Source organism: Cryptomeria japonica, chromosome 7, assembly GCF_030272615.1.
Source record: "Cryptomeria japonica chromosome 7, Sugi_1.0, whole genome shotgun sequence".
In the NCBI taxonomy this organism is placed as follows: domain Eukaryota; kingdom Viridiplantae; phylum Streptophyta; class Pinopsida; order Cupressales; family Cupressaceae; genus Cryptomeria; species Cryptomeria japonica.
Genome location: NC_081411.1, coordinates 515127536 through 515199624, shown reverse-complemented (window position 1 = coordinate 515199624; position 72089 = coordinate 515127536).

The following is a 72089-nucleotide window of genomic DNA, read 5'->3' as shown; positions in this document are numbered from 1 at the left end:
TCACAACTTAGAGAAATGAGAACGAATTTTAAGAAAAAATCGTAGGGGTATCCTTGTTTTCACTAAAAAAATGAAAACAAGGATAACATTGCATAATTTTCCTTTTATTATTGAATTTATACATAATTCATATGGTGACAAAGGCAAACATAATAGCATATTTCAAAGCTGATCCGTGAGATTCTTAAACTTTGTAAGGAAGTTAAGTAGCAAAACAACTTCCTACACTAAACTTGAGAGGAGGGTAATGTAAAAAAAATTTACAGATCATCACAATAGTTACAAAAAATTAACAGAAATACTCATAAATAACACTCATACTACAACACAATGATTTATGTGGGGAAAACCCTTTCGGGAGAAAAACCCCACACTCCAAAAGCCACCCAATATATTATTCAGCAATAAAAAATTATATTACACTATACTTGTAGAGAAATCTCTTCGCAAGAGTACCTTTAATCAGAGATTCGAAGGTAACTCAATAGCCATACGACTTACACACAAACTCTATCTTACGCATCTCATATAAAGGAGATACAATACAAGAAACCATCAAACGGTATTACAAAACCATTGGCTAAAACCACCCAATAAACTATAGCCGACCTTATCTCCAATCTAGATGCCCTATGACATGTTAAAACACACATCAACACGTGTCCCTCCCATTTATAGCTCATTTATGTGTTAGATGCAAATTATATTTCCTATTTCAGGAGTACAAACTTTCGGAGGCCATAACTTGTGAACCGTGTGTCCAATTGATGAACCGTTTGAAGCGTTGGAAAGATCGTGAAGTTCTCTATTGCCTCGTAAACCTCTATTCCATTTACGCCAAATTTTTGAGGAATTTTGGAGGGTCTAAAGTCCTAAAAATTAAGTTTAAACCTTTATTTGCACCCCTCCAAAACTGAAACTTTAATATCTTCAAAACCAATTGTGATCTTGTGACAAAACTTTACTGGCATGCTTATCTAACCAACCAAAAGCTTCAGTGAGAATTTTGCACCATTTCGTGCTCAAATAAAAATTTACTATAAATAGTAACCTCATGTAAATGCAAGGGTGAGACATCATTTTCCCAACATTCTCCCACTTGTCAAACACCTTGCAAGAGCAAAGGGAGTATCAACACAATGAATCAATTGCTAGGGGCCATAAGGCCCATAGAATCCGAACACCATCTGAACTTCTCTGTGCTCACAGCCTTAGTTAAAGAATCATCAACATTCATCAAGTTTTCTACCTTAACTAGCTTCACCCTACCATCTTTGACCATATCTCTGACAAAATGATACTGAACATCAATTTTCTTGGTCCAAGCATGAAATGTTGGGTTCTTAGCTAGGCAGATCGCACTCTGACCGTCACAATAAACTATCACAGCTCCTTGTTTTATTCCAATGTGTGAACAAAGTCTCTTAAGCCAAATGGATTCTTTACAAGCATGGGTAGTTGCCATATACTCTGCTCAATAGTGGACAAAGCAACCACAACCTGTCGCTTACTCATCCAACTAATTTGCATCACCAAATAAAGTAAACACATAAGTACTGGTGGATCTCATGCTATCAATATCACCTACCTAGTTTGAATCCACATAACCATGAATATCAAGGGAAATCACGTCTCCAACTAAATTACCATGATAACACAAAGAATACTGCACTCTGGTAAGGAACTTTGCTCATGTCTTCCATATCCGATGGGGATGTAGGACAATCTGCAACAAAAAATTTTGTTCGAGCTATAAAAGGAACACACAATGGTCTACAATCTTGCATGTTGAACCTTTGTAACACTAAATTCACATAATTACTCTGCCCTATCCATAGCTTTTTGTTCTCTCTATATCTTCTAATTTCCATCCCAAGAATGTGCTTTGCTGCATCAAGATCTTTCATTTCAAATTTAGTAGCAAGCTGAGACTTTAGCTCTGAAATCATACCTTCTCCTTTACCAATGAATAACATATCATCACCATACAACGCAATGTACAGGAAATGATCACCATCAGATTTTAACAGACACAGTGATCTAATTTAGAATGCTCAAATCTCAAACTCAACACATATGTATCAAATTTTTGGTACCACATCCTAGGACTCTATTTGAGGCCATACATGGATTTCTTTAATTTACAAACCAAATTACTTTTACCTTTTACCACATAGTGCTTTGGCTATGTCATATAAATATCCTCCTCCAAATCACCATGAAGGAAAGTAGTTTTCACGTCCATTTGCTCAACCTCTAAATCATAAGCAACAACAATAGAAAGCAAAAATCTAAAGGATGTCATTTTTGCAACAGGGGAAAATATGTCACCATAATCAACACCCTCAACCTGAGAGTAGTGTTTTGCAACCAACCTCGCTTTATACTTCTCAATTCTTCCATCTGAACCAATCTTTTTCTTGAACACCCATATACAACCAACGGGTTTTCATCCTTCAGGAAATGGTACAAGATCCCATGTGTCATTCTTTTTCAAAGCTGTCATTTCTTCTTCCATAGCAATCTTCCAGGATTCTGCATCATTCATACCTAATGTCTCCTCTACAGATTTTGGTTCATCCATATTAGTATTCAAAGCAAAAATACGTCTCCAATAATCAGGTGAATACCTTTCAAGTGGTTGTCTATGTCTTGTAGACCTTCGAACAAGATGAGTTGGAGGTTCTTCCTCCTCTTCTGAAGATTCAGAGCTAGAAGAACTCTCCTCAACTTCCTACCTATCTAGGGGTCTTGATTCAACTCTTTCAGGTGTAGAAGGGAATTGAATCACATCCTTTTTAGTCTGTTCTGGTTGCAATGTAACAAAAGAAGGCTTATTTTCTCTAAAAATAACACTTCTACTATGAATTACCTTTTGTACAACAAGGTCCCAAAGCTTGTATCCTTTCACACCATAACTGTACTTGATGGAGATACATTTCATAGCCTTGTTCTCCAACTTTGTTTGCTTCTCCTTTGGCACATATGCATATGCCTCACAACCAAAAACTCTAAAATGTCTCAATGAAGTCTTGTGACTCGACCATTCTTCCATGGATGTTTTATCAACAAGGGCTGATGTAGGAGACCTGTTAATCAGGTAGCAAGGAGTGGCAACAACTTTAGCCCAAAAATTTTGTTCTAGACCAGCACCACTCAGCATACTCCTAGCCTTCTCCATCAGTGTCCTATTCATTCTTTCTGCATCTCCATTCTGATGTGGAGAATATAGAGTTGTCTTCTGTCAGTTAATGCCATGGTCTTTACATAATCTATCAAAATCATTAGAGCAAAATTCATTGCCATTATCAATCCTCAAATATTTAATTTTTTTTCTTGTCTGCAACTCAACCATTGCTTTAAATTCTTTAAATCGACTGAAAACTTCATATTTACTCTTTAGAAAATATACCCATGTCCTTCTACTAAAATCACCAATAAATGAAACATAATATGTGGATTTTCCAATCGAAGGAACATCTACATGACCAAACACATTAGAATGAATAAGATCCAAAACACCATAAGATTTATGAGAACTCGAGTAAAACTGAACGCAGTTTTGTTCTCCATAAATGTAATGCTCACGGAAATCAAATTTAAGATTACAATCATTCAAACCTTCAACAAGGTTTTTATTTTTCCGGGTCTTTAGACCCTTTTCTCCAATGTGGCCAAGTCTTTGGTGCCACAACATAGTCTTCTCAGTAGGTAACTTTGCTTCAAAAGAAAGAGCACCCTTAGGTACCCAAAAGCCATGTTCATCTGTTGAAGATGAAACTTTTAAATGTTTTGACGAAGTATCCATAGATTTACTTTTTACAGAAGTGTTATTACACTCAACAGTGTGTGCCTCTATCTTATACAAAGTGTCGAACCTGACACCTGTAGCAATTACCATAGCACCCTTAATCATCTTACATCCCGCTTCAAAAAAGACTACCTGCACACCCGCATCTATTAGTTTACTCACAAATAACATATTTTATTTTAATCTAGGGATATGCAGCACACCATTAATCCTTTTTATTCTACCATCAGAAAACCTGATTCTAATTTTACCTCAACCAATAATGTCTAAATGTGAATCGTCACCCAAGTACACCTTACCTCCATTAAATTCTTTATATTCAAAAAACCAATCTCTATTGAAAGTCATATGAAAAGATGTACCTGATTCAATTAACCAGGCATCATTACCTGCATGAGTTGCCAAAGCTACAATAAATACATCACCATCTTCCTTCTTGTACTCAGAATCAAAATCAAACTTCTTCTTTTTCTTCTTCTTTTCTTCTTTGTATTCCTTACAGATGTGACCTAGTTTACCGCAATTCTAGCAAATGACTTTGGACTTTCTAGAAGATTTCAAACTCCCTCTTGATTTGGACTTATCACACTTCTCATTTTTCTTGCCTTTCTCCTTAGGTTTTCCACAAACAATTAGGGCTTCCTTTGAACTAAGGGATACCTTCCTCCACATCTCTTCACCAAGCAGGGCACCCACCACATCTTTAGACTTCAAAACAACAAAATTACTATCGATAGCCATAACAAGAGAATCTCACGAATTAGGCAAAGAACAAAGCAAGATCTGGCATTTCTCCTCTTCGTTCATCTTAATACCGACATATACTAATTGAGCCACCAACATATCAAATTCTTATAGGTGGTCTGCAATTCGTTCACCCTCTTCCATCTTCAAGGAATACAATTTCTTAATAAAAACTGATTTAATAAATATTTCACTTGATACATTTCAACAAGCTTATTCCATAGATTCTTTGTAGAGTTTTATTCATGCACATTGATCACAACAAAGTCTGTCAGGTACATTTTGATTAAACCCTTGGATTTTTGGTCCATAACATCATACTGAGCCACTATAGTAGGATCTGATGGCCTTTGAACATTCACATCAATAGCATCCCATAGATCTCGATCTATTAGCAAATCTTCCATCTTCATCTTCCACATCTCAAACTTTGTTCCATTAAATTTATCCACCTCTATTTTCCCTAACAAACTTGCCATCTGAAAATTCCTGCAACAAGATCAAAAAGTGTCTTCTGCACAAGCTCCCACTCAAATCTGGATTAGTTAAAAGAAAAACCAACCCACGACTGAAACCAAAGGTGATCAAGCTCTGATAGCACTTGTAAGGAATTTAAGTAGCAAAACAACTTCCTACACTAACCTTGAGAGGAGGGTAATGCAAAAACTTTTATAGATCATCACAACAGTTATAAAAACTTAACAAAAATACTCATAAATAACATTCATACCACAACACAGTGATTTACGTGGGGAAAACCCTTTCGGGAGAAAAACTCCACACTCCAAAAGCCGCCCAATATATTATTTAGCAATAAAAAATAGATTAAAATATACTTGCAGAGAAAACTCTTCGCAGGAGTACCACTAATCAGAGATTCAAAGGTAACTCAATAGTTATAACTCTTACACACAACCTCTATCTCACACACCTCATATAAAGGAGATACATTACAAGAAATTGTCAAATGGTATTACAAAACCATGGGCTAAAACCACTCAATAAACTTTAGCCAACTTTATCTCCAATCTAGATGCCCTCTAACATGTTAAAACACACATCAACACGTGCCCCTCCCTTTTACAACTCATTTATGTGTTCAATGCAAATTATATCTCCTATTTCAGGAGTACAAACTTCTAGAGGCCATAACTTGTGAATTGTGTGTCTGATTGATGAACTGTTTGAAGCGTCGGAAAGCTCACAAAGTGCTCTATTGCCTCGTAAATCACTATGCCATTTACGCCCACTTTTAAAGGCATTTTGGAGGGTCTGAAGTCCCCAAAATTAAGTATAAACCTTTAATTGCACCCCTCTAAAACGGAAACTTTAATATCTTTTAAACTAGCTATGATCTTGTGACAAAACTTTACCGGCATGCTTATCTAACCAAGCAAAAGCTTTTGGGATAATTTCGCATCATTTTGTGCTCAAATGAAAATTTAGTATAAATAGTAACCTCATGTAAATGCAAGGTTGAGACACCATTTTCCCAATAAAACTTACCAAAATGACTCATTTGATGTGGACCCGTGAGATTGTTTGGCCCTCCATCTCGACCGTGTCTAGCATCACGTCTACCATGTCTTTAACATGAATATTCTTCCTTGGGATCTCCTTTTCCCAATCTACTATGAACATGCTCGTTGATTACTTTCTCAGCAAATCCATCATATATTTTTTGAACTGCCTGCATATGATGATGGATTCCTTACAAGTCAAGCCAACCGAGAAAAGGAATGAAATCACCAACACAAAATGCACCAGCCACATTGAAAATTTCCTCAACCATTTGTTTGAAGCCATTCCTTCCACTCAATTCGTTGTTGAAGTACGTCCTATTGGCAAACATTCTGCAGGTAATATTTCGAGTAACAGAGGAGAGACTCTTCTTAAAATCCACACACTGTGCTCCACACCCACTTTCATGCCAAATGGAGATGATCATGGCAAACACTTCTTCCTCTCTTAAGAATCTGAAAGAATCTATTCTCTTCACTATGAGAAGTTCCATCATGCACATCTTTCTCACCTACCTCCAGGATGCTCCATAAGGGGTAAACAAAACATTATTATGATCATAGCATACGTATTTCCTCAATGTACAATTTGGTCTAGTTGCAAAGGCCAAATCATGCGTTTTGAGGAATTCTTTAGCCATGGCAGAAGAAGACACTACAATAGTGGGAATGGAGCCCAAATGGAGAAACATAATTCCTTTACTCTTTTCTTCATTGATCTTCGATTATTCACCAAATTCTTCATTATTTTGAAACTACAAGACAAATTCATGTAGCCCCTTTCCACCTTTCAGACTTAAGCCATTACTAACTTGATCTTTCGCATCATTGAGTTCCTTTTCTAAATTCATCACTTCTTCAAATTTTGAACATCTCTAGTATTCTCATCAAGCTTTGTTTCATATTCATCAATAGCCTTATTTTCTTTGTCTAATAAACCCCTTAAGAAAGAAATACTCTCAACTGCCTTCTTGTATTTGTCTCTACACTCATCCACATTAGCCAATGTGGATCTCAATTCTCCTTCCATATCAACAACTCCTTCAACATCATCCCAATCACCTTCATCTAAAGCATCCATATCATCTAGCTCTTCTTTAATCATAGTGTTCAAGACTCTAGATCTAGCTCAAGCGATTAAGCTTACTCAAGAGGAACCAAGCTCTGATACCAATTGATGAACACACATCGGATGCTGAGAGGGGAGGGGGGGTGAATCAACATTAACTAAAATTTAGGACTTCAATATTGCATCTAACATAATTATCTAAGCATTCACTTCAAACAACATTAAATGTGGACATCATCAAATCACACATGAACACCAATATTTATATGTGAAAACCTAAACTGGAAAAAACCATAGTGAGCGCCAACTCATAGAAATGATCCACTATATAGTTTTTTTAACAAAAGTGGGAGCTAATTTCTTTGGAATTGCAGACCAAGGCTAATTGCTCCTAGGGAAAGATACAACAAAAAAACTTGCGCACTGATGCTAACGACAACAGGGCAAGATATAGTATTACAACTTATAGAAAAATAATTATATGAGTAAATCATGTTAGAATGTTGATTATAGTCTTTATTGTAGCACAAACTCTAACCTTCCTGAAATATCTGGACCACCAAGCCTCCAAATCATTGCTCTTATATCGACTGTCACCTTTGTACTTCTAATGTAGAAACTTCACTCACATCATCATCCTTACATCAAGTCGCACTCCACATATCATCATTGTTTTCAAACTCTTGCACACATATCATTTCCTTTCTTTTCAACAAATCATCACATATATACCAATCCAGAACAAAAACATCCTCACCAAGTTAGCCAAAAGAAATATTGTAACATGTATGCACATCTCCAACCCAAACTATATAACCGGGCCAAATTACGAAACACGTATAACATAATCCGGACCAAAACTGAAACCAAATGTGCAACACCGAACCAAAAGAATACTTCACACGTCATCACTAGAACAAAAATATATGTTACATCTAACTCAAATATCATAGCCCAAACACATGTACCAATCATATCATTTCACAATTATGAAAGTCCGAACCAAAACAAACAACACCCAGACCACAAAAAGATTAGACTTCTAACAAATATCAATACAATCTATCCAAGTCCAAACTAAAGCACCAATATATGGGTAAGTGCACAAATATGGGGGACCAAAAAGGGGTCTTAAGATGCCACTTTTTCCTGAAATCAGCAAAGTCTAAACTTCGACGAGAAATTGAAGATAAGTACACTAAAAATTTGAAGATGCAACAAGAACAAAAGTTGAAGTGCTCTGAATCTACTTTCTAAACTACTATTTTTTTTTGAAAATGGAGGAGATTAACGGTTTCAAAAAGGGGCACCACATTTTTTGGTCCTGTTTTTTCAGAAAAAAATAACATAGCACAAAATGTGGTGCCCCTAAAATGTCAACCTTTTTTAGAATTTTGGAAATTGCTCCAGTGAGAATGTAGCTAACACATTGAAGTTTATGCCATATTTTTCGGCTAATTTTTTTTTATGAATATTTGAATTTTTACAAATTTTTGAAGTGGACACATCCTAAAACACATAAATTTGAGCATGGCTCCCCCCCAAAATTAGTGAAAACTAATTAAAAAACATTTTATTTTTTTGAATTATATAGAATGGAGTCTAGTTTCTAAAAATGTATTTTTTTTCAAAATTCGATAAACGAGTAAAATCTATGGCCAAACTATGACATGTTGATTTTTGACAAAAATCTAACATACTAACAAAAGAAATTATGGATGAAGACCTTACCATTATCAAAATTTGAAAAGAATTAAATGGTTGGATAGCTAAGAGATAGCTTTCTGATTGTATGGTATTTTTTAATTGCATTGAAACACGTGCAAACCTGATGGAGAGCACGAAGAAAAAATATAATTTTCAATATTTGCTAGAAAACACGTCTCAGGCCTGAGAAGGGAATCCAAGCCTTTGGCTTGGTGTTTTCCAAGGCAACACGTTTGGCACACACCAAATTTGGCGTGCGCAAAATGAAAAAAAAAAATCAAAAAACCATTTGGCGCACGCCAAATGTATTTCATGCAATATTTTCATCTTTGAAAGCACAAAGTTTTCGTCTCTCTGAATATATACATAAAATATAGCATTTAAACTAATAGAAATGTGACTTATACTTTGAGTTATATTTTATGTATATATTGTCAGGATGTTTGAGAGTGGTTCCAGATCTCTAGGAGCTATAATGCAGATTCTAATTTTTAGAGTATTCGTATAAATTTCAGACTTAGTCAAATTTCAGTAATGAACATGCTCATATCATCATTACCTCTCTGGTCTCTTCCATGCATTCCCCCTCTCTCTTCCTAACCATTCCCTCTCTCTCTTAGGTCTACCCCTCTCTACTTCCTTCCCTCTCAGGTATCTCTCCCCCTATTTCCCATCTCCCTCGCCCACTCTCTCTTTGGTTTATCCCTCTCTTTCCCTCTTTCACTTGATATCTCTCTTTCTCTCCCTCTCTCAAGTATCTTTATCTCACTCTCTCTCCCTCTCTTGGGTCTCTCTCTCTCTCCCATTATCTCCCTCTCCCTCCCCCTCCCCTTCTCTTCCTCTCTCAAGTCTCTCTTTCTTTCCCTCTATCACTCTTTCTCTCTCTCCCTCCCTCTCTTTTTCTCAAGTCTCTCTCCCTCAGCCTTTATCTCTCTATCTCTCTCTCTCTCTCCTCTCTCAAGTGTCTCTCCCTTCCATTCTTATTCTTTTTCCCTCTAATTTTAAATTCCCTCTATTCATCTCATTCCTTCTCTCCCTCTCTCTATTTCTCTCTCTAACTCACTTTCCCTCTCTATTTCTCTCCCATTCTTCCTCTTTTAAATCTCCCTCCCTCTTAGCATATATCTCTCTAGCTCACTCTCCTCCTCTCTCAAGTGTACCTCTCTCCCATTCTCTCCCTCTCCCTCTCTCTCCCTCTCTCCCTCCCCCTAACTTTCTCTTCTTCTCTAAGTCTCTCTCTTTCCTTCTAACTATCTTTCCTCTCCTTCCCATTCTCTTTGTGTCTCTAACTTTCTTTCCATCTCTCTTTCTCTCCCACTATTTATCTCTTGTATCTCTTCCTCTTAGCCTCTATCTCTCTATCTCACTCTCCTCCTCTCTCAGGTGTATCTCTCTACCACTCTCTCCCTCTCTCCTCCCCCTCCCTCTCTCCCTTTCTCATCATCATCTCTCTTTCTCCCTATCTCCCTCTCTTCACCTCTCTCTCTAGTCTCTTACTGTCCTTCCATCTCTCTCTCTCTCTCTCTCTCTCTCTCTCTCTCTCTCTCTCTCTCTCTCTCTCACACACACACACACACACACACACAAACACACACACACACACAATCCCTCCATCCACCTCTCAAATCTCTCTATATCTCCCCCACTCCCTCTCTCTCCCCCTCTCTTAGGTGTCTCTGTCATATTATTTCCCTCTCTTTCTCCCCACCTCTCTCTCTCGGGTGTCTTTGTCCCATTTTTTCCATTGTCTCCCTCCTCCTCCCTTTCTCTTTCTCTCTCGCATCTCTCTCTCTTAGCCTCTAACTCTCTTTGTCTCTCAATTCTCTCTCTCTTTCCCTCTCTCCCTTTCTCTTTCCCTCTTTTCCTCTAAAGTCTCTCCCTATGTCTATATTTCTCTCTTTCCCTCTCTCCCTCCTCTCTCTCTCTCTCTCTCTCTCTCTCTCTCTCTCTCTCTCTCTCTCTCTCTCTCTCTCTCTCTCTACCATCTCTCTTTCCCTCTCAAGTCTCTCTCTATCTCTCTCTTTTGCTCTTTCCCTCCCCTTCCCCCTCCCTTTTCACCTCTCTCCCTCTCTCTTTCCTTCTCAAGTCTCCCCCTATGTCTCTCTTTATCTATTTCCCTCCCCTTCTCCCTCCCTTTGCCTCTCTCTCTCACACAATTCCTCCATCCACCTCCCAGGTCTCTCTATATCTCCCCCTCCCTCTTTCTCTCTCCCCCCTCTCAAGTGTCTCTATCCCATTATTTCCCTCTCTCTCTCTCTCTCTCTCTCTCTCTCTCTCTCTCTCTCTCTCTCTCTCTCTCTCTCTTTCTCTCTCAAGTCTCTCTCTCTTTACCTCTCTCCCTCTCTCTTTCCCTCTTTCCCTCTCAAGTCTCTCTCTATGTCTCTCTATGCCTCTCTTTCTCTATTTCCCTCTCTCCATCCCCTTTCCCCCCTCTCTCTCTCTCTCTCAAGTGTCTATGTCCCATTCTGTCCATTCTCTCCCTCCCACTCCCTTTCTCTCTCAAGTCTCTCTCTCTCACACAATCCCTCCATCCACCTCTCAGGTGTCTCTATATATCCCCCACTCCCTCTCTCTATATCTATCTACCACACACACATTATTCCTCTCTCTATTATTCCTCTCTCTCTCTCTCTCTTGGAAGTGTCTTTGTCCCATTCTATATATTCTCTCCCTCCCCCTCCCTTTCTCTCTCTCTCAAGTCTCTCCCTCTTTCCCTTTAACTCTATTTCTCTCTAAAGTCTCTCTCTTTCCCTCTCTCCCCTCCCAGTCCCCTTCTCCCTCTCACCCTCTATCTCTATATCTCTCTCTCCCCCCTCTCTTAGGTGTCTCTCTTCCATTCTCTCTCTCACGTGTCTCTCTCTCCCATCTTTCCTTTCTCTCAATTATTTCCCTCTCTCCCTCCCCATCCCTTTCTTTTTCTCTCTCCCCCCCTCTCTCTCTCTCTCCATTCTCTCCTTCCCCCTCCCTTTCTCTTTCTCCCTCAAGTCTCTCTCTATCCCATTTTGTGTATTCTCTCCTTCCCTCTCCCTTTATCTTTCTCTCTCAAGTCTCTCTATTTTCCTTTAACTCTCTTTTTCCCTCTCTTCCTCCTAGCCCCTCTCTCTCTCTCTCTCTCTCTCTCTCTCTCTCTCTCTCAGGTGTTTCTCTCTGTCATTCTTTCCATTATCTCCCTCTCTCCCTGCCCCTCCCTTTCTCATTTTCTCAGCTATCTCTCTCTCTTTTGCTCTCTCCCTCCAAGTCACTTTCTCTTTTTCTGTCAATTATCTCTCCCTCTCACCCTCTATCTAGATCTCTCTCTTTTTCCTTTTCTCATGTGTCTCTCTCTTCTAGTCTCTCCCTCTCTCCCTCCCCCCTCTTTGTCTCTCTTTTCTCTCCCTCTCTCCTTCCCATTATTTCCCTCCCCCCTCCCTCTCTATCTCTCTCTCTCCCCCTCTCTCAAGTGTCTCTCTCTCACATTCTTGCCCTCTCTCCTCTCCCTTTCTCTTTCCCTCTAACACTCTTTGTTTCTCTCTCAAGCATCTCTCCCTCTCCTTCCCTCTCTCCCTCTCTCCCTTCCAAGCCTAACCTAAGGGGGAGAGACCTAAGAGATAGAGAGAGATAGATCTTAAGTGAGAGGGAGGGAGGGATGGAAAATGAGTAAGAGACTAGAGAGATATCCCAAGTGAGAGAGAGGGGGGAGGAAGGGAAGGGTTGAGAGAGAGAGAGGTTGATGGAAAGAGAAGAAGAGACTATAGATAGAGAGAGCCCATGTGAGATAAAGGGAGGGAGGAAGGGAGGGGTTGAGGGAGAGAGTTGAAGTGAGAGAGATGGAGTAAGGGAGGGGTTGAGGGAGGGAGACGGGGAGAGAGAGATCTAAAGTGAGAGAGAGGGAGGGAGGAAGGTAGGGCTATCTCTCTCTCAAGTGTCTCCCTCCCTTTTTCTCAACCCCTACCTTCTCCTCTCTCTCTTTACCCTCTCTCACTTAGGCTCTCTTCCTAGTATATCTCTCTCTTCCATCAATTTGGGCTCCCTTTCTACCTCCATCTCTCTCAATTGGTCTCCCTCTCTCTCAGGTCTCTCACTCTCTTTCCATCAACCCTCTCTATCCCTTAGCTCATTCCTCTCTCTCTCTCTCTCTCTCTATATATATATATATATATATATATATATTTGGTCTCTCGCTCTCTTTTCATCAAACCGTCTTCCTTTCTCTCTCTCACTCTCTCTCTTAGGTCTCTCCCTTTCTTTTCACCAACCCCTACCTCCCTCCCTCCCTCCATCTCTCTCACTTTCTCTCTCTCTTTTCCTCAACCCCTCCCTCCCTCTCTCATTTAATCTCTCTCTCCCTTGGATCTCTCCCTCTCTTCCCATCCCTTCTTCCCTCTCTCCCCGATACATCCCTCTCTTTCAATCAACCCCTCCCTTCCTCCCTCCATCTCTCCCAATTGATCTCTCTCTCTGGTCTCTCCCAAAACCTATTCCTTCCTCCCCCCCTCTCTCTTTCACTTTGACTCTCTCTCTCTCACTTGGGATCTCTCTATCCTTGGTATTTTTCTTTCTTTCCATCAACCTCTCTCTCTCTCTCTCTCTCTCTCTCTCTCTCTCTCTCTCTCTCTCTCTCTCCCTCCCTCCCTCCCTAGTATTTTCCTTTATTTCCATCAACCACAAAGAGGTAGATAGAGAGAGAGAGAGGTGAAGAGAATGATGGAGGGAGAGAGTGAGAATGAGAGAGGGAGCAAGGTAGGGGTTGAGGGAGAGACTGGGGGGAGAAAAAGCCCAAGTGCAAGAGAGGGAGGGAGGAAAAGAGAGGCAGATACTTCAGAGAGAGGTTGAGGAAGAGAGAGGGGAGGAATATAGGGAAAGAGAATGAGAGACAAGAGAGAGAGAGAGAGAGAGAGAGAGAGAGAGAGAGAGAGAGAGAGAGAGAGAGAGAGAGAGAGAGAGAGAGAGAGAATGTTGATACGAGCATGTTGATTACTGAAATTTGTCTGTCTGAAATTTATATGAATACTCTAAAAACTAGAATCTTCATTATAACTCCTAGAGATCTAGAACTACTCTCAAACATCCTGACAATATATACATAAAATATAACTTAAATTATAAGTCACGTTAATGTGACTTATACTTAAATTTTATATTATATGTATATAATCAGAGAGAAAGAAGATGGAAGAGAAGGATAAATTGCGATTTCCAAATTGAAAATGCATTTGACGCACAAAAGAACAAAAGAAACCCCAATAGGTTTAGAGATAGAAGATGCCAAGTGCTTTCCCTTGTAGAATGTAGGAGGTGAGACTGAGGCATATATAGGAGGAATAGAAGGAGTAGGAAGAATACCAGGTCCATTATAAGGAGGAGGAATATTCATGGGTGTAGAGTCACTAGGTTCACTCAAGGCCATGATCATCTCATTTTTTAAATTTTGATAAGATAAGAAAAGGATGTCATTTTGAGGCTGAGGTTGTTTAGGCCAAAAGTAATCAAAAGTGAAATTTCCATGCTTCATTGTGGGTTGGTAAAGACTATGATTAATTCTTATAATAGTACCATTATGAGGAAATTTCAAACATTTATGAATTGTAGAAGGGATAGCTTTCATAGAAGAGAGCGAAGGATGTCCCTACTTCACATGAAATTGATACGATATAGGAATAATAGAAAATGTGACATATAAGCACTTAGTACCAACCTCAACGGGAAGTATAATATAACCAAGGGAAAGTGAAACCATTATTCACCTTAATCATAACAGTAGAATTATCATATATTACTTGATGCAATTGTTGAGTATACATATGTTCTTTATTAATCACATTCACCATACAAATCAGATCAATGAGCACCCCTCGTGAGAGTTTGTCTTTGATCCTTCATAGTGATATATAATGGGCCATCAGGTGCAACAATAGTCTCATTGGGATCAAAAGTAATTCATGTCATTTGGAGGTGTAGGTTTGTCAACAAGGTTCACAACATTGTTAGATTATATACCAAGTTCACTAGGAGAAAAAGAAAGAGGCTCAGACTCAACAATATTGGTAGAATGAGAAGGCAATGGATTAGTGAAATTGTGGAGGTTTTGATTAGGAGGATCTACATATTTATTCCCTTTGTCATTCGCACCAGCTATGGATATAGTATTTTTATGAATGAAGTCTTGAATCTTATTCCTCAACCGGTAACATTTCTTAGTATCATGACCAGCTTGACGTTGATATTGACAAAAGTCTTTAGGGTCATGGAAGTTGTCAATGGTTTAGAATAGTCAATTGGTTTGATGGGAGGTAGTTTCAACACATTAGCATTCATCAACCTTAACATTATACTATGCAAAAACTTGAGAAGGGGAGCTAATTATTTTCTAAAGTATTTGGATAAAGGGGCCACACCTGATGTCATGGTTTCCACTTGAGTGTTGATGTTATCATTTATCTTGATGAAACCTTTGTTGGGTTTGAACTTCATAAACAATTGATTAGCATTGTCATTCTTATCAACTGGAGCCATCGAAGAGGATGATTCAAATTTACTCACTTGAAGTTTAATTATGAAGCATTGCGAACAATTGCGTAAAATAATTAAAATTTAAAAATAGAAGCTTATCTCTAATATCCTTTTGTAAATTACTAATAAAAATTGTTTGAACGTCATGATCAGGCATAGTATAAACAATTTGTCAATGCAAAAGTTTATATCTACCAATAAAATTAGTCACTTTTTCTTTAACTCCTTTCTTACAATGTATCAAATCAATCAAAGTAATCATAGGACCAATGTTATTTTTAAACTGTTGAATGAAAGTATTAGTCAATTATTGAAAAGAAGTAATAGAATAAGGAGACAAAGAACAATACCATTGCAAGCCTTTATCTCTAAATGTTCTAGTAAAAAAATTAGCCATAGGTCTTTGATCATGAGAAAATTAACTACACAAAGTTTGGAATGTCTTCATATGAGTCAAGAGGTAACCTTTTCCTTTGTACAACTCCAATTGATCAAATTTCATATGCTTAGGAGAAACCACTTAAACAAGGTCGTTGGATAGTGGTCTTGCCACATCAAATGTGGGAACATTGAATGTGGATTGAGTTATGGAAGCCAATTGGTGTTCTAAGGATGTAACAGTTTGAGCTAGGTTATTGATAGTTGCTTTGGTGGATGGATTGAAATCAGACATATTGGATTGTGATGGAGGAGTAACATTGTTTTAAGTAGGTGGAGGTTGAGAATAAGGATGGGGAACATTATGATATGTTGGTATGGGAGATGGTTGTGAAACAAGTAGAAGACTCGGGGAAGGAGGTATGTAAGAATATTGATTAATAGGATTGCTCACATGACTAACATGTGTAAGATTAACATTTTGTGTGAAAGAAGTCATAATATAAGATGTAAATGTGGGCATGCTAGGAAAGGATGTAGGCATAGGAATGGAATGTTTAACTTGGCTAGTGGGTTGAGAGTAACAAAGGACTTCAACACAAATTTTGACTTGCATAATATTAGTATCAACAATTTGAGAAAGGCCACACAACAAATTGACACCTATCTTATCTCTGTGTACCCTTATTTTCAACCCTTCAATCTAGGGGATTGCCTCACTATCCACGTATTGTTTACCCATTCATTTTTTAAGATTCTCAAATTCATTATCAATCTTTTCCAATTGATCAATAGTAACCCTAGTTAGTGATTCATCCACATCATGAGAAGTATAAGGAGAATGGGGATAAGTGATGTCATTTGTTGGATTAGAGGGAGCACCAACATTCACATGGAGTAATATATCCAACAGAGGTTCCATATACTTAGCATTTAAACCTTGGAAATCCTTAAGTCTATAACTTCTTCTCACTGGAATATTGTATGTAGGGCTAGGGGTAACAAAACTTATGCACAAGGAAGGAAAATTGAATGCAGAGATTGAAAAATATGATTAAACAATGCAATTTCTTTGTAAAATAATTCATTAACCAATTATTTAAACAATGTGAATTATGAATTTGAACGTTAGATACATGTAAATTTGAACATAACATGTCAAAACAATCAAATCTGAAAATACAATTGAACAATTATGCAACCCACAAGTCAATTTTGTAAGAATAAATTAATGTTTTTATGTAATTAACCTATAAATTTACGTCATTCAATTGTAAATATGATATATGAGTGCAAATTTGAATGTTAAAGTGCATAAAAATTATATCTAAGACAATAAATAAAAAATAAGCATGAAATAAGTCAGGTTCGCCAAAATATATTGGTGGTGAACTATTAGGGTTTCACCAATTAAGATAATGAAACCACTAATCTTACCTAAGGGACCAATACATTGAAAGAGGGTTGATTCCAATAGATCTAGAGACAAATTGCTACAAGTATCAAATAGAGCCACAAATAGGGATCTAAGAAAAAGAAGAGAATCAAAACCTTTTCCTAAAAGTTTGGGCCAATTTTCTAGGATCGAGTAGTTGGGATTCACCCTGGTCTTCCACTTTTTGCTCTAACAAAATATGAACCTATTCATTGTTGTAAACTCTATCAAAATCTTTAAGTACAACTCTTGAGTCAATTCCATGCACAGAGAAAGAGAGGAAAAATGGGTTGTAGATAGGGGTTTTCTTTGGGTCAAACCTCAATTTAGGAATTAACCTTGAAATTGAAGTACTAATTGTAATGGAAATTGCAGAAAGATGCTTTCCTCTTGAGGGAAAGCTCAGATTTGAAATTAAATTCTTGTAATTGAAATATATACATTTATGAAGATTGTTTGAATCCTCATGCAAGGGTTTTAGGATGTCTTGTAGAATGTCTTCTAGAAGTTGATCATAGATGTCATCTTGAATGCTTGAAATTGACTTTACTTCTTCTCCAATGCTTGATGAATGTCTAATTGCTTGCTCACTTGAATGGAATTTTCTAGAGTGCAATTAGAATATTTAGATGGCTTGTTGGATTTCTTAGGTCTCAAATGAGATGGGTAGACCTCCTTTTATACCTAACTACTCGAAAAATATTTGAATTTTCTAAGTATGCTAACATGGGATCTAATTTCCCGCTCACTTGATGTGACCATTGTGAGGACCAAATTTGGGTCTTTATTGAGAAGATCAACTCACCCAATGCCTTGGTCCTGAGAATTAGGACTCGGATTTGGGGCAGAGACAAGAGAGAAGGTGAAAATATGGGTTTGTGAATTGGTGTGAGTAGAATCAAAATAGTCATTGGGCATCAAAAAACAAAGCACCAAGGTGAGGTCTAGGTGACGATGAAATTGTATACGGTATAGTTTATGACACTATAACTTAATAAAATCACTAACCTTACCGAAGGAACCAATTCATTAAAAAATGGGTGAATCCAATAGGTCCAGACACAATTCAATTAGAAAAAGGGCTAAAATTTTGAATCAATTCATTAGTTTTGTTTGTACCACCCTCTTTTAGCTAAAATTTCAATTTTGGATTGTAGGGTTTAGAATAAAGAAATGGCCAATTAAGATGAAATAGTAAAAATAGACTGCTACAAGTATCAAACAGAGCCACAAACAAGGATTTGAGTAGAAGAAGACAATAAGAACATGTTCCTAAAAATATAGGTTGATTTTCTAGGACTGGGTGGGTAGGTTGCTTTGGTCCTTTAACTCTAATGTAGACAAGTAAGATCTACTCCAGCTTAAGGAGATACAATGGATTAACTAGCAAAAGTTCAAGCATAATTTTTGGGATCGGGTAGGTGTGTCACCTTGGTCCTTTTCTTTCCGCTTTGTCAAAACCTGAACCTATTCATTGTCGTCAACTCTGATACAATCTCTAGTTACATCTCTTGAGTCAATTCCCTGCACATAGAAAGAGAGGAAAAGGGTTTTCGATAGGGTTTGCCTTGGGCCAAACCTTGGTTTGGGAATCAACCTGGAAATTGAAATTATAAATATACTAGAAATTGCAACAAGATACTTTCATTTAGAGGGAAAGGATAGATCTAAAATTAAATACTTGTAATTAAAATGTATAACTTAATGAATCTTGCTTGAATCGTCTTGCAAGGGTTTTAAGATGTCTTGTAGAATGTCTTCATAGAAGGTTGATCATGGGTGCAATCTTTGAATGCTTGAACTTGACTTCACTTCTTCTCTAATGCTTGATGAATGTCTGATTACTTGCTCACTTGAATTGAATTCGCTAGAGTGTAATTGAGATCATTAGTCATCTTAGGTTTTTGTTAGATGTCAAATGAGAGGGGTAGACCTCCTTTTATACCTAACGACTCAAAAAATATTTAATTTTTTGGAGTAAGCCGATACATAATCTAATTTCTCATTCACTTTATGTGACTATTGTGAGGACCAAATTTGGGTCCTGATTGAGAGGACCAAAGCATTGTGGCACCATGGTCTTGAGCTAGGACCAGGATACCCTAACACCTTGGTCCTGAGAATCAAGACTTAGCCTTGGGGAAAAGACAAGAGAGAAGGTAAAAATATGGGTTTGTGGTGTGGTGTGAGAAAAATGAAAATAGTCATCAAGCATCGAAAGATGAAGAACCAAGGTGAGGTCTAGGTGAGGACAAAATTTTATGCAGATACAATTTATGATGCTACATTTGCATTCTAGAAAAAATATTCATTTGAAATTGACTCTACTCCATCCACTACTCTCCTAATCATATCCATTCTCATCGATGGTAAGTTATTTTCATTTACACATCACATGCTATTAGTGTAATTATTCATTCTCCTTCACGTACCTTAACTTTATGGCTATAGTCATCATAAAATTGTCATTGCAATCATCATCATCATCTCTTTTTAGTCCATCATTTCTATGTACTTACCCATATATGTGTGTAGATTTATCATATATATACATGTGTGTGCATTATTTATTTATTTATTATTGGTGTGTTTGGATACTTGCATTGTGTAAAGGTTAGGATGCATGTATTCCTACCTTTAGCATGTGTTATTAAGAATATTTAATATAGCACCACATGGATAAAGTTTTTTTAGTATGGGAGGAAAGTAGTTATTTTTGTGGATGTTTTATATGGTTTTAGAGGTGTTATAATAAGTAAAACCTTATGTGGGTGAAAGGAATTATAGTTTTTATTGATGGTAATTTTTTACTAGATATGGACCCCTACAAAAGAATTTCTTTATAGTTAGGTTTTTTCTTGGAGTAACCTAACAAACCAGGGTTACAAATTGACCCCTATATATGGCCAATTCAAAGTAAAAAATCTAGCTTATAAATGTACTTCTTGCTAACTTCTAATCAAACTATTTTTGTGTAATTTATTAAGGTAATAAATTAGTCACTAGATATATTTATTTTGGTAGTTTTGTGGATTCGTTTATTTATACTAGTCAAATTTGATCAAAACTTTTTTTGAAGTTTTTCCTCTTGCTGAATTTAATTTGAATTTTATTGTTTTTCAACACAATCACAAACTTGAACCTTGTGGAATAGGTTGTCAGGTTCAAAAATTTTGATTTGATCAAGTGATAAAAGGGATGACGATTCAAAATTTTAAAAAAATAGTAATATTTCTATAGGAATAAAAAAGTTAGGATAGAATTAGCCTCCGCGAGTGGTAGAGTTGGTTTGGTCCATGGGTTTTCTCCCCATTTGTCCCAGGTTCAACTCTTTGTTTGGATTAACCTAATACATGAGGCTTGCAGGGACTTCATGCATCTTCAGGGGACTGGTCTCGCCTCTGCTCGCCTCACGAATCGAGGATGTTGGGTGCTAGGGTTTAAAACTAATATTAATACATTAATTGTTAAGAAAGTGTTCTTGAAAATAGAGGAGGATCAATCGAATCTTTGTTTATGAAGTGTAGAATGAAAACTATTGAAAATTAACCAAATCATTGTAGAATGTAGTAAAATTCTAAAGAACTATCATTGAGTGAAAAGAAAAATTCAAGTTTATATATTGTATATATTGACTCCAATATCAAGACAAAGAATTAATCTTATCCTACCAGTGTTCATGCTATCAAAAGAGATTATGAACACATGATTGATAAAAAATTATTTAATTTAAAATATATATATATATATATATAATCTACATAGAAACGTAGTAGTACTTTCACTACTCCCAATATTTGTATCTTGATTCTTATGTTATCAAAAGAGATTTCGAACACATGATTGGTACATAATTATTTAATAATAAATTTTCAAGCATATAATCTACAAAAAAACTTAGTGTTATTTGCACTACCTTCAATATTTGTATCACTCATCTACCACGGTTTCACTATAATTTAGATGGAATTCAAAATATTGAGTCAATTTGGAGAGTTTAAATAAATTGTGTTTCCACGCCAATATAAGGACATTGCTCCAATTGTCAAGTTGTTTCAAGCTTACAAGGCTAAATCTTCTCGAAAACAACAATAGTTTCTGATGTCAAAAACATCTTCAATACACAATAGTGATGAAGTAGAAAGATATATAATTCCACCTCAACAAGACAAATGACTTGGTCTTTTTCTCAAAATTTACATGTTTTATGTTACTTTTTAAAAAATAATTTAAGTTATTAAAGTTAAACAACTGAATCTAATTATGAAAATTTTAGAAGAAATTGTTGGTGTAAATAATTATTCATGTTGGATATTATTACACCTTACTTAAGTTTACTTAGGAAATGCATTTCATAGTAGTTTGGGTATGAGACACTTGGGTGTTTGTGCCACATTGGGATAGTGTGTGTAGGAGAATTTCCACCTTTTATGGTGTTGATCTTGTTACTACTCTATCATGTCTACTTATTGTAGAGTGATAATTCCACCTTCGCTGGGTGACCCACCTCATGTGGAATATTTTATTGTTTCTCCTACCTACCCTTGTTTCTTATTGAGCCACATTTCATGTTTGTGTGCTCATATATCCATATTGCCTTGCCTATATAAGAAGGCTCATATTAATTGTATGTAACGCTTGATGATCCAGTTGATCAGTATTTTTATCTTGATAGAATACAATTTATTCCTATCATCTATTTTGTTCTCTTTTATTTGTGCTTTCCATTGCCTCTAGATCTTAGAAAAATCTCACATGGTATCAGAGCCATTAGAGTGCCATTTATTTGCCAATTGAGAGAAATTTGATGCTATTTGGGGTTGTGTATTTTGGAGCTTTCTATTGCAAGTTATTATTGAAGCTTGATGGGTCAAATATGAGGTTACCATTGGATTGAGGAGGTCCAAGAAAGTCAGTTTTGCCTTTTGTTTCATCCAAATCGGACTTCAAAGGCCAAATCTAGAGGCATTTAAAGTTTGAAGCTGCGACGGAAATTTTCCAGGAATTATAATTTTGTAGGCAATTTTCAAATAGTGATATCATCCGGAATCCTTTTTTCCAGAAATGTTTTTTGTTTTGGGGTAGAATTTTGTGATCTATACAGTGGTGCAGGATTTTTCTGATTTTTGAATACAGGTTTTTCTGAAATTGTGAAATCCCGATTTTTACAACTTTGGAGGCTTCGTTCGGGCTCATATGGACTCCTTTTCAGGTGCCGTTTTTTTTTTAAGTGCATAATTTTTTTGTCTAATTTCATAATCTGTCATTTGTTTGCAATGATTTTGAGTATAAATTGTACTTTCAGTATTCAGTCACTTTTTGGCCTATTTGGTACTTGTATTTTGCTTGGATCTCAGTTTAGATCACTAGCAGTATTTGTTGAAGTCTCTTATATCTCATTCTAAGAAGTTGTAAAATTTAAATTAGAAGTCCACCTTGCCTTGTTTTGCAAGTGGCCCATTGTACACGCACTAAGTATAAAGTGTCAAATCATGATTTTTTTTTTTTTGGGGGGGGGGGGGTTCTTGATTGAGTAATTTGGGGGGGTGTCTTGTGTGATTGTGCCTCTCTCTATCTTGTGTTTTTTCCTTTTTGTTGCTATGGGTTCTTCTAAGTTTCCTCTCTTAACTCATAATTATGCTACTTGTAAAATTGATGCATGGAGTAAACTTATGGAAAAAGGACTAACTCATTATATTGATGGAACTATTGTTGCTCTCGTTGATCCTAAGGCTGATCTTGTTGGTCACTTGGATTGGCTCACTAAAAATATCATGGCAATTGGTACCTTAAGAAAGTATGTATCAAAGGATCTCATTTTTCATATTGAGAAATGTACTCTAATCAAGGATGCTTGGCAAAAGGTTCAAGACTTGTATGGTCAAGTTGATGAGATTAGGGGATATCAAATTGATAGTGATTTCACCATGTTAGATCCAAAGAACTTTGATACTATACAAGATTAAATGTCACTAAGGCAAAAGAGTTGAGGGCACAACTCAAGGATTGTGGCATTGATAAGAAGGATACTCAATTGATCTTCAATTTGATGGGCAAACTTCCACAAGAATATGCAGCATTTGTTTCTAGTTTCCAAACCCATAGAATGACAATGGGTTCAAGCTACACAATGTCTATATTTGATGCTTTCGCTCAAATGTTGATGATGGAATAAATTAAGTTGATAAGAATGGGCATTCTTAAGACTTCTAAGTCTCAAGCATTAGTTACAAATCAAGGAAACAAAGGAAATCAAGGAAAGGACAATTCAAACAAGAAGAAATGGCAATAAAAGCCTAAGGACAAAGCATCACCTTCTCCACAACAAGGAGATTCATCCTCTTCCAAGAGGGACAATTCACCAAAGAGGGAGAGACCTACTTGTGCCTATTGTAAAAAGTATGGTCATGAGGAGCATCATTGCCATTCTAAGAAGATTGATGATCTCACTCACATCCTCAAAAGGCATAACATTGATTTGCCTAATGCCTACAAGAAGGATGATTCATCAACTTCCATTTCCACACAATCAAAAGGAAAAGGGAAAGCATTCATGGCTTCTACAAGTGGGAAGACTCACTCTTTTGGGACAAGAAAAGGAAAATCTCTTTATGCTACTAAAAGTCATGATTCAGGGAGATGGTTTCTTGATTCAGGAGCTTCTCATCATATGGCATCTTCGCAGTCTATGTTCTCTACATTTGAGATGTGATTGGAAAAGGATCTATTGCCATTGGGGATAACTCCTTCAATGATGTGTTGTGTGTACACCATTTGACAAACAATCTCCTTTTCATCTATCAAATCATACATGGCACAACAAAGAGAATTGTGGAGTTCACACCTAAGTCAATTTTCATTCGAAACTTAGAGACTAGAGCTATCATTGCAACTGGGGTGGTTGATCATGCATTTCGGCTATACTCCTTTTCAGATTTTGTTGATGATGATGATTTCACATATGATGATTCTTCACATGATGATCACACTTCTTGTGATGATTTAGATTTTGAGGAGAACTTTGGGTACTTGAACTTGGGGATTCTCACATGTGACCCCATTCTTGAGCCTTGCACTTCATCTCCTCCTATTGATATCACATCACCTATTGCCCTGATGATGCAAATAGTGCAACAGTTTTTCCTTCATGTGATTCAGTGCAACAAGATATCTCATGTCTTCCAGCTTCAGTTTCATGAGATGATTACTTGACAGACATTGCAGGTTTGTTTGTGGAATCCTACATTGCATATTTGGGAGACATCATTGATGATATTCATCTTCTCTTTGATGAAGATGATCCCTCTTCGATTGTTGCGAGGGAATACTCTAACCCTCTTGTTCATTTTCTACATGATCATTATTTTGAGGTTGACATGATTGTGGATACTTATGTACAGCAGTTGGAGGAGGTTTGTTTATCCTTTGAGGAGACATGTAAGTCATTGGCTATTGTTCTACATTCATCTTCACTAGATCTTGGAGTGCATTTTTCAGCAGTGTGGAGCAGTTTACCACCTTTGGAGGGGGTATCTTTTAGCATGGGGACACTTGAGCAGTATTCAGAGACTTCATTCATCATGAGTTTTTTTCATACATCTTCCCTTCATGATTTGGGAGACTTCATGGATCCACCTTTGGTTTTGTTTCTTCCTAAGGGGAGGAATGTTGTTTGACGTTCTTGGAGCAGTTTCTTCATTCATTATCGAGCTTCTATCATTGGTATAGATTCTACATTGAGGGGGGGGCTACCTAGCTTCTCTTATTCTCTCATATGGGGGGGACTTTTTCCTCACATGGGGTTTTGTTCCTCACATACTTCTATGAGAGTTCTCTTGTATAGATTTCATCTCTCTTTTGGGGGAGGGTTTTTTCCCATTAGGTTTTTCTCTCTTTCCTCGCTTTGTGAGAGATTTCATTGCATTGGTTTGCATGCATTTGCATTTGTACATGGGTACCTAACATGGCCTAGTAGTCGAGACCCATCTTGCATTTCTTAGTTGCATTGTAGACTTAAGTGCATTCCCCTAAGTTGCAATTATTCATGTTGGATATTATTACACCTTACTTAAGTTTACTTAGGAAATGCATTTCATAGTAGTTTGGGTATGAGACACTTGGGTGTTTGTGCCACATTGGGATATTGTCTGTAGGAGAATTTTCATATTTTATGGTGTTGATCTTGTTACTACTCGATCATGTCTACTTATTGTGGAGTGATAATTCCACCTTCGGTGGGTGATCCACCTCATGTGGAATATTTTATTGTTTCTCCTACCTACCACACCTATTTCCTACCTACCCTTGTTTCTTATTGAGCCACATGTCATGTTTGTGTGCTCACATATCCATATTGTCTTGCTTATATAAGAAGGCTCATATTAATTATATGTAATGCTTGATGATCCAGTTGATTAGTATTTTTATCTTGATAGAATACAATTTATTCTTATCATCTATTTTGTTCTCTCTTATTTGTGCTTTCTATTGCCTCTAGATCTTGGCAAAATCTCACAGAAATAAAAAATGAGTTTATTCTTAGTAATTTCATTTAAAACAACTAGTTACAATTTGAAACTTTATATATACTCCCCTTTGTAGAAAAAGGGATAAAATTTTAAGAGACATAATACACATACTATACAATAGCCCAAAGTCTTTAGGCTTTGCAAGTTTAATATCAATAAGGAAATAGTATTGTTTTTTATTAAGGATCAAAAAAGTTTTGAGGGGACCCAAAACCCCTTACAAAAAGTTTTGAAGGGACTGGAAACCCTCGGATTTTACAAGGATCTGGAACCCAAAGAAGAATGCTACCAAAAGATACATCATAGTCAACCAACAGCCCAACCTCAGCCTAAACATCAAAGTGTAACTATTGAGGAGCTAGCTGAAAAAGAAGAAGGGTGAAACCATACTCCTCACAGTTCAAATAAGACCAAAAGATGTTAAAACAAGATAATCCAAGGGTTTTAACAAGGTTCCCTTAACCTCCAACAAGCACCAAGGGTTTTACCAAGCACCCATAGCCTAAACATTTACTTTGGGCGATGATCCCAAAACCATAACAACCAAAGTTTTGAAGAAAAGCATAAAGGAACAATTTGGAATTAGGGGATTTTGATAGGCTCCCCATACCTTCATATTGGGTTTTGATATGGCTCCCAAAACCAATAGATTGAAACCAACAAAGACGATCCTTCTAAAAGTCAACTCCCTTCCACCAAAACTCCACTCTACTCCACCTCCATAGGAACATGACCCACCTCAATAGGATTTGAAGAGAGACAAACCACTAGCTAAACATCCCAAACATCGTTCAACCCCACAAGATCCAGAGGCAAAATATTAGAACAATACCAGTTTTCTAGAATATTGGGTCTTACAAAGGCTCCCAAAACCTTTAAAAAGTAACGAGGAACAAACTAATCATACACAAAGCAAAAAATCTCCACCAAAGTCTCCACCTCCATAGGAGAAAAGTGACAGAGAGCCAACAACATGGTGATGAAAATAGTAAAGCATCCAACCTCAAGAAACAGGGTAACGAAAGCCCCCAAAAAAGTCCAGCTGATTTTACCCAACCAACCCCTTTTTCCCACAAAAGAAAAGCCATTCACCTCAATAGAACGGGCAGGGAAGGAGAACCAAACCCATCATCATGCTCTCAAAAAAAAATAGGGAAAATAAGATGAGAGTCAGAATTGCAACAAGACCCCACATGAAAAAGAAGGAAATTGAGAAGCATAGGGTCCACCGAACAAACAAGAGACAAACCCCCTTGGATACTGAAGAAGTGTCGATGGCCAAAGGCAGGAGCAAGCCAACCCCCATAGAGAATCGGGGCAAACTACAACCAATACCAGAACCCACGCCAAAGAAGATGCCACACTGGAAACCACATGCACCACAACATTCATCGAGCAAGCTAGAGAAACAAGACCAACAACCCCCAAGAGGCCACCAATAGGCACAAAAAGAGAGGGCCAAGCAAGCCCCCAACACAGAGATCTGCAACAGCTTGTGCCAAAAAACAATGGTAAAAACCCTCGATTTCTCCACAGCCCAGTCCATGAACAAAGGTCCATCACCAATGGAATATGTATATGGAAGAACAAAACCCCCAAACGCAAAGGGAAGCCAATCATTGTCCCTATCTAGCTCACCATCATCCTCGGTTTTTGCAACTCCACCTGTAGCCCTAGTCCCACCTCCGCCTCCCGCAAAGGAAATAGTATATTGTTGGTCTATGTGCCTCTATTACATTTATTTATCTACTATTCTTTCTTCTTATGTTGAAATGGTAGCCATTATGTAAGTCTTTTTATACACTGTTATGTTTTAACGATTTTAGTCTACTTTATGTAAATCTACATTAAGATAAAAATATTTCTCTAATATTTGTTTTGGAAAAATTGTTCACTTGAACAATTATTTCTTATGTTAGATGATTTTTTTTCTTTCAAAGAAATCTATGTCCCTTTTTGTATCAAACTATGTTTTAAGAAGACAAAATTTTGAGTTTATCCTAGCATTGTATTGAAGCTTTCTCCTATTCCTAATAAAATTTAAAATTCATTCACTTATACTAAACAACTTAGGATTTTCCCTTGTTTGCATTTAATTTTTGGTTGGTTTGTCTTTCCTGTGTTCTTGTTAAAAGCACAACCCTTAAAAAATAAAGCTCATCATATGAGCAAACTACCTCTCTCAAACACAAAGGAAGATTAGTTGTTTAGTTACAATCTTTAGCCAGTTGTTTAAATATTTTTCGATGTCCATTAGGTTAGTTATATCAAAATTTTGCAATAACAAATATGTTTGCTAGCACAATTCTACCATGGACTTGCTTGCTACACCACTAGAATTTATGGATGGGTGGAAACAAAAGTTACTAAAAATTTTACTAAGGGTTTTTCATACATTGTAAAATATAGGAACTTTAATTATTTATTTATAGTAAAAATGAAGGAGAAAAATAGAAGTAATATAAAATTTATAGGATGAAATTTTCTACAATATATGATTTCAACTTTAAAGTAAAAAAATGTTTATTATAATCAGTTCATGATAAATTATGTTTTGTTAATGTTTAAATTGTAATGACAATAAAACTTAAAAAGATCCATATTGTCAATGGACCCTTGGTCTACTGGTGAAGTTAAATGGTTCTTAATGTACCCACCAAGAGATCATGCTAGCTACATGTCTATAGATTTGTGTAAAACTCTTCATTAAAAAAGAATATTAATGATAATGAGCTAAAACATAAACTTTGAAAAAAAAAATTGAAGCTACAAAAACTAGTATCAACATGAAATCAAATATTAAAAAGTGAAGAATTATTATTTTTATACAAATAAAATTATCTACCACATATATAAAAATAATTAATAAGTATATCATTTTAAACTTCTTATCTATTAAACTTTCTTTTTAGTTATTTTTAAAATGATTTATATTTAAAAATTCTTAAATTTATAAAATCTAAAACACAAATTTTACGTAATCAAGTATAAAATAAACATTATCTTTTAGTGTTAAAATGAAGAAATTTTCTTTGAATTTTTTAATTTAAATTAAAAATTTATTTTAAAAAATAATTTAAATTTATAAAACCTGAAAATAAAAATTTATATAATCAAATACAAAATAAATATTATCTTTAATATTGAAAAAAAGAATATTTCATTATATGAATCCGATTTATTTTTTATTTTAAAAAACTTTACAATAATAATTATCTACAAAGAAAACTAACTTGATACACTCCATTCATAAATGTAACCTATCAACAATTATACTTAATACACACAAATTTTCCCGCTCTTCACCTTTCATCACCCGGACCCGAAACCCCTTCTTCATTATTCCATACCTCCTTAATACAGCTCGTTCAAAATTCTTAATTGTCCATGAGTAATAATAAATATTACGTTCTATCCATTCTCCTTCACGGGAAATAGAGGTATCCACCACAACTACGAAGCAACCAATAACGAAACCCGACGATTCTGAGCCTGACCACTCGAAAATATTAGTATTCTCGGTACCAATTTCAATGAGTACTACATCGACCATAGATAATTAAGGACTTATCTGCAGTATCATTGTAAGCCAGGTCCCCTACTAATCTTGAGGACTCCATCTTTAAACCACAGAGATTCATTTTAAGAGATTCTAATAAATACCAAATATCCATTTGGATGTTCTCAGCATGTAAAACTAACTTTTCCATGTTACTTAATTTTCCTAATAAATCTGGAAACTCTTCCAGAAAGGTGTCATGAATTTGCAGCTCTCTTAAATTAGAAGGTTAGGGGTGCCACACACGACGAGGATGGCTCAGTTCATGGCATTGGCGATAAATTTTTCAATAAAAAAGCAAGCTATGTCCATGAAAATCTGCTTTTCTACATTATCTAATGTATCAATGCTTATCCTCAATCTTCGCTTTATTTCTACGGGAAGAGTGTCCTTCACCTTTTCCAATTCATTCTGCCAATACCAGGGGGCTCTACCAAAAATGCCGACCCAGAACTATGATTGACAGAGGTAAGCCTCCACACATGTTAACGAAGTGGAAGAGGTCGGTTGAAAGCGTGCCAACAAAACAGCTCTCTCCCATCTTCTGTCCAATCCTTTTAAATGATAACCAATTTCAATTCCTGCACTTACAAGAACCCCTACATCTCGGGTTGTAATAATTACCAGATTATCACTAGTCTTGTGTCATATATCCATGACTAATAGGGCATCTAACTGTTCCACATGATCAATGCCATCTAAAACAATTAGGAAACCGGAAGAGCTGCTCCTTTTAAAACGATCCCTCAGACAACTTATCCCTTCCTCGCTACTTTGAAAATTGCGATGTTCAAAGAAGATATCTTCGAGGAGTTTACTTTGCAATGAAGCTAATTCACCTCTGACATAGGCTTCCCGCACGCGTCAAACAGAAAACTTGCTCTTGCGTATTTTGATCTCTTTTGGTTGAACAACTCTTTGGAGAGAGTTATCTTCCCAACACCATCCATACCAAAAATGCCAACGACATTAGCTTTCTCTTCTGCTCTTTCTTCACTCCACACTGCCTTTCAAAATCTTGAACAAGCTCATCAAGGCACCGCCTTTCAAAATCTTTTATGAGCTTATTAAGTCCGACTGGATGTTGGGCAACATGTAAAAGTTGTGTCCTTTTTACTTCTTTTTCCACGGCAGGCACTATGTCTTTGCAGTCACTAGAGCTGCAAGAGAAAGAGAAATTTGATGAGAACCAACTTTTGCGCTTTGCATTTAACCTGGAAGAAAATATGGAAGTTAACTGCTGCTGTCTATCAATTCGATTTGTGTGAGAGCTCTTACAATCAATTGTTATGATTCCATTCTGTAGTTTTTTTAGTCAAATTTATTGATCTATGATTCATGAGTAATGGTTCACAAGAACCCATCTCTCACTATTCATGAATCCTGGGTCAATAAATTTGACTAAAAAACTACACAGTTAAATTCTGATAGTAATATTATAATTTGATTTGCTGTGGAAAATATTTCACAAAGAAAAATAGTTAGCTGTGCACACCAGATTGACTAAAAAGAAAGGAAGCAAATAATCATTTTCTATATACTCATTATGACGATGGAGTATGATTGATAATGTTGATTGTAAAAACTCAGGAAACAACAACTATTAACATTATGAATTATAGATATCCAATATCAGAAATTAAGTTGCCAAGTAGTTTGAAAAAGCTTACTCGGAATTTTTGTATTCATAGCCTGGGTATATGAAACTTGTTGAAGGGCGTTCTTCCACTCGTCAATCTTGTCCAGATACCTGCCCTTCTCTATATAGTTAAGAAATGCCCCAGCATATACTCCCTTTTCTATGTGGCGGAGTTCCCACGGCTCCACTTGGTAAAACAGGGGAATAATCTTGGTGTTACTCTGTAACATAAGAACCAGCTCGGCTAGACACCAAGCTGATTCTGCGTATGATTTTGAGAAAATAGCGATATGCAGTGAAGCAGATCTAATTAATCACAGTCTCAATGGTTGAAGGAAAGGATTCCCCAAGCTCCATCTCTTCCAAATCAAGAAATGCCTTAATATGTAGATCCTTAAGAGAGTTGTAAAGCTGAGTAGCCAGAGTGAGTTTAACATCGGGACATCTGTGGTTGATGAACACATCAAACGGTCTGGAAGATTGTTCTACTTTTCTCCTTTTGTTGGGAGGTTCAACTCCAGAGAAAGCATTTTGTTGTTGGTGAGATGAGGATGTGGATGTGGAAGCCATAAATACAAGGATGGGTTTGAAACACAAAAGCTAAGCGAATCTCATAAACGATGGATCCGTTTGGATGAAGAATGGGGTAAACTGGAGTAAATGAAGGCCTGCATATAAATAGATCGATGCCAACTGCATCCTCCTTCGAGGAAAGGATGGGGAAATCAAAACCCTTCCCTACTCGTATGTTGCTGGAAATTAGAAGGAAAATTAGTTGAGAGAAAAAAAGGACGTTTCATTTAAGAGAGCTCCAATCTCCTTCCTCGAAAGGACGGGGAAAAAGACCTCCAAGGGCAAGAAATCAACTCTGTTTTGGCTTTTCGAACACGGTCTTCGCTATCTGAAACTTCAAGGAAAACGCGTTTTGCGTTATAACGCGATCTCTCTTAGGGAAAAGGAAAATGTAGAGTAATATTTAGTGTCCTTCAGTGTGTTGGGAGTTAATGTTCACATAGGTTACGAATATTAGGATCCGTAAAATAATATATGTAATAAATAAGTGTTATAATAATATTAAGTTGTTAAATAATTTAATATTATTATTAGTTAAATAGTTTGTTAGCCTATTTTATTAATGGTTGCATGTTGAGCTGTTAAAACAATTCTATCTATTTAAGAATGTTGTCTCCTACAAAATAGGATTTAAGAATCTTATAAATATGTAAGTATATTGAATGAAAAATATGAAGCATGTAGTATTTAGTTTTTAATTATTGTAGCTTTTATTTCTCTGCACATATTTCTTATACAAAGTTGGGCCTCGACGCAGGCAGTGATTGGAAGTTTTTTTTTTGGTCTCTTAAAAATAGGATTTTTTTGTTCCACAAGTTCTTAAAATGGACGGTATAAACAAAAAATGGAAATTGAAACTGTAAGAGATGGGAGAAGAAACTTAGCAAATTTTTATTCCTTTTTAAAAAGAACAACATTCGACGGATATGAAAATGGGTGTGGGTTAATGGAAAGCAATTTAGGGGTATTTTATAGTGCGGAGCTATTCGAATTAAATTGGAACTTTCAAATTCAAAAAAATATTAAAATAAAATAAAATGTGTAGCTCACTTGCAAAGGTCAAAAACCTAGCTTTTCAAGGATATGACTAAAAGAATGGTTGGAAAAATGATAACGATATTAGAGAAGAAGAATATAATCCCATTTCAACTCCTCTTACTTGGTTTGCAAGTTGTATGTGTGAGATTGTTAAATCTTAAAAGTAGGGTAGAATAGTTGGAAATAAAAATCAAGAAAATGAATGCAAGATCAATAGGACCATGGTAACTAATCAAACTTTACTAGAAGAAAATAGGATGGTAAAAGAATAAGTGGCAATATTATAAGTTGTTATAGAAGTAAGGTAACTTGATTTGCAAGCCATGGATGAAGAATGGTACCATTAGATTCGGTAGGCTCAAAAATAGCAAATAATGGTGTTCGACCCTTACAATAGGCAAGTCCTTAGGTTCTAGAGAAAAAAAAAAGTATCCGAGAAAACAAGTCAAAATATATCAAATCATAGTCTAAGTAGTCAAAAGTCCAACAGGTGGGTAAGTGGGGCAGCAACTAATAACAAGAAGTGCAAAGAAAGAGAAGGAAAAATATAATTGCTAGAGGGGTGAAAGATTATGGTGTAAGTGAGAATACAATCTTGCAAGTGATATTCTATGAGACAAGTTACATTGGAGGAGTCATATCTTCCAAGCAAGAAGGGTTGGAAAATTAAGTGAAGAAGATCGTAGACTTATTAAACTTGTGTTGAAGAGTATTGAAGACAACTACCACCTTTAAGTCAAAACAAGCTTTTGACAGACTTCTACTTTTTCTTAGATGAAGATCTAACCATTTTTCAAGAAAAAGTGAGAAGAGGGGAATTAGCCAAAGTAAGGGCAACAAGGGAAGGCAAAGTGGCGTAATTACAAAATGGAAAAGTTCACAAGACAACACATCATACCAAGGCAATAGCAATGCCACCAACATTCCTTGCACAACAAAAATCTAAAACTTTTTGAATTGAGCATTTAGTCCCATGGAAAATAGCAAGTAGTCCCACAAGCCTCTCCCTCCCCCCCCCCCCTCCCCCTCGAGCATTTAAAGATAGTTTGTTGGAATTGTAGAGGATACCCCTCAGAGAAGTGCGTCTGGGTTAGGGCCTATCAATGATGCAAGAGACATATTATGTCTACCGAAATCTCGTGAACATGATGGGTGCAAAAACACCTACATTTGAATGTTATATAATATATGCCAATTGCAATGAGACAACTAGAATAAATGTAACTGTTGACATTATTTCAGGTTTATCCGTGGGCGGCATTTTCTATATTTTAATGGTCCCGCCCTTTTGTTTTGCCAGCTTTCCCTCTCTCATACATCAAGTGAGACAGATGTCAGCTCGGCAGGGGTTCTGATCATTCGCCTTTCCTGTTTCAGTTTTGCATTAGCACCAAGCTACCACGTGGCATGGGTTTTCATGACGCGGCATTTCTCTCGGTCCGCCCGTCGTTTTTTTATCGCGATTCTCTTCTTGTGTGGTTGCAGTTGGTTAGCAAAGCATCATGGGACTAACAACTTCAGGGGCAGTTTGTCGGGTATGCCCTGGAGGCATGCCATGGCATATGTAATGGAAAGCGGTGGAATCTGCAAGTTTGTTAGCGAGCCCAAGGCTCTATTTATGTTAGTTTTTTCCCTTCTTGTAAGGGTTCAAAACTTTTGAGAAAGACAATTAAGTTTTCTTAGTAGGAATCTCGGCATTTTAAGTTGTTACTGTTATTTGAAAGAGATCAATCAAATTGTGCCTGCAGCCTTTGTGATCTCTCTTTTCGATATGCTCTGATGGTTCTTTTCTGTGTTTTTTATTAGGATTCCAATAACTTTGGGAATATATATCTAAGATTCTGTCACTTAAACTATGTTTTGCACTTGTTATCTGGTAGATGCATGATGGATATTTCTTTATGTTGCAAGGAAATTTGATTGTATCTTAGTTGTGTTTCTGATTCGAACTTGTAGATTGTTGAATGGGCTCAAAAACCTTATGTATTTGGGTTTTTGTATACTCGTGTCTTCTCTAAAAATGCTCTAGCGTATCGCCTCAGTAGCTTAGTTTTATTGTTTTTTAGTGTTTTCTTCTTCTCCCTTTTCTCAAAAACATAAGGAAGAGTCGGCTTCTCAATCCCGGAGGTCATTTAGTGAACCTTGCGCAATTGGTCCCCCATCACTGAATTTCCCATAAGGTAGTTTGTTTTCCAAGGTAAATTTTAGAGTCAACAGTTCTTTTTCTGAGAAATGTTAACATTATTTTGGGTTTATCCGCGGGTGGCATTTTCTATATTTTAATGGTCTCGCCCTTTTGTTTTGTCAGCTTTCCCTCTCTCATACATCAAGCGAGACAGATGTCGGCTCGGCGGGGGTTCTGATCGTTCGCCTTTCCTATTTTAGTTTTGCATTAGCGTCGAGCTACCACGTGGCGTGGGTTTTCATGACGCGACATTTCTCTCGGTCCACCCGCCATTTTTTTATCGTGATTCTCTTGTTGTGCGGTTGCAGTTGGTTAGCAGAGCATCATGGGACTAACAACTTCAAGGGAAGTTTGTCGAGTATGGCCCGGAGGCATGCCACGACATATGTAATGGAAGGTGGTGGAATCCGTAAGTTTCTTAGCGAGCCTAAGGCTCTATTTATGTTATTTTTTTCCCTTCTTGTAAGGGTTCAGAACTTTTGAGAAAGACAATTAAGTTTTCTTAGTAGGAATTTCGGCCTTTTAAGTTGTTACTATTATCTGAAAGAGATCAATCAAATTGTGCCTGCGGCCTTTGTGATCTCTCTTTTCGATATGCTCTTATGGTTCTTTTTTGTGCCTTTTATTAAGATTCCAATAACTTTGGGAATATATATCTAAGATTTTGCCAATTAAACTATGTTTTGCACTTGTTATCTGGTAGATGCATGATGGATATTTCTTTATGTTGCAAGGAAATTTGATTGTATCTTAGTTGTGTTTCTGATTCGCACTTGTAGATTTTTGAATGGACTAAAAAACCATATGTATTTGGGTTTTTGTATACTCGTGTCTTCTCTGAAAATTCTCTAGCGTATCGCCTCAGTAGCTTAGTTTTATTGTTTTTGAGTGTTTTCTTCTTCTCCCTTTTCTCAAAAACATAAGGAAGAGTCGGCTTCTCAATCTCGGAGGTCATTCAGTGAACCCTGCGCAATTGGTCCCCCATCACTGAATTTCCCATAAGGTTGTTTGTTTTCCAAGGTAAATTTTAGAGTCAACAGTTCTTTTTCTAGCACACCTGGTGGGACCACTTACTTCTCAATAAATTCAAGCCTGGTATATGAGCTACAGACCCGTTACTAGGAGCTAGACAGCTTTGAATCCCAGTTTTCTCATTCCACCCCTGGTTAGTGTTTATCAATCTGTTGTTTCCTCTTCCGAGAACCCTCCTAGTTCTTCTGCGAGCATTCCTAGTGTAGTAATGGCTCAGTTTCCACCTAGAAATTTTGTGACATGGGATAATGGAAGTCCTTTCATTCCTCCAGTCTTGCCCGTCATATGGGCCCAAATCCCCATTGTCACACTAAAAGCGGTTCCTAAGTTTACTGGAGAATGTTCTAAAACTCCCAGAGAACACTTGCAAGATATGGCCAATGTCTGCACAGTCCATAGTATAACCGAACATAATGTAGCTTTGAGACTGCTTGTGGCATCTTTTAAAGGAAGTGCTCTACACTGGTATAGATCCCTCACTCCAAATTCTATAGGCAACTGGGACTAGCTGGGCGATCGTTTTTTCCAAAGATTCTCTGACAAAGCGGATAGGTTATCTTTGATGCATCAATTGATTATGATAAAGAGAGCGCCACAAGGAGCATTAACAAAGTTCAATTTACGTTTTTCAGAGGACTTGGGAGCGGATACCCTTATCTGCCCGTCCTCCTGCTGACATGGCGTTTATTTTCTATCTAAAGGCTTTCAACTTCGACATATCAGTGATGATTCAATCTTTAGGCGGTAATACTCTCCCTCAAGCTTTTGACTTAGTCGTCTTCGTAGAAAATAACCTGATTGATGCAAGGAAGCTATCACCACGACCGCTTATGCCTGTCTTTCCAGATCTATCCAATCAGCCAAATGGCCTAAGTGTCCCAGAACCGGTTGTTGCCAGTTCATCCACTCCCTAATCTATGTACACCTACCCCGGACCCCAACAAGCACATCTGCCTCCTCCCTCATCTTTAGCTGCAGAGGTCAGTGATATGAAAAATTTGTTGAGATCTTTTTCAAATGAAATAGTCAATCTGAAAAGATCTCAAATTTCACCAGCTAGACCCCCTTTCCAACAAAATTACCAATCTAATAGACCTTCTTATCAACAAAACCAGTATGCGAACAATTGAGTTTCTCCGAATCAATCAACTGGTCAGATAGTTCCCGTGCCCAATCTATTGCAAGCGATCTACCCTAACACTGGTAAAGAGTTGACAGTGGGACAAAATAATCTGGTAGATGATACCAACTCTTGGTGTTTTCCATGTAACAGTGCACACACCCCAAGAAATTGTCTAAGAGGTAATCTAAAGAAAAAGCTTGCAGAGTAGCGTTGCCAAGGTATGACGACTGACGACTCGGCCTATGTGGCCCCCGACATGGATAATGTGTCTTTCATTACACAGATGCAAGGCATGTTGATGGATTAGGAAGCGGAAATAGCCCCAAATCATGCACTTTTCTCTTGGATGGAAGAAGAGGATGTTGTCATCACTAATGGTGTGGCCCCATCAAGCTCCGAGACTCCTCAAGTGTAATCAAATTATAATCTTAGATCAAAGAGGCGCTTCACGGGAGAAAATGTAAACATGCAAGGGAAGTTCCCCGCCTACAAAGTTCCCGGGCAGCCCATAGCTACTGTTACTTATCCAAGGAAAGATTTTATTCCGTATAAGCCCAGAGAAACAAAGGCGTTGGTGTCGTCAGTGCTGGACGTGGTGGAGTAGTTGAGGAAAGCCCCGGCTAACGTATCTTTATGGGATATTCTCTCTATCCCAAAGCAGAGGAGTCATTTGAAAGAAGCCTTGTCTGAGGACATTCAACCCCCTAGTGGGAAAGTTGCTATTTCTTCGTTGGTCAGCGAACAAACTTCTCAGCCTCCTGCAGATAGATCATACTCGCCAGTGGCATTGACAAATGAAGCCATTTCGCTGAAATCTCAATCCGAAGGTAAGCCTAAGCCCAAGGCTTTCTATTTGACCCTCATAGTAGGGGAGAAGCTGTTGCATAATTCTATGATAGACTCTGGCGCCAACACTATCGTCATGCCTAAGCAAATCACTGAGGTGTTAAATATTAAGTATGAGCCATTAAATCATGGTGTTATGCAGTTATATGGAAAGAAGGTACAAACCGTGGGCCTCATTAAAAATCTTCCGCTAACATTGTTCGCATGTCCTAGCGTCACAGTGTCTCAAGAAATAGTGATTATCGACATTCCTCCTGTTTTTGGCCTTTGCCTCTCTAGAGACTTCACTGCCAAGATAGGAGGTTACCTATCTTTAGATTGGTCCCACCTTATCCTCCGTACTCAGTGGGGCACCAAGCTCAAAATCCTCTCAGAACCCCTCCATGCTGAACATGTGGCGGATCAAGCTATGCTCAATTTTGAGCCCACTCACACTTCAATCTCTGGTGAAGAAAGAAAGATGGTGGAATTCATTGAGGATGAAGAAATAACAAGAGATACCTCTCTAGGACAGGATGTTTTTCTCGAAGAATCCATTGACTCTGACCCATATTCAAATTATCATGCCACTAGTCTTGGTACTTACTACATTTTTTATGAAGGTCATGTTATCCCAAAACTAGTTAAAGATCCCTTTACCCAAAAAGATTTAACTTTTGTAATTTGGACACTGCATTTTGATGGTGCCAGGTGCAAAGTAGGCTCAAGCGTTGGGATTTGTTTTACTTCACCTTTGGGTGAATAGATTCTAAAGTCTTTTCGCTTACAGTTTGTGTGTTCCAATAATGAAGCTAAATACAAAGGACTGATTCAGGGCCTGATGTTAGCAGAAAAGATGGGTATAAAGAAATTAAAGGTCCTGGGCAACTCTGAACTTGTTGTTAATCAGATTTGGGGAATCTCTAGTGCAAAACATGTCCGTATGAGAACTTACCACCATAGAGCGTGGGATTTGATCGAAAGCTTCGATGCTTTCAACATCCAAAGGATTCCCTGCAAGACAAACGCATCCGCTGACCGTATGGCCACTATTGAATCGCATTTTGACCCCACTGTGGATTTGCTAGTCAACCCCCAAGCGATTGGCATCATCGTTCGACCAGCTATCCCTAATAATGATACCCATTGGCAAGTTTTTGAGAGTGACGATCCAGAACTCGTGGGAATTTGCAGATCAACTACAGCCTAAGGTTAAAGAAGCTTACGGGGATCAAATCATACAGTTAAAGTCAAATAAACTCCCTAATGGGTTAATCACTTTAGAAAATCTTTTCGACCATGATGATGCCAAAAATGATAAGCGGAAGCTTACGCATGACAAAGGGGACTATACCGAAATGTCGGTAGGTGGCGGTAGGATCCTCAAAGTCGGAAAGGAGATTTCCCCCCAAGACCGAAAGAGGTTGGCCCGATGATGTGATGAATACACGAGGGTGCTAGCATGGTCTTATGAGGATTTGAAAGGATACAATCCTGATGTCATTCAACATACCATCAAACTCACAGATGGAGCCAAACCGGTCCGACAGAAGCAGAGACTTGTTAATCCAAAAATCGAGTTACTCATGGCCCAAGAGTTAAGGAAGGTGATAGAATCAAGAATCATCTATCCCATCAAGCATAGTACGTGGGTATCCAATCGGGTGCCCTTGAAGAAAAAGAATGGAGATATCCAGCTCCGCATGGATTTTAGGGACCTAAACCAAGCGTCCCTAAAAGATCACTACTTGTTGCCATCAATGGGACTGTTGTTAAGCACAGTGACAGGATCAGAAATGTTCTCAATGTTGGATAGTTTTTTGGGTTACAATTAGGTTCTGGTAAAAGGGGAAGATCAGCATAAGACGACCATTATGACCAAATGGGGAACGTTCGCCTATCAAAAAATGCCATTCGGGTTGTCGAACATCGGCGCAACTTTTCAAAGGGCCATGGACCTAGCCTTCAAGGAGCTTATTAACAAAATCATCCTTATATATCTGGATGACTTAACTGTGTTTTCAAAAAACAAGGAAGACCATTTTGATCATCTAGAGATGGTTTTCCAAAAGTGTTTAGAGTTTGGAATCTCTTTGAACCCGAAGAAGTGTATTTTTGGTGTCCCGCAAGGCAAATTGCTAGGGCATGTTGTATCCAAGGAAGGAGTCTCCATCGATCCTGATCGGGTCAAGGTGATAAAACAGCTTCCCCTTCCTGTCAATAAGAAGGGAGTTCAGTCTTTCCTAGGCAAGGTTAACTTTGTTAGCCGTTTTATTTCGGATTTTGCAGGAATGGTGAGGCCTATCACCCTGATGCTTAAAAAAGAAATACTTTTCAAATGGACTTCTGATGGGAAGGACACTTTCGAAGAAATCAAAGAAGCTATTTGCTCAGCTCCTGTCCTATCCAATATCAATATGACTAAAGACTTCATTATGTATGTTTTCTCTATCCCCTATAGCATTGTTGTGGTCCTAACCCAAAAAGAGGCGGAGTCAGGGGGTGCGCACCCTATAGCTTTCCACTCCAAGACTCTAAAGGAATATGCAGCGAGGTATAACTTCGTCGAAAAACAAGCTATGGTTGTGGTTAAGGACCTTAAAAAGTTTAGGCATTTCATCGCATGTAACAAGACTACGGTGTGTGTCGCTCATATTTCAGTCAAAGAGTATATCATGGAGGGCGTCATCATTGAGAAGAGGGCAAATTGGATCACCAAAATCTTGGAGTACGATGTTGACGTCAGGCCTACCAAGACAGTCCATGACAAAGGTTTGTGTGAATACTTAGCATAGGATTTCGGACCCTGAGACTCCGAGATAGCCACAAACGAATCTATTATGGCCACTTTAGAACTTGCGGAAGCATGTTGGTTGGAGGAGCGGAAACATTTTATGAAGACAGGAATTTTTCCCGAGGGTCTCCCTCAGGGAAAAAGGAGGTTCTATAGGTTGCAAAATAGTGGCTTCCGATTGATAGCCAACGTGCTTTTTAAAAGGAATTTCGACAGAGTCCTGCTCCGCTGTGTGAATCAAAGCCAAGCTGACAGGATTTTACACGAATTTCATTACGGTTCATCAGGAGGTCACTTCTCGGCGCCGACCACCATCATCAAAATCACACGCACCGGATATTTCTGGCCATCTATGTTTAAGGAGGTGCACACCATGGTAAGAACGTGCAAGGAATGCCAGTATTATACTGGAAGATGCAGAAAAGAGGCAATGCCACTTCAACCCACAGTGGTGGAGGAACCCTTTGCTCAATGGGGACTCGACTTCATAGGGATGATCAACCCCCCAAGATCGGCTGGACACAAGTGGATCTTAACTGCCACGGATTATTTCACTCGATGGTCCGAGGCCGTCCCTTTAAAAAATTCGTCTGTCCGAAATCCTAGCTTTCCTAGAGGATCTAGTATGTCGTTATGGTCCCCCAAAGACCATAATTTCAGACAATGTGTGTGCATTTGTAGGCTCACGACTCACCCAGTTCGCCCTCAACAAAGGTATTTATCTAAAAACCTCCTCAAACTATTATCCGCAAGGAAACGAACTCGCTGAGTCCACCAACAGGAATCTCGTCAGACTCATCAAACGGATAGGCTTATAACACAAAAGGGAATGGCATCACCATTTGAGGAGCACGTTATGGGCAGACCGGATAACATCGAAGTAGGTTTTAAAGACCTCCCCGTATAAACTGGTCTAAGGGAAGGACGTTTTGTTTCCCATATCTCTAGAAATCCTAGCCTTGCAACTACTTAAGTCTTTCGAAGTAGCAAAGAATGGCCCCATGGACGTGAGGTTAGCCAAAATCATGGAACTGGAGGAAGCAAGAGAAGCAGCATTCGTGTCTCTCCAGACCGGTCAGCAAACCGTCAAAAAGTGGTTTGACAATTAAAAAAAGTTCTAGTCCGCATTTCTAGCAGGGCGACCTGGTTTTAAAGTTTAATGAAAGGGCCGCAAAACCCGACCAGCATGCTAAATTCGATGGGTTATGGGAGGGTCCTTTCCGTATAGTGAGTTGCAAAGGTTACAATTCTTTCAATCTTGAGGATATGCAAGAAGACCTTCTTACGATCCCGGTCAACGGGTTCCACCTAAACCCTTTTTATTAGCTTTGTGTCTCTGATGTACATAATGTAAATAGTGCTCTTGTGTGCTTTTATTTATTTTATGCTTTCTCCCCCTAGTAAGTTGCCATTTCAAATGTGCCATTATTAAGGAAAAGAGAGAGAAATCCAAATTCGCCATTTCTTAAAGAAAAGAGAGATTATCATTTTTCAAATAGGTTTACAGAGATTTACAAAATGTAACAGCACCTCTCGCTGTATTTGTCAAAATTAAATAAGAGAAGAGAAGTGAAGGCTATCACTAACAAGAAACATATTCATCCTCTTTCTCCCCCAGGAGAAAATAAGAGTCTTTAGTATCATCCGCTGCATCTTCCCCTTCCGACTACTCATGATCTGAAGCAATTCTAGACTCTTCAGCCATGATCATGAGGACTATGTTAGGAGGAATGTCTGGCGTCAAAACTCACGATAATATGTAGTCCCTGAAGTCGGTGTACCATTTAGTACCATCTGGAACAAGGATGATCAGGTAGATTCGAAGGAGGAACTCTGCAGTGAGCTCCGTCCAAAATCAATGAGAAGATAGTGACATAGCCTGCACTCCGTCGATGAGTGGATGCCAGGTCACCTCTTCTCCAGACATGATGAACCTCTGCAGGTCTGATGCCAGAGGTAAGCCCCTGAAAGGGATGTAGTATGTTATGACATCCTCCAAACCTCTGAGATTATCTCCTGAGAAGAGAGCTCTCATAATCTTTGTGGCCTCATACCCACCAATTCCAGACTCCAGCAGGGAAGCTACAAAGTGTGAGGAAATGTCCATATTTACTCGATAGCGGTCTGCATTGTCTATAAAGTCCTCACCAAGCACCCATTTAATGGCAAAAATGATCAAAGGATTCTTCATCCTCGTTATCCTTTGCAACCTCTGGTCAGAAATATTGCCAAGGAAAGCGACCTGCGCCTTGCTGTTGACAAGCCTAATGGGGTATCCATCTTTGAGAAGCCCCGTCGTTGAAGCTGATGATGTAAAAAAAAATAATGTCTGAAAAGGCATATTTGTAAAAATTCTCAGCTCCAGATGATGATTGATAACAATGCCAGTACTCCCGATTTCCAACGCGCCCGCCATTCTGTATCAATTTGCACAAGTGAAATGATACCCACTGGCAGGTTTTTAAAGATGGAGAGCTCCGCAGCCGGTACCTCGATTAAAGTGGTCATATCCATGAATGCCATGTATTTTGTAAAGGTACATCACCTTTAAACAGAAATTCCCGCAGGACTACCCCACCTCGTGCTAGCCTGGTTGGCGCGATATTTTCTTCATTTAGGAAGAAATCCTTCCTACAAGCAAATTGTCTCAAGTGGTTCCAACTAACGACGGACAATGCAAGCGTTCTCTTGGGAATCGTAAATGGTGGCACTCGTCCTCCTTGGAGTTAATTTCGACCCTAAAAAATGAGTTGGCATACATGCAACGGGTTTTCATCTTTAAGTATCTTCCTTCGCGGCGATCTAGGCATGCCATGTATTAAAGAAGGAAGAGTGTCGGATTGTTTTCATTTTATTGACTCCCCAACCAGAGCCAAGTGAAGAAATGAGAGAAATTTTATTAGTAACAGATGGAAGCGGAAACAACCTTTTCGCTCCCTGCTCAGGGAGGATTATGGGTTGATGTCTTTGGCAAACTTTCATATGCCTCTCACGCCTTTCCGCCTAAGGCAGAATATCCAAGGGCCAAGGTCAAACCTAAGACTATTATTCACAATACCACAGCAATGATAGATCCTTTCGAGGATATCATGGAACCTGAACTCCGCAAGAAGCCTAAGAACCTGAGGGAGGCCGCATGCAATAGAATGATTCATCATAGAGTCGAGCCATCTTCTACGACAATCCACTTTGGGCACAGTGGTGCTCCCGAATTCATAGTCCCAATGCTCCTGCATTGTCCAGATCTCGTGGCGGTGATCGCTAATGGTTTCGACCCCTTTCCTGTTCTATCAGCGACTCTTGCTTAAGAATGGTCATATCACCGGATGCCATAAGGGACATGATGTGTTGTCTTGTTTTCGAAGATACTGAGGTCTTCTCCGATGCGATCATGCAAGATTACTGGAACTCGAGAAGAGATGTAGTCTCTTTCTGTAACAGCGCCTTGAATTGAAGCCAGTCAACCGGTCTTCCCAAGCTACCCTTGTCCTATAGTGACTTAAGGCATGAGGACCTTAAGGATATTTCATCCATTCTCACCTGGTTGTGTGGTCATGAAAATGATCGGGAGATTACGACTGCTATGATGGGTTTTTTGTTTAAATGCAAAAAATAGAAAGAGGCTTTCCATTTTGACTTCTTTGTCCCAATAGCCAGAGAAATGTTAAAGTAGTTGTCTGAGTTCCACCAGTTTCGGCATTTTAAGTTCTCCTCGGTTTTGGTTCACCTGCTCCTGCATCAGAACGAAGTCTTCTTCAGCCAGTTTATGAAATTGGCTAGCTGTGATGAATTAGGAAATAAAACGTCGGTTTCAGCCTGGACGCCCATTCTATTGTCCTCCTATGATGCCTACCAGTTTTTGAACTGCTTCCTAACTCCCACCTTAAAGGACTTTGGCGTTGTTCCCAGTGAACCACTTTCTCACTTTTCGCAGATCTAGATGAACTGGATGTCTAACGAGCGGCCCCCCTGTGATTGGTTCATAAGTAGCGATTTCTCGTTTGTTCGAGTGCATGGTTTCTCTGAGGAGCCTTTCCATTTGCCTACTTATGTTACAGAGAGGACTCTTGCTCTTGAGATTGCTTGACAGCTAGTAAGGGTGGAGAGAGCTATAGGGTTCGGAAAGCACGACACCTCAATATTCGAAGACAATAAGGCTATCGGTCCCATCACTCTAGTTCAATGAAATATTGTGGAGAATGTTCTAACATCGAAGCTGGTGCAACTCTGGTTGTTGGTGATCGACGACTTCTGGAGTTATGACCCAGATGGGTGCTTGTCCCGCAGGAAAAATGCAGTAAAACATGAGCCGCAGAGCACAATGGAAGGGCGCGCTAATCCACAGGTGGATGACCCAAGCTTGTATGTGGGTCTCAATGATTTTCCCTTTCTCAATCGCCCCCCTGGTTAAGCTTTTACTCTATTTTACAAAGGTATAACCCTGCGAAGCCCATTCCTCAGGCCATGCGTGAAACCATGGCGGCAAATGCTTGGCCACGGAGAAAGCAGGAGGATTTTTGGATTTACCGGCAGGAATTAATTTATCCTAGAGCGAATATTGGAAATGCTCCTTTAGATGAGTGTTTTGATCTTGAATGGTGCCAGTACAACGAATCTGAGGAGGAGACAGGCGATAGTTTTCCACATGGGTATTCATCTCCCGAGGTCGCCCAGCAACGGGATATTGAGATTATAAGTATTGAAGAGAAGGACAGTGAACCCCATACTTTCCTCCCTCTCAACGGTTCTGCTCGCAGGCCCTGCTCCCAGGCGGTTAAAAGACAAGCTGAGAAGAAAGTTCAAGAAGGCCCTCCTAGCAAAAAGCAGTTTCTGAGCTCTGAAATGAGGATTTCATCCTCTCAAGTCCCAGATAATCCCTTAGATCCTTCACGGCAGATGGCTTGCATGGTCCAGGTACACTCTTCCTTACTGTTTTCCTCTTCTCAAGATGATTTTTCTTCTGCTACCCATTTCGCAAAAATGCATACTTAGATTCCCACCGCCCTCACCCTAGCACTGGCTAGGTCACCAGTTGGCCCACATGATGCGCTTCCACAGATTTCAATTCTGCTCCCAGCCCCAGACTTTGTGCCCACAGCCTTTTCCACCCAGATGTCTGAAGCGGCCACCGTCTAACACAGGCTTGGTTTTGGAGAGTCCACTCCTCCCCCAAATGTTGGAGCAACGTCCGCTAATCCATTTTTCTCAGGAGCCTCTCCCTTTGTCCCATTATTTTCTCCCACCACGCTATTGCGCCCTATACAGATCTCTTTTGGTGGTCTCATTTCTCAGTTTCCCTTTGCAATTCCCCCTGGCGTCGTGTTTGCAAGTCAAGCTATTGCCAGCCCGGACAAATACCAGCAACAAGTTACTTATTCCAAGACTGCCCGTATTAGCAAAACTGGTAAAAGATAGGAAAAGGAAGGCACTAGGCCATCCCGTCCACACCTACAAACCCATTTCAATGAGGAGAAGGATAGTCTTTTCTTTGCGACTATGTTCCCCAAGGTCAACAAACCAGAGTCCAAAATGAAGAATTAAGGGAAAAGGGGATTGCAGACCGTTGGCAATTGATCAAAAAGATGAATGTTTTCATCAACCGGCATAGGGTAATCATGCAGGTTTCGGCAGCTCTTGTACCCCTATAGTTTTCAGTTCTGGACATCAAACAACGTATAGAGAGGTTTGTTTCATTGGGCATGCCTTCTCCTTTTCCCGCGGATGGTACTGTGTTAGGAATTGAGCAAATATTAAGCCAGTTTGAGCATTTACAACAAGATATAACTTTCCTACAGCACCTAGGCAATCTTATTTCGGCGGGCGAGGTCGAATGTCTTTTACACCCTCTGGCTCAACTCTTTGCTCTCCTAAAACTAGTTCAAGATGAACCTGCACCCTTACCTTTTGACGAAGCAACTTGTCTGGATCAGCATTTCCAAAATTTAGAGGTGCAGGTTTTGCCCCCCGAGGATGAATGGTTGCCATTACAGCAGGCCTTCGATTTGCTCCGTCCTGTTTTGACATAAGGCCTGGTCTTCAAACCAGAGTTTTTGGGTCCTAGCTTCCGCAGGCAGAATTCCCCATTTTAGTCGCCAAGAAATGTTAACATTATTTCGGGTTTATCCGCGGGCGGCATTTTCTATATTTTAATGGTCCCGCCCTTTTTTTTTGCCAGCCTTCCCTCTCTCATACATCAAGTGAGATAGATGTCAGCTCGGTCGGGGTTCTGATCATTTGCCTTTCCTGTTTCAGTTTTGCATTAGCGTCAAGCTACCATGTGGCGTGGGTTTTCATGACACGGCATTTCTCTCGATCCGCCCGCTATTTTTTTTTTGCGATTCTCTTGTTGTGCGGTTGCAGTTGGTTAGCAGAGCATCATGGGACTAACAACTTCAGGGGCAGTTTGTCGGGTATGGCCTGGAGGCATGCCACGACATATGTAATGGAAGACGGTGGAATCTGCAAGTTTGTTAGCGAGCCTGAGGCTCTATTTATGTTAGTTTTTACCTTCTTGTAAGGGTTCAAAACTTTTGAGAAAGACAATTAAGTTTTCTTAGTAGGAATTTCGACCTTTTAAGTTGTTACTATTATTTGAAAGAGATCAATCAAACTGTGCCTGCAGCCTTTGTGATCTCTCTTTTTGATATGCTCTGATGGTTCTTTTCTGTGCTTTTTATTAAGATTCCAATAACTTTGGGAATATATATCTAAGATTCTATCGATTAAACTATGTTTTGTACTTGTTATCTAGTAGATGCATGATGGATATTTCTTTATGTTGCAAGGAAATTTGATTGTATCTTAGTTGTGTTTCTGATTCGGACTTGTAGATTGTTGAATGGGCTCAAAAACCATATGTATTTGGGTTTTTATATACTCATGTCTTCTCTGAAAATGCTCTGGTGTATCGCCTCAGTAGCTTAGTTTTATTTTTTTTGAGTGTTTTCTTCTTCTCCCTTTTCTCAAAAACATAAGGAAGAGTCGGCTTCTCAATCCCAGAGGTCATTCAGTGAACCCTGCGCAATTGGTCCCCCATCACTGAATTTCCCATAAGGTTGTTTGTTTTCCAAGGTAAATTTTAGAGTCAATAGTACCCAAATAAGAAATATATATGTTTTAAATTTTTTGAGAATAACAAGCACGTCATAATTATTGCATGTTATTTTGCCCCTTATGGATAAAAAATATTCTAAAGAAATGGGTTAAATGGTAAGAACTCATATGCCACTCTAAAAAGGGTATTTTGTCTTCTCACATTGGGGAGAAATTATTTTAATGGGTGACTTCAATGCACGGACAACTAATGAGAAAAATAGTAGTTTGTGCAACAAGGAGGATGTGAATCTTGTATGCCTTATGGAAGAGTAAAATCAACAAGGGGCAAGATGATCAAAGGATAGAAAGCAAATGCCTACACATAACTTTTCCAAATACTCATCCAAAACTAAACCAAGAAATAGGTTTTCACTTACCGATCCAATGTTCCAATACCTTTGGTGAAATAATGGAAAGAGCAATTACAATTAAAAAATATCTCATTATCAAAGGATCCTCAAAATAATGGCAAACCTCACTTTTGGGAGAAAAACAAGAACATTGTCAAAGATGGTGGTGTTGATGTAAAATTGGCCCAAAATATACAACCAATGCTAAACCTACAACCAACATCCAATATCAAAAATCATAAAAATATCCAAGCAAACACTCAAAACAATCCAAGGGTACCACCAAAATAGAATGACAAACCAAGACAAAATAACACTCCCTTAGGATAGTCAATTGGATCTGCACTTAAAAAGTTGGTCCAATAAAATCTAATCACATTACCAAAAATAAGACAATACGAACCACTAGTCAAACCCTCATAGTGGAACGATACTAACTTTTGTGAGTTCACCATAAGGTTAAAGAACATGAGACCCCTAATTGCATCAAATTGAAAAATATTATCCAAGATCTTATGGATAGCAGATATATCATCATCACAAATCACCCTAATTCATCCAATAGTGACCTCAAGAGATTTAAGATGAGCTCCTAAATCGTGGAAAATACTTCTAACCAAGTGTAAATGGTGAAAATGGGGTTCGCTAATCTAAACATACAAACTAGGAATTAAGCCCATTCACATCAACATACATTGGAGAATAATCAATAGGCCCAACTTTAGACCCTTGTGAGAGTTGGGCACAATGATTGAGTTATTCTCTTTTTTATTTTTGATATGATTGGATAAGATAGAATGATAAAATACAAGAACTAGGCACAAAGATACGAATTTGACAATAATCAGCATGAACACTAAGCTACATAATAGATCTGCAAATTCTAAAGAAAGATCTAGAAATGGAACTCGTAGAAAAACTTGTATCTACAATTTGAGCCTGAAAATGTCAATCTATGTATCTGGGTGCCATTGCCTTGAGGATATCTAATATAAATTTTGTAAACAAATTCCAAATTAGGATTCCCTATAGATTAACTCCCTAAAATTTCATCAAAAATGTGTTGAACACTCTAACTTAGCTACATTGTCTAAGGTTTTTTGCCTGTTTAAAGTTTAAATGTGTTCATCTCAAATTTTACTTAAAAAAATTGTAATCTAAATTTGCTAAATCTAAAACTTGCACACATAAGAGATAGAAAATGGTATTGGGTTGTATAGGGGCTTGCCTATGTCAAACCCCAAGTATGAATTAACCTCTCCTACAACAATGATGGATAGAAAAAAGATCTTGCTCTTGCAAGGTAGAGGCTAAAAACCATGGGGAAATACAGAATTGAAATATTATACATTTGTTATGAATCTCATTTCCTTAAATTCTCATGAAAGGTTAATGTTTCTAGGTAGGAGATCATGCATGACTTGACTCATGGAGGAAACACATAAACTTAACCATGGATGCCATCTTTAATTCTTGAATGATTGATTTCTCCTTCACTGTCTTGAAAATGCTAAATGCTTGCTCAATTGGGATTGAATTGCCTATGGAGAGATGAGAGATGTTTCAAACGAGGGGATAAGACTTGCTTTTATACTCAACCTTATGAAACGTGTTGAAATTTTGAAAAAGGTCGACATTAGAGAGAACTTTCCTACTCAACTTTTTTACCATTAGAGGGTTCAAATTTCAATCCCTTTTGGTTGGACCATGGCGCTAGGAAACACAGTCTATGGAGACTAGGGTGCTAGGCACCTTAGTCTAGACCTCCTAAGCTATAACAAGATCAACAAGCAAGAAAAGGTGCTTAGCTCCCAAAATTAGGCATTGCTTTAAGCAAAATCAATTAGTTTTGGGGGCATCAAGGGAGAAATAGCAAAGTGCGAACCAAATAAGTATGAAATTCTATGAGGATACAATATATGACATTGCACCAAGGTAACAACCCCAATCATGCCAATAAAATTGATGTCCCATATGAATACACAATGAACCAAGTGCAAGAAACCAATGAACGTATAGCCACAATAACCATCAAAGTAAAAATCATGATATGTTTCCACCACCCAGCGAGGCAAAGTCACACTCCTAGGAGTGTCATCTATGTCTCGTCCAACATCTTAGATCACCTAGAAAAGATGCCAACATAAATTTATATCATTAAAATCCTCTATATATCCCCAGCACATAAGGTCATCCTTGAATAAACACTTTAGGGTCCTCACCATCCACTAACATAACTATTCACTAATTTTAGGCCATGATAGATCATCTCAGATCCACTCATCATATAATATTTAGTGACAAATATGTTTCATCCAATAACCCAATTCATAATGAGGCCTTACATCTAGAAGTCCTCATCCATAAGCACCACATCAAAAGATTTTGAACAGATGGTGGTGCAAGCTTAAATATTTTGACTCTCAAGTTAATTACATAGTTGGGATACTCCAAGAGTGTCATTGATCCAAATAGAAGAATTACCCTTAAGATGATTTAAATGTTGAATGTTAATCTCAAGGAACAATTAAACTTCCAATACAAGTTGGTCCAATCATAATTGACACAATGTGTCAAGTCTTGGACCTTTATCTCCCCTACAAGCTCTTATTTCACCCATAGATACACGATATTAATGCTTAAAAATCCCTTGTAATAGAACTAAAGTAACCATATTTGGAGATTATAATCATTTTCCCTACTACAATCACATGGAAGGACAAAACCGTACATCTGACCAAATCCCCATTAACACTACCTCATCCTCATCATCTCCCACCCACTTTTTCCTAGAGTTTAAGGTCCAAATAAATGGCAAAGGGTGTGAAGAATGCAATACTCTTTCTATGTAGGACGACTCTCATCCTCACCAAAGACATATGGAAGACAAAAAAAATGTTATAAACTACCATAAATAAATGATTTTTGGAAATATATGGATCCCAATAACAAAGGTCTAATGAGTTACCCATGTATAAATGAAAATATCTCTGCTAACCAAAGAATGGGAGAAGAACCACATGGGAAAAAACTCCTCTCCAAAATTAATCTCCCAAAGAAATAGAACATTAATAACATCACTAAGCATGAAGAATCTATAGATTACTATTGAAAAATGACTATTATAGTGTTGTAAATGAAGAACCTCCTCTCAAGTATGATGAAGATTATAATCATGAAAATAATTTGTATGAGTACCCCTAAAGACACTAGTCAAACAAAGATTAGATTTTTTTTTAAAAGGAAAAACATCTAAAATTTGAAGATATAACTGGCATATGAATCTACATGAGCACGACCCCAACATCACTAGTTATGTATGCAATAGTAAATTACAAGTAAAAAATATAGGTACCAATAGTCTGAAAAACGTTGATCAAATGAGAATGAAAGGTTGCCTCCATGAAACTGGAATAAAAATGTGTCTATACACAAAGAACTCTATCTCATTGAAATGCATGGGTAACCAATCGTTGGATCCACCTATTACATAGGAACAAATGGTAGATACATAGCTCACTACAAAGTGAAACTAAATAAGCATTAGCACAAACAATAGAAAACCCTCATAATGTTGACAAGGGAGAGGCATGATTGGTCCATTGAAACTATGTGTCACCATGTTATGCATGAAAGAGAACAAAGATCATCTATATGTGAGCAAAATGGGTGTACAAACCAAGGCACACATGCATGACAAAAGAATAACTATAATTCATGTTGTCGTGGAAGGGAAACTCGCTTGAAAAAGGTGTCATCATAAACTTAAGACACTACATAGCCCCTATCATACTTTATAATACGTCACGTAAGTATAAAATTAGGCACAATATGATTTGAAAAATCTTCAAAAAACATACAATAAAGTGGCACTTTATCTTAACACATCTACAAAATAAAAAGTGCATTTAAAAGATGCATGCAATTCCTAATTAGGGAAAAATGTTGAAAATACATGTTAAATATCTCTAAAAAAGTCATCTCATGCAAATAAAAAGTTTCTAGATGCCAAATTTTTTATTAGTTAATCAAAGTGTGGAAACATAAAAAAAAAAACTAAATAAAATGTATCTGGTACAAAGTCTAGAAAAAAGTACATGGATGGCCATGAAGAGCTTTAAAAGACCATTCCAACGTCATAATAATCACATAAAATAGAGGAAATGGCCAAAATATACCAGCTTGAGATTAAAAATAACACATCTAAATTTGACAAATAATAAAATGTAGCAATAGCCAAATTTACAAAAAAAAGCTACTTGCACCACTAGAAAGTACATAGAACCCACTTTTGATGAAAACTTGCTTGTGAAAAAATGGAATTGTATGCCCAAGTTATTAGCCAAAATAAAAAATCACCCTTTAGGCATGATTAAGGGGACTAGAGGCCAAGGAAAAACGTATTGTGTTGATTAGCAAAGCACAGTCACTAGAAAATATTAAAAAGATGTTGAAAAATGTGACTTCTTTAGTAAATGGGAAAAACCCATCAAAAACATCGACAAGCACTAAAAAATGGTCATTTACCATATGAACACTAAAATCACCAAAAAAAATTGTGGCCAGTAAATGCATGCGAACGAAAAAAAACACTGATTGTAAAGTGTAGATGATGAAATGTGAATAATAAAAAAACAACAATCATAATCAATATATTGAAACCACATTCCATCAATCACCCGATTAAGCATGAAATCAATGCAATAATGAACAATCAAACAATCAATCCTTTATAATGACTCTATATCGCTCCATTATTCTTTGATATACTTTTGAAGTGTTGATATGTGATTTTCTCTTACAATTAGCAAAAACTAAATTGCACAATAATCACTATGATAGTAAAATATTAAAGGTAAGGGCATGTGTGTAGCCGAGTTGGTGTGAAGGCGATTTGTGAGGCGTAGAGTTAGCATAATGATCCCAGTGCTACACATCAACTTGAGTTGATTCTCACTTGATTTTCCACAAAAAAATTTAAGGGTGCATGTGTAGCTAAGTTGATGTGAAGGTGATTTGTGAGGCGTTGTGTTAGGCTAATGATCCCAATGCTACACATGAAATCCAATTTGATTCTCACTTGGTTCTCCACAAACCCTTTTAACTATGTGTGTGTAGTCGAGTTGGAGTGAAGGCGAGTCATGAGGTGTAGTGTTAGGCTAATGATCTCAGTGCTACACATCAACTTTCATTTGATTCTTACTTGGTTTGCCACAAACCCTTTTAAGGGCAGGTGTGTAGCTGAGTTGGTGTGAAGGCGAGTTGTGAGGCATAGTGTTAGGCTAATGATCTTGGTGCTATGCATCAACTCAGTTTGATTCCAACTTGGTTTGCCACAAACCCTTTGGGCCTATTAATGGGCCTCTATGGGATAATCCATCTTTGGTGGAAAAACAAATTGTTGAATGGACAAAACTAGAAACTAGGTGAATCAAGGTTAACTTTGATGGTGCATCAAAAGGTAACCCAAAGCCGTCTGGTGAATGGTGTGTAGTTAGAGATGAGTGGGGTAATATCTTGGCAAACGACATTCAAAAGCTTATGGATGGAACAAATAATGAAGGAAAAGCCAATGTGGTATTACTTGCAATCAACATGGCAAGCAAAATGTAGATACCCAGTGTGTATTTGGGAGGCATTTCACAAATAGTTGCAATGTTATTTTGAAAGGTGAAACTCAAAATTGAAAATTCAATAAATTTATTAAAATTATAAAAGCAAAAATTAATTATTTCTCATATTTAAAAGTCTCCCAAATTATAAGAGACCACAATAATATGGCGAACACCTTATCCAAATGGGTGATCTCATTAAATGTGTGCCATGATGAAATTTAGTGCATTGATTTCCAAGATATCAAAAGGAAGCCAAAACATGAAATAATGCTTCCAAATGATAAATCTAATAGGAGAGGCGATGCAAAAATTTCTTGCAAACTTTTAAACTATTACAGATTAGATAAACTCATATAAAATCAAATTTAACACATAAAATAATAACACCAGATATACGTGGGAAAACCCTTTCAAGAAAAAACCCACACTCCAAAAGCCAGACTCAATTGTATTATCAACAACAACAACAACAGTTACAATACAATGCATAGAGCCAATGCTCTGCAAGAGTAGCTACAATAGAGATTTCAATTACAATTTCAATAGCATAACAATGCCTTATAAAAAAGCAACATGTCTCATACATAAACAACTAAGGCATCAACATATAAATAGAGCTCATCACAAAGAGGTATGTGCCCATGGTTTCCAAAACCGTCTTCAATTCCCAAGAGGTAAGTTGTGTCACCAGCAACACCTTACTAATCTAATGACACCTTGCACATAACAACTTCTGAAGCAACAACACCTATCTCTTCCATAATGGTCATCTTGCCAAATGTAATGTAAGTACAACATAGAAGTTGTCATGACCAAATAGGTGTCTTCCTTACCTCACACCACTTGTGAAAAGTGAACTCAAACCATAAATTCAAACTGCCAATAAATAACTCTCGATGACTCTTCCACCGAACTAGAAACCATCATATTCATAATAGAAATTTGTCATAGTCTCAACATAGAAACCTATGACGCTAGTTCCCTAAAATTTAGGACTTCCAAAGTGGGTGAAAAATAAAATAAATAATTAAATTAACATGTTTGGACTCTAAGATTGAGACACCTTAATCCCAACATTATCCCACTTGTCAAAGACCTACCAAGAGGCAAAACTATGTCATCTACTAAAGGCCCTAAGGCCTATAGAACCAACGTACCATCTGAAATTCTCAGTGCTCATTGTCTTCATCATTGCATCTACAACATTCACCAAAGTATCAACTTTTTCCATCTTCCATCATATCACAAACAAAATGAAACTAAACATCAATATGCTTTGTTCTAGCCTAGAAAGTAGGATTCTTTGCTAAACAAATAGCACTCTAGTTGTCACAACAAATAGTAATTTGTCTTGCATCAAAACCAATATCCAAACATAGTCTCTTAAGCCAAATGACATCTTTGCAAGCATGAGTAGCTTCCATGTACTCAACTTCTGTAGTGGACAAAGCGACCATAGCTTGTCGCTTGGTCATCCAACTTACTACACCACCAAACATTGTGAAAGCATATCCACTGATGGATCTTCTACTATTAATGTCACTTGCCCAATAAAAGTCCACATACCAATGAATAGTCAAGGAATGACGAGGTCCAATAGGATTACTATGGAAACATAGGGAATACTCAAAAGTACCCTGCAAATATTTTTACACTCTATTCACTACATCCCAATGCACCTGTCTAGGATTAGTCATAAACCGACTAAGGACTCCCACTGCTTGTGCTACATTTGGCTGTGTACAGATTATAGCATACATTAGGCTACCAGCAACACTCATATAAGTAACTCTGGTCATGTCCTCCATCTCGGTAGGAGACTTTGGATAGTCTTCAACAGAAAGCTTTGTTCCCTATAGAACAGGAACAACTAACTATCTGCAATCTTTCATACCAAATCTCTCCAACACATAGTTCACACGCTTTCTCTAGCTAACCCAAAGCTCTTTGTTAGCTCTATCCTTATGATCTCCATTCCCAAAATGTACCTTGTTGTACCTAGATCTTTCATCTCGAACTATGATGACAATTGAGACTTCAAATATGAAATCATTCTCTTCCCATTTCCAATTGACAACATATCATCCACATATAGGACAATAATGAGAATATGACTATTTTCAGCTTTGTAATAAACACAATGGTCAAATTTAGATCTTAGAAATACCATTGACAACACATAGGTGTTGAATTTATGGTACCACATTCTGAGAGATTATGTAACACCATAAAGAGATTTATTCAACTTACATACCATATTCTCTTTACTTTTCTTCACAAAGTGCTCAGGTTGTGACATGTAAATCTCCTCCTTTAAGTCACCATGAAGGAAAGTTGTCTTCACATTCATCTGCTCGACTTCCAAATCATGAGCTACTGCAAGTGATAACAAGAGTTGAGTGGATGTCAGCTTAGCTACAAGAGAGAATATCTCCCCATATTCAATTCCCTCCACCTAGAAATATCCTTTCGCGATCAACCATGCCTTGTACTTCTCAACACTACCATCTAGACCAAGTTTCTTCTTTAACATCCATTTATAACCAACAAGTTCTCATCCTTCAACAAAGGTACTAGAGCCCATGTAGCATTCTTCTTCAATACAGTCATCTCTTCATTCATGGCTTTCATCTAGGAATTTGCATCACACAACCATAGCCTCTCTAATAGTCCTAGGGTCATAAACATTGACAATCAAAGCAAAAATACAGCTAGAATCTAACAACATATAACCAAAACTTTATGGTGAATATTAGTATCTTTTAGGTTGTCGCCTATCATGCGTAGACCTCCTCAAAGACTGAGGTTGAGGATCTTGTTCCTCTTTTGAACTCTCTAAGCTGCTAGAGCTCTCCTCATTATCAAGTCTCGTAGGAGTAAATAGTTCTTTCTCAGGGGGTAGGAGGAATTTGAACTACCTCCTTTTGTTTATCCTCCTTCTCGAGCTACAAATCAACTGTGGAAGGTTTCCTCTCTCTAAAGATTTCACTCCTACTGTAAAGAATCTTCTCTACTACTAGATCCCAAAGCTTGTAACCCTTCACACCCATACCATAGCCAATGAAGATACATTTAATTGCCATCTTCTCCAATTTTGATCTCTTTTCCTCTTCTTCGACATCTTCGTCGAGCACATCATCAACTAATTGTTGATCCTGATCATCATGTACATCATCTTCTAGTTCTTTTGTATCTTCTTCTTCCATGACATTATACTTTGTCGGCCTTCCTCTAGGATCATGTCTAACAACAAATGACCAACCCGGTTTATGTGGAACCTCTGAGTAAAATACCTACTCACATTGGCTTGGAAGAACATAGGGCTCATTTCTAGCTCGCCCAAATGACCTTGTATTGACCATTGTAAATCCATTATCATGTTCAATAACAGTTTTGTCAAGATCATTTTCATTCAATCGTAGCCTGTACCATTGGACAACAAAAAGAACTAATTTGAAGCAGCCAAAGTCACACTCAAGTATTGATAGACTTATAAAGCATTGAGAGGGGAGGTGAATCAGTGATAGCAAAAACAATGCCACTTTAAACACAAACCGATAAAAACAATTAGCCAGTTTGGTTAAAACTATGCATGCAATCCAAAGTGTTATAAAAGCATCCACAACAAGTAAAACATCCACCATAACACAAGTGTTTATATGTGGAAAACCCAACTAGGAAAAACCACAGTGAGATGGGACTCACAAGTTAACTATCTGCAGAAATAGGTAACTGGTCGGTTAAGGTCTACAAAGTGCTCTGCTAGGAGCGAATCTTGTTAAAGATCCCAAAGCCCTATTAGGAGCGATACTCGGTTAAAGGTAGTACCCTGTTAGGAGTAACCTCAGTAGAGTATTTCAAACCCAAACTAACGAATCACCTGGTTAGAGGATTTGTACAATGAAACTTGTTATAGCTTACCCGGTTAGGGGATTTGACTGTTGTAATGATTAGAAAACAACAGGTGGTGTGTGTGATCTAGAAATAGCACATCTTTCTTGTATAGATTCTCTTCTGCTCACTCAATACTGCATCACCAACATACTCTACAACTCCTTCAATAAATTGCATCAACTCATCACTAGTATCTCGCATCATAAAAAAAGTTCATCACAATGTCATTATATAGATATTAGATTTCATGTCGGCTCTGGAACCTTATCACAATTTCCTAGGTTCAGTGTATCTGGACAATCTTTCATAACACATCACAGATTACCACCAAATCTGTCGGTTAGAGATAACTTCATCACGACCGGTGATAACTCATCACACAATCAGTGAAAACCGGTTGGAACACCGATACCGGTTGAGTGTTAACCGCTTCCAACTCATAGACCGATTATCCTTCATTCTCCTCCTTATTGATCTCCACAGTATCTCCAAACTGGTGTCAGTAGAGTTGTCCAAAACCAATTGTCATTCCTACATATACCAATTGTCTACATATACCAGTTAGACACCTTCAAACCGGTTGGACTTATCTATATAAATAATAGTGGTTTGCAATACAAAGACTTAGGAATAGTACCGGTTTGTCTTAACTTAGATGACTATGACAATGTGAACGTGTGTGTTTATATGTGCCATCAATGACAACACATAAAGTCATCCATTACAAAAATCATCATCAAGCCAACAAGTATATCATCCAAAATCCCATAGTATCGATTTTTTGAGACTCGAGGATGTATATCGCTTCTAGATGAAACATTAGTCACCTGAAATACTACAGTTATCCTACAATCACAAGTTTTCTTCATGTCATCCAACTTTTTGATGCAAAATTTATGACCATTGCACCACATAGCCTTGTGGTGTTTCACCTACAATATGTCAAACGTGTAAAAATTATTGCATCACCAGTTGATAAACATATTTATTCTTGGTCGAATGTATGCAAAAAACAACATATATATATACATCATTACAATTGAAAAAAAATAATAATATGGGTGATTAATATATTTATACGTACCTGTTTATCTCTTAAACCATATGCCAAATCAATTTCCCTTGGTGTAACATTGGAATCTCCATTACGATGAGCTTCTTTAACCAAGGAAGCCACACCTTCCCATGTTAATGCACAACCAGATTGTTGACATCATTCAATCCATACCGTCATCCAATCAAGATTTTTTGTGACATACAAATTAGTGCATCCCACTCTCGAGCAACTATAGAAAAAATAACTAAAAATTTACAACTGATGTGTATTGAAGATTAAGAATTAATTAACTACAATATATTTATAAAAACCAAATGTAAAATGTATTCAGATTAATGGCCATGAACATCCAATAATTATCTCTCACTTTCCTCAATCTACCTTTCCCCATCAGGTACTCCCCTTCGAATTTTTTAATGGAGTTGGGATCCCAAATGCGATCTACATGAATCTTTGCCGCAAACTTAAGAAGATATTCAGTAATGTACACCATAGTCTGGTATACCATATATCCCTCCACCATAGAAACCTCAAGATGTATTTTTTGTCGAAACAAAGCCTTCAAAAATTTCAAGTGTCTCTCAACCATCCACATTGACCTTGTGTATGCAGGTCCAGACAATTCAATCTCCTCAACTTGGTGTATGAGGTAGCGTTCTTGTGCATTGAAAAATGTTGAAGGTAGACACTTTTGCATTTCACACATTAGACGAGGAATTTTTCTCTTCCAATAATTTTTATCTTCTTTATGGACTTCTTTAGATGACAACCATCTACAAGTGATTCAAGACGAAAATATATTAACGAGAATTAACAAAATAATATACAATATATTACGTAACAAATAAAATAAATGACAAATATGATATATATACAACAAATTGAACAAATAACACTACTTACCTCATATATTTTCCAAGATCATATATAACTTGCTTGACATTATTGTCAAAGTGGTCTGGGAGAGATAGAGGTAGAATGTACTGCAACAATTATAAAATGATATTTTCATTGTTTTTCCAAAACTAGTACTAAACATAATACAATGAATAGTACACGTAGTATACAAATATATAAAAAAATATACAATAACATGAATTACCTTAATGAAGGTATGCCAATCATGTGTTTTCATCCTTGGCCCAAATTCACTTATCTTTGTTATGGGATTGATTATGTTCGCAACAAATCCTGTGGGAAATAGAATTTTTCGTATGACCTCTTTTATAACATTTCTTTGCTACTCCATTAATAACCAAAGAAAAGCACTTATATTAATTGTGTCTCCATCGCTATTTAATTGAATGACATTTTTCATTGCATGATTGAATTCTTGAATGTCACTACAAATTTTGACATTTTTTTCTTTGTCACGCCTTCCATCCAATATTTTCCATAACATCTTTGTTATATTCTTTCCAATATGCATAGTATCAAACAAATGCACAATTTGTAGCTTCTCATAGTAGGGCAACCTACTAAATTGTCTAAGATAACTTTTTAGTCCCTTTGAAAGGTGGTAATTAATGCCTTGATGACCTTCATGAAGCATATAAGTTTAAAAGGTCAACAACGACAATCATCGTCAATTACAGCATGAGTAAACAAAAAACAATATAAAAATATAAATTCCAAACATATCATATATGATAGATAAACAATTAGATTGAATGACATTACCTTGACGATTAATTCTACTATATTCCAACTTCCATAGGCGAGGTGTCATTCTTTATGGTTTTAATGTAGTCTCTTCTTTCCCATTGAAAAGATGTTTTTCAGTAGTTCGATACTTATGATTTTTGTGGAGGAAGTGTCTATACTCATCAAACACTTGCTTTCCTAAACTTGTTGAATGACGAGATTTCATCTTTGGACCACAAACTGGACATGCAAATTTTCCCTTTGTTTGAAGACCTGCAAGATAATGTATAATTGGATTAAATATGTTAATTTTTATAATTATGTATATTGAATGGATTATTTAAAAAAATACATGATTTATACTTTAAAAAATTAAACATTATTAAAGTGCGCAAGTTGAACGTTATAACATACCACAAAAATGTGTTAGCCCTGGGGCATCATGAATTGTCCATACAAGCATTTCATAGAATTGAAATTGTCTTTGTCCTATTGGTCTAGAGACGTCATACATAGTGACACCACTCCATAACTCCAACAACTTGCCAATAAGAGGCTCAATATATACATTCATATCTTTAACTTGGTACTTACCTAGTTGAATGAACAAAAACATTACATAATTATTACAACCATTTTACTGCAGTATATATAATTTAATGTACATGACTATTAAATGAAAAAATACCTGGAACAATCATTGCCAACATTATGTTCTCCCTCTTTATTGACATCCATGGAGGAATTTTATTGTTGTTAACAAAAATTGGCCACACTGAGTAAATAGATCTCATCTCTCCAAATGGATTGACACTGTCTGCTGCCAATGCAAGCTTGAGATTACGAGGTTCTTCTTTAAAGAGTGACTATTTTTCTTCTATGTCCGTAAATGCAGAACCATCCGCAAACATTCGAATAATGTCATCTCGACTTCTATTGCGTGCATGGTAATCCATAAATTGCATCAAGCTTTCGCACCTAAATAATCATTGCAAACGTGGAATAATGGAAATATAATGAAGAACCTTGTGAGGTACCTTTTTTGTTAATTGATCAGTTTGATATCTGTTGATATGACATTTAGGGCATTCTGTTGCAAATTCATGTTGTTTATGATATATAATATGATCATTGGGACATGCATCTATTGCTTGATACTCTATTCCAATATCTTTCATAGTGGCAGATAATTCTTGATATGAGCGAGGTAGAATATTTGATGGTGGTAACAAAAAATCACCTATCAATCTAGAATGAAAAATAATAATTTGTAATATAAAGAATATTAACGATACATATTTCACCTTTTATTTACTAGTGATTAAATAACAACAAAAATAGATGAAAAAAGATGACATATATGACATACCTTAACATACGTGAGATTGTTATGTTCAACATAACCTTCAAGTTCACCAACAACAATACAACAGAGAGAAGAGTTTTTTGGGAGCCTTCGTAAAGGGGCTCATATGCCTTCTCAAGTACAGGTAAATCATGAACAACATCAAAGTCATTTTGATCATCATGATCAGCTACGCCAATACTAAATGTGTCATGGATCAATATATTTGTACCATCATCTTCAACTATGTTTTCTGGCGCATGATCATCTTCTTCCATAGGATCATTATCTTCAGCTTCGATACTCACACCTCCATGTTCCTCCACTTGGAAAACCACATTCTTCGGGTCGTGGTAGTCCATACCATGTGCCCTAGGGAGCCCCACCTATATAAAAATGATCAACATAAATAAACCATGATCATGATCTCATTAACAAGTAATTTTTTATGTATATAAATTGTTAAAATGATATAAACATTTACAAATGCAATCAAACTAAACACATTAATCATGAACTACTTACCAATGGATGATAATCGTGCCCCCCTTCAATGTGACCATGTTGCCTACAATGTTTCTCAATTGTTGTGATTAAAAGTCTTCTAGTCTTTAAGCCCTTACAAATTTTGCAGGGACAATAACATTTCCCATCACCTTTTCTTTTCAAGCTAGACCACAATCTAGCAATTGTCTCCTTATTTTGTTCTTCGTTGATATTATCTAACATGATTTTTCTTCACAGGCAAAAAAATCGAGCTATGGAAAATTCGGTCTATAACCTTCACAAACCAAGAAAAACGATGTCACAAGTACGGAAAACACTGTCCGCACGATTTTTTATATTATTTACTTGACTAACCCTAAGGGCTTTTTTTTTTACTTTTTCACTTTTTTGTTTTTCGTCGGAATTCTAATGAACGTCGGGCAACATTTCGGCGATAGTTGGTTTCGTCGGAATTCCAACAAACGTCAGGCAAGATTTTACAAAAAAAAACAAATTTGACACAAATTGCCTCCTAAGATCTGACAAAACGAAAGAAATCTCATAGTTCGTCAGAAAATGCACCCAAATGAGTTAGTGGTGTGAAACTCTTTATAGGGAGGTGGCATCATTATTTCTTCATTAAGAATTTAATCTTGTATGGGGTCCAAAGAAGTCTAAAGAAAATGGAGGCTAATTTTACATTGTGCTCTGAGAAATAGCAATTAGCCTTTATAGGTAAGATAATAGATCATCGATTGAGGAACATCTTCTCATTGAATGATCCCATGTTGTTCCAATTGATTCCAACTATTTGGGCAATGAGTACATGGTATCTAAAAATAGATATTGTACCAATGCAGATATCATTTCGGTTTTCCTGGTATGACATCTAGAATTTGGGAATAAGGAAACAACCAAGTGGATTATGTATGTTGTTGTTTAAATAAAATAGTATTGTGCATTGGATAAATTGGTGGAGTTGGTAGGGTTTCGATGCATTAAGTGGAGAGTTGCTACATGTAGCTAAATACAACCCCCCATTGAGACCATTTCTTCTTTGGAAGGTGAGGAGTGATGAAAAGGATAAAAGGGCAGAGGTGCAATTTGAATGACAACATCTGAACGAATATATAACAAATTGGGAGAAGGAACGAGCAATGCAAGTCTAGATTGGTCAAGATTCTATGAGGAAGAGGCTCAAGTTCTTTGCAAGAGACTATTGGAATGGGCAGGCAAGAAAGAAGTCTTAGATGCTTCAGGGCTGTAAATATTTTTGGGTTTTATCGTTCGTGCATAGACAATGTCTTCAACTTCGGCAAAGGGTCATTTGTTTATGCACGTATGTTTGAGTTTATCAGTAGTAATAGTGATATTTGGATTGACGAGGTTTGATGGCTATTGGTTGGATTGTTAAGAAATCTAGGGGTAGGATATGATTTTTAGACATGGTTATGTATTTTGTGAACTTTAGTTTCATAGATTAATATAAAAGCCATAATCTTTAACCAATCAAAAAAAATGTCAAAGGTTGTGGAGAAGGAATGATATAGAGGAAGGTTGTATTTATAAATCATACTTGATATCGATCAACTATTGAGATTGATTAGATAGATCAATGGATGAGAATGTTTGAGAGGACATGAAGACTATATTTAGAAAGTGAACTAGTTGCATGACTCAGAGGATGAGTTAAGTGAATACATATCCTATATGAAGAATGAACTAATTGAAGAGTCAATTGAACTGACAAAAAGAGGTGCATGAAGAATTAATTATAAAAATAAATAAATTATTTAATTCATATGCACAATTCTAAAGATAGAATATTAGATAAAATGTTGATTTTATTTAATTTTAGAATAAAAAGCAATAAAATAAAGTAAGTCAATTTATTTAATTGTAGAGGAATAATTTAAATTTAATGAACTAAAAAATAAATTGAAGTTAACAAATTACGTAATTTTAGAAATTATTTAATTAATGTGCATGAGAAGATAAATTAAGAAATTGATTCAATAAATAAAATTACTTAATCAATAAGATACAAAAGAATAGATTAATAAATTGATTAAATAATTAAAAATCATTTAATTAATATAAAAAAAACAAGTTAATAAATTAATTAAAATTATTAAGTTAAATACGGTGAAGAAAAAATAAAAAATCAATTAAATAATTAAAAATCATTCTCCTTACGGCTGCTAACACATGACTTGGCTCAACTCTTGTTTTAAATCAGTCTGTTGCAAGGCATTTTCATTATTACTTTGTTTTCTTGGTTGGAGGAATTCCCTATGTATGTGTGATGCATATAAATTTGAAAACCAAGTCAAATATGCAACTCTTGGATGTGGCCTTCCTTCCTCTCTAATTGGGAAGAAAATATTGTTGGTCAAGCCATTAATGAAGCATTGTCAAATTATGACCTCTTGGGGGATTATTTTTGGCTTGGTACCTAAAAAATAAATACAACTTACATATTGTGAAAAGGCACAAGATTTGGAATCTTATGATTGAGAGAGTTTCATATAATCAAAGTGTTACTTTTAAATACTCAAATAAAACCCTCTTCTACAATTTTGTTCCCAAATAAGGACGAGAAATTGGTTGTTCAACTATAATAAAAGATTTAAAATTCCAAACCAAAAAATAAAATAGAAGTTCATAGAGAAATAGATGAGGAGAGCTTAGAGATTTTGGAAGAGTACATAGAGTCTCCACATTAGCATTTCATAAAGTACACTTAATAAATAAGGTAATCATATAAGCATGGTCCACATAGTCGTAGATATATTTTTGTTTTTTCAACTAACATTAACAAGTCCAAAATAGTTAAAGAGATAATATGAATGAATGATTATGATTCCTAGAGATAAACATGGATTCGGAGGTGGTTGGCCCCAAGTGGGCTGACAAGATCACTACTAATGGGGTCTCTCCCTGTCAAAGAGCGTTGTGGGTTACCTTTAAGGAGAAAGATTGTGTTTTTGGTATCTGCAACATCTATGTTGCTAACGACTACAGAGACAGAGCTAGACTTTGGGACTGGCTAATAACTGGACTACCTAATGCACACTGGAATTTTGTGGGGGATTTTAACATGATTGAACATGGTGATGACAAAAGTGGTGGTATTAAACATAGTTGGAAGGGGAATGAACAATTCTTTTGGTCCAAATTCAAAAGAAGATTTAATCTGATTGACCCCATGGAGAGGAGGAAAGGATCTTCTTGTGGTATTTGGTTCACATGGTGCAACAATCAAAGTGGTAAACAGAGATTGTATTGGAGATTGGATAGATGTTATGCAGATGCTTCCTTCTTCTCCTTCTACCCTCAAAGGGGGCAAGCCCCCATTTGTGTAACCTCTACTAGCATTTCGGACCACTCTCCTATCTCCTTCTCTGTTGCTCTGGATCTTGATCCTTCCTCTGTGGTTAGACCTAAAAGTGATATTGACTTCAAATTGAACGTCTCCCTACTGAATGATGAGGATAATGCAAATGTTATTTTGATGGTCTCTCAGCTGACTAAATATTGTTCACCCCTTCTCAAACCAAGGGAGCAGTGGGAGAAACTTACTACATCCTGGAAGAAAATGTTTCAGATTATTGGAAAGAAGAATTCTATGGACGGGTCTAAGGAGGAATCATTTCTTCAAACCAGGCTTAATGAAATTGAAAAAGATTTTTAGAATAAGGGGAATGATCTTAGGTTGGAAGGAGACCTCTTAAGGAATTTGCAGAATTTCAAGATTAAAGGGTAGAAGGTTAGAGCTTGGATGAACTGGATCAAAGGGGGAGATAAGGGGTCCAGTTATTTTTTCAATCTTATCAGAGCCAAGAATAAGAGAGAACTTATTGAAGATATCCAGGTCAATAATGTTATCACTAATGATCCAGTAGCCATCAAAGAGGCATTCTTCAGTTTTTATAATAGTCTTTTCTCATCTGAGCATGGGGATAGTAATCAGAGGGCTCTAGAGAAATGTGTAGGGTTAATCCCTAAGAAAATATCTGGCGAAGATGCCTAGGCTTTGAGCCATAAGATCTCTTTGGAGGAAATCAAAAGCTCGATCAACTCACTAGCCAATGGCAAGTCCCCAGGAATAGATGGGTTACTTGTTGAGTTTTACAAGAAGCACATAGAATGGATAAGTTTGGAATTATTGATACTATACGAGGATGTTTTTGTACAGGGGTCCCTTGGAGATAATATAAATAAGGGTGTTATCAAGTTGCTTCCAAAAGGTGGTGATAAGACTCTGGTTAAAAATTGGAGACCTATCACCCTATTGAATATCTCATATAAAATCATTACAAAAATATTGGCAAGGAGAATTGTTGGATTACTAGATAAGTTCATTTCTGCCACACAGACTAGATTTATAAAAGGTAGATATATTCTGGAAAATTTGGTCACTAGTTGGGAGGCTATGCACTGGGCAAAAGCTGATAATCAGAATGTTGCAATGGTCATAATGGACTTTGAAAAAGCATATGACATAATAGAATGGCCGTTTGTTAGGACAATGTTACAAGCATTTGGTTTTCCTTCATACTTTTGTAAATGGATAGATATTATTTTTAAGGACTCATCCACAGTTGTTGAGATTAATGGTGATATGTCTGAAGCCATCCCATTAAGGAGATCTATAAGACAGGGGTGCCCTATTGCTCCAGCCCTATTTGTCATTGCTGCAGATGCTCTCTACTACATTCTAAGGGCCCTGGAACTTGGACCCTCTATCAAAGGTCTTGCTCTTCCCAATGATGATGAGCTGATTAATGCTCAATTTGCTGATGATACTGCCTTATTTCTAGCCCTGTCTGAGGATAATTTTGATAACACCATGGAAAGACTTCAGTTCTTTTGCTTGGCTTCTAGTGCGAAGATAGCCCCTCACAAATCCACTATCCTCAGATTGTCTGAAAGCCCCCCAAATTGGAGCACAGGTAAAGGGTGGCAATGGGCAGGACCGAACCATATTGTAAGGTACCTTGGTATTCCCTTTGCCATTAATCCGGCTACTCATGATATGTGGTAATGGTTGTACTCTAAAATTGAAAAGAAACACTTTAAATGGTAGACCCACATGCTTTCTCTAGTTGGCAGAGTGCAGATTGTTCAAACGGTTCTATCTTCCCATCATATTTATTGTGCCTCTGCATGGGTGTTTGCTAATTATCAAACTAATAAGCTTGAAAAGATTATGAGGGATTTCGTATGGTCTGATGGGATGGGGCACAAGAAGAGACATTGTGTGAATTGGAATTGGTATTGCAGACCTGGATGCAAAAGGGGTCTAGGTATTAAGGATATAAGGGCTCATGGCATTGCCCTAGCCTCCAAATGGATTGTAAAAGCCCTATATGGCAATGAACCTTGGAAGGTGCTAATAAGAAACAATATTGAAAGGTCGGTTGTTAAGAAAGGTAAAACATGGAGGAATATCCCCTTATGTGATATTATACTTGGGGACTTTAACATGAAAGTGTTTGGATCCAGTTTTTTTGCATCACTTTGAAAGGCATGGTCACAAGTAAGGAGGTTACTACCCTCTAAGGACGCAATAGGAAGTTCTCCGGCATATGCTATTGTGGATAGATCTATTTGGTGGAGGGTGAACCTCAATAACAAACCCCTTGCTTTGACTCAAAATTGTTCTGCTAACATCTGGAATGAGAAAGGTATATCCCTGATTAGTAATGTACTGATTGATAACCAGTCTGGCTCTTGGATAGAGATCAATTCTAAATATGATATTCTGGCTTCGCAAAAGAAAACTTATTCTCTCATTGGTAAGGCTATAGGGTGTTTTTTTCCTGGTAAGATCCTGGATACGGACTCTTTTTTGAAACAGCTTAAGTGGTTGGATGGTTCTCCGTTCTTGGAAATCTCTACTAAAAATATTTATCCGATGCTAAAAGATTATTACTCAATCTTCTCTAGAGTCTATCAAGGTTGGTGTTGTGAATGGCCTAAGTCCAAACGACAGTATGTTTTTGACTTCTTTTGGCATTTTCTCATTGAACCTAAAAAGTCATGTTTTAGATGGCTCCTTCTATTAAGAAAACTTGTTGTTGGCTCCTTTTTATCTGTTGAGGGTCTCATGTCTGTTAAATGTGTTGTGTATGATATGCAGGAGTTATTTGAGCATTTTTTTTTTTAGTGTGAATATGCCCAGGGTGTGTGGTCCATTTTTCTTGGTCCTTCTCTTGCTTGGAATCACAAGCCTGGTCTTTCTTGGAGTGAGATCCTTGCCAGCTTTGTAGAGTCATTTGATTTTAAGATGAACCGGTTCTGGTCTGTCTTGTCTTGCGAGGTGTTATGGTTTTTGTGGAAGGAAAGAAATGGAGAGGTTTTTTAGAAGAAAGAAGAGGAGGCTTATTGAGTTTAATAATAAACTCACACATTTATTTATCATGTCACAGGTTTCTGTTGTCATGGAGATATCTAAGGACATATTTATGACTTTGATTCGTGAGGGTGCCTTACAGATCTATTAGGAAGATATCCAGTATGTTCGCTACTTCAGAAAGCATATGGATATGTTGCAGCGAAGGAGATCAAGGCCTTGACCCAGTACATGAGAAAGCTCAAGCTCGAAGATTCAAATGTGTTTCCTCCTAGATATGAGGAGCAAGGCACAGGATAGCAGTGATCAGGGTAGTTCATTTTGTTACTTGCTATACAGCCAATGAGGCATTTTGTATTAATCTCTCTTATATGATGTTGGTACTGTAGTATTCACTCAGTGGACTCAGGGCTACGACCTGTTTTGTTATATATGTAACAAGGATATTGTATAAAAGCGGGAAGCAGAGGATAAGCACTGCAAAATAGATGTAAACAGGACATATGATACTCTATTGTATATAGTTTGATCTATTTTAATATTAAAAAAAAAAAAAAAAAAAAAATTAATGTTTTCTACAAATACAACATTTCTTATCCTCTTCATTGTTTAAATAGCTTAAGTAAAATTTGATTATTGATTTCTCTATGTGCTCTTTCAAATTCTTTGCATATTTATTCCTTATTTTTTGTATTGACATAATTTTCTTGAAGTGAAGTAGAAATTTGTTAATTAAAACTATAAATCATTTAGTTAATTATTTTTTTCTTATATTATAATAGCATTCTAAAAAATTGATTAGACTCACTATGTCATTCGTTAAACTTTTTGACAAGACAACATTGTGCCCTAATCTAACTTATTTCTATGATGTGCTTGTTGGTAGGTTTTAGCAATCTAAAACAAATCTCAATGGGTTTCTTTTATATTTAGTATCAACCTCAAGATTTCAATCGTGCTTTCATTTGACATACAGGTTGGAAAGGGGACTTCTCCACTTATGACAATCGCCAAACTGTTTCTATATCATAGCTCAACAATGATGATGAAATGTATTACATTAATACGTTATGTTTAATCAAAACCCTTGTTTACCTTGAAAATAAATAGATTGTTTAATACATATGTTTACCTTGAAAATAAATGGATTGTTTAATGCATATGTTTACCTTGAAAATAAATCCAACCCTTTTTTGGATGGCGATTCCCTACACAAGTCAAATTCATAGTCAAAGAGTGATGGTAGAAGGGATTTTTATCCATCTTTTATAAAATATGATTGTATTCCTAAAATCAACATGGATTGTAGGGTGGGTAAGCATGAATATTATCTATTGGATCATGACATCAAATGCAAAATGATCTGAACATCTGCGACTGTTAGATTCGTCGTCAACTTTCCATCGTCGTTACCATTTTCCTCATATATCTGTATATCTTCTTTTGCAGATTGCATTATCACCGTTTACTTTACTTTACGTACCAGGGAAGTCCATAAACTCGCATGTCACATAAAGGGAAAAACTATTTAAATAAAACATTTCAATTTTAAACTTTTTATGATTAGATTTTTTGCTATTTTATTTAATAGCACATTTGTCTACCCCCAGAATGGAATATTTTGACGTAAGAATTTTTTCTTTGAGTTTTACAATAATTAATTTTAATCCTTCTTTTAGATTTCTTATTTCTTTTTTCTTTTTTTTTATTGTTTTTTTTTAGGTTTATATTAGTAAATAATAAATATTTATAAATAATTATTAATATATTTTAAAAAATAATACTAAATTATGTGTTCAATATTATTTTAAAATTCTATTTAATATTATATATAATAAATAATAAATTAATTTAATATTATTTTATGTTTATTTATTTATTAGTTTAATATAATTGTAATAATAAGAATAATGTATATTTTAGTTAATAATTAAATTTATGAATAATGTATAGATATAATAGAGAAATTTAGATTAAATTAAAACTAATGGTTGTTGGATAGAAAATCAAAGCTAATGTTAATTCATTTTAGAATGTAAAATTTATCAACACATAAAAGTCATTAAGAAGGGTGCGAGATTGTATGGACTTTAGGATGATTTGACCTCATAATGCATCAATATTCAAGAACATGTAATCAAAATGATATCTTCAAGGTCATAAGGTTGTATGTGAAACTAAACCAAAGCAAGTACAAAAACAAGAAAAATAATGGCATAGTGTAATTTAAGACTCCCAAAAGTGAGAAACAAGTACAAACAAGTGAGAAAGAATATAAAATAGATCAATTGCAACAAAGCCAAACCAATAAGTAATTTATGACATCATACATATTCAATGAAAAATGACACCTCCTATGCAATTTCTAAGTAGCTTCCTTCCTTGGCACTCTCTACAAAATCCCTCAGATGTATTTTGTCTTGAGAATTATAAGTGGATAAAGGCACTAAAGGATAGTACATATGTGATATTCCTTACATACCGGATTATAGGGATTCATAATCTTAGGTATATCTCTAATAGCCTTAGTTGAACTGATCTTCACAATGCAATGAAAATTCACATGACAGTCTTTTATGCCATAGCCAACTCTCATCAATCTGTGTAAGCAAACATGTATTCTCACCGGAGTTTAAATGAAATATGTTACCTTTTGTTTGTGTACCAATTGCAATTTCCAAGCCAGATCTGTTAATGATTTTGTATTTTCCATCCATGAACTGTAATTGAAATCTCTTATCTACCAATTGTCCTACACTCAAAAGATTATGCCTCAAACCTTCAACATAATAAACATTGTCAGTATTGTTCTTACCATCCAATGATATGGTTCATTTTCCTTTGATCATGCATACCTTGTCATCTCCAAATCTAACTAGTCCACCATCAAATTCTTGCAAAGACAAAAACTTATTTTTACCTCCAGTCATATGATGTGAACAACCATTGTCAATTACCCATTCATCCTTGTCCTCAATTTTAGCAGCAAGTGCCTTCTCCTCAGGTACATTCTCTTCCAATGTCGGATCATCTTCCTTGATAGCCAAGAATACCCATTCCTTCCCATTGTCGGATCCACCAGCAGAGTCTTTTGTCGGTTCATCATCTAAATCAGTAATGCCTTCCTCATCTGCTATGTAGATTGATTTGTCTCTGTTTTTCTTGAATCTATACTTGTTCTGATATCCAGGGTTAGGCTTAAATAATCTTTTAACTCTTTCTTCAAATCTTGAATTCCTTTCAGGACATCTATATGCAAAATGACCAATCCTATTGCATGCAAAACATTTAAAAGGTGATTTTCCTTCATACTGACTTCCTACCGGTCCTTTCGGTACTCTTCTAGCAAATAGTGCTTCAAGTTGCTCAAACTCGTCATCTTCTCTCTTCATATCTTCTAGTTCTTTTGCATATAGAGCTTTCCAGTCTTGCTTACCGGTTGTAGATGTAGATGCATGAAAAGCAGGTTCAGTCTTTACAGCTCCAAAAGATCCAAATTCCTCAAGCTCAAAAGCAGATAGTTTCCCAACCAAAGTATCCTTGTTGACAGATGTATTAGCCATTGTTCTCAACTCATTAATAGCAATAGCCTTCATTTTGTAAGCCGATGGTAGGGCTCTCGGGACTTTAGAAACAATTTCATCTTCACTCAGAGTTCCACCACAACATTGAATTCCCATAACAATCTCATTTACTCTTTCCATGAATGCAGTAATCCTTTCATCTTCTTCCATCTTCAGGTTTTCATATCTCACTCGGTAAAAATCAAGTTTAGCAATCTTCACTGTAGGGTCAC